Raw genomic sequence first — 72089 nt, 5'->3', positions numbered from 1 at the left:
ACATGACCTATGAAGGAAGGCTGAAATAATTGGGTTTGTTTAGTTTGGAAAAGAGAAGACTGAGCGGGGACATGATAGCAGTTTTCAGGTATCTAAAAGGGTGTCATAAGGAGGAGGGAGAAAACTCTTTTCGAAAAGTCTTTTCGGCATTTGTGTACCATTCAGCCTTTGTGTACATGTTTACAGTAGAAGATTTCAAGTATAGATAAGCTACTTATTTACAGCAGAATATTTCAAGTGTGGATAGGCTACATATTGACCAGATAGATCACTATGAAGAGGAGATTTGAAAGTGGTGCAAGCAAGAGATGGCGAAAACAACTGAGTGAAGCAGCAGCTAAGAGCTCAAAGCCAATAACTTCATTTCTCAAACCACAGGAAAACACACCTTACCCAACAAATAATGCTACAGATAATGAAAACTCCACAACTTCAACAGCTGATATTTCAATGCCAATACCTGAACATGAGGACAGTAGTCAAGAAGGAGATGTTCCAGCAGTAACAGGTGCAGCAGAAGATCCTGTGTATGATCAAGAAACTCAACAGCAACAGGAAGACGTCGATCTTACGCAACAAGAGCAATTCATGAGTACTACAGGTTTGACTGTGACTGACATTGGAATTATTGACAAGAGCAATGCTGCCCAAATTAAATCTTTTCTTTAAATTAGTTGTTTTGAAATTCCAAGTAACATTCCATGAGATGCTGATAATCATGCTTTCCCTACTCATCTGCTGACAAAAGCTCTTCCAAATGGTGAGACCTGCACAAGAGACTGGTTATGCTGGAGTTTGGAAAAACAATCTCTGTACTGTGCACCCTGCCTCATTTTGAACAAAAGTGCTACAAATGCATCATTTCTCTCTGATCAATCAGGATGGCGCATCAACAGAGGTTGGAGGAAGTTGAAAGACCGAATACTATCACATGAGAGTTCAACGTCACACAAAGAAAACAATGTTGCATGGAAATCAGCCAGTAGGGCAGCATCTGCTGAAAGTTCAGTTGAGAATTTACTCTTGTCTAAACTCTCTACAGAAACTAATAACTGGAAAAAACTTCTTGAGCACATCCTGAATGTCATCCTTTTTCTTTCTGAGCGGGGATTTGCTTTCTTTGGTTCCAGTCAACATAGTGGTGATCGTGTAAATGGAAACTTTCTAGGCATAGTTGAGCTCCTCAGCAAATATGACCCACTTTTATCAGAGCATGGTAAACATGTTCGAGAATCGCAAGAGAGTCAAAAGCGCATGCAAGTCCATTATCTCTCCACATGCATACAAAACGAGTTTATTGAGCTATGTGGGTCATTCGTACAAACAACAATTCTTGATGAGATTCAAAATGCAAAGGATTTTTCAATCATTGTTGATGCCACTCCAGATTGTTCTCACAAGGAACAAACTACTATGGTTATTTGATATGTTAAGATTGTAGACAGCTCAAAATTTTCAATTGAAGAAAGGTTTATTTTGTTTGATAATTTCACAAGAAAAACCGGAAAAGAAATTTCTGCTCGAGTACTAGCAATTCTAGAAGGTTTTAAGTTAGATTTTCAAGTCAGCATTGCTCAAGCCTATAACAATGGATCTAATATGGCTGTGAAGTACAAAGGTATATAAGCAGTTCTGCTGGAGCATAATTCAAACTGTATTTTCTCCTGCTATAGAAATCACACACTAAACCTTGTAGGTGTTGACTGTGCTGAATCATGTAAGGAGGCAATTACTTACTTTGGAACTGTTCAGCAAATGTACAATCTCTTCAGTAGCAGTCCACAAAGGTGGGAAATTCTGAAGCAATATCTTCCTGTTTTCACTGCATGGGATGTCCAAAACTAGACAGTCTGCATGGATTGATGGTGTTCAACCAGTTGTGCAGCATTTGAATTCAGTGAGAAAGGCTTTAAATGAGCTTGAATCTCTCAATCTCACTGCACAGGCTCAAACTGAACTTCAGTCTATTCAGAAGCACATGTCCACATTTGAATGCATTCTGATGTCATCTTTGTGGATGAAGCTACTTACAATGCGCCACCAAACTAATCTGGTAATTGAAGCACGCAATGCTACACTTGACGTTGAGAGGGATAACATTGAAAATTTTATCAATGACATTCAACAGATTCGTGAACAATGGGATGCAATCCTGACTGAGTCCAATTTAGTAGCACAGAATATTGGCATTCCATCTGAGTTCTCCACCAATCACAACTTACCTACTGAATCCGATGCCGAGCAGCATAATAGGGTCAATGTCTTCCTTGTCATCATTGACTCTATTCAATCGGGTCCTACACGTCGATTTGAGTCACTGTGACTAATTTGTACCCCTTGGGGGTTTCTTGGGCAGTTCAACACACTGAGTAATGAAGATCTACTTTCTGCAGCTGAACAATTTCAGCAACTGTACAACAAAGAAATCTCAAAAGATCTCAGTGACAAGGTCATCTTCCTCAAATGAATATATTCCACAAACTTTAAATTGGATTGTAAACCAAAGGAATTGCTTCAAGAAATACTCAAACTTGGACTCTCTGGGGTGTTTCCTAATATCACAATTGCATTGCGTATTTTTGTCAGTTTGCCTGCATCAGTGGCTTCAAGTGAACGCACCTTCAACGTGTTGAAGCAGGTAAAGAACTATCACCATTCAACTATGGGACAAGAGTATTTGAATGGGCTCATCATGCTTAATATCAACTGTGACATTGCACGAAAGCTAGATTTTTCCTCAATAATTAGTGCATTTTTACAGAAAAAGGCTAGAAAAGCATTTGTTAAATAAAAAAATATTCAAATTATGTCTCACTCTTTTTTTGGTGCCTTATTTTGTTTTCACGTGTCGTCATTTTTTATTTTTATTATGGCTAGGGGCCTCAAAAGCTGGACGTGGGACGGGCCCCTCTGGACTTCTGAGAGGGCCTGGCAGAGAATGTAAACCATATCTTGTAAATCAGTGAGGCAAGTACAGCCCAAGCACCAAATCGAGTCAGATGGGTCTTAAAACATGTCCGATGCCCACTCTAGCCTTGTACCCGGAGAGTGAGAAGAAAGCTAATCAACACCAGATTTTTATTGCTGATTATCTGAAGTTAAAAGACATTCCTACTCATCTATCCAGACAGATATAGTCCCTGACAAATATTATGGTTGTGTGTGAATTTATTTGTAATTTTAAATTTGTTGAATGTATATAGAAATTATACTAGGCATGACCATCAGTTCCTGGCAAGCAGCCACTGTGGCTCTCAGGATATTAAAGTGAAGGTAGCCCTGTTTAAACAGAGTCCCTGTTGCTGGAGTATCTTTTCTGCCACCAACAATGGCCCTACATGTCATAGAGTACATCTACACAGCACCAATCTCCAGGTTGGGTAGAGGTACATGCGCTAGCTTTGATCGAGGTAGCCCACTAGGACTAGCAGTGTAACCGCAGAGTGTGGGTGGCAATCCAGGCTAGCTGACTGAGTACAATCCTGTTCAGGACCTGAGGTGAATATTTGGGCAGCTAGGCCATGTGCCCATGGCTCTACTGCCATTTTTACTGCACTAGCTCAATCAAAGACGTCTGCAGGAAATTACAGCTCCAGCTGCAGTGTAGACATATCCATAGATCCTTCCTCACTGACTTTTATCCAAATGGCTATTCCAGGCATCCTCTCCATTAAAGTAGGCAGTTTTCTCATTCCTCACATAAAATAAGTTGACACCGTTCATCCTGGCTTGACATCGCACACCACGCTAAAGGCCATACAACTTATTTATCCTAAGGTAAGTCTTTAAATGAAGGATGCAAATAACAGCATTTACTTTGCTCTAAGCAGTCCAGGATTGGAGAATCTCCTCATGGATTTTAGTCTGTGTTCGGTAGCTCACTGACTGGTGTTTTAATGCAGAAACTTTTCCAAACCAGCTGCAATAATTACCCCCACTGAGCATGAGGAATCCCAGTTATAAATTCTCTGGCACTCTTGCAAGAATATGTCTCCTAGAGGACTTTAGAGCATTTCTTTCCGAAGTTAACCTTATTAAATCATTCTTAAGCTGCCCCCAAATAAAGAATGAACCTTTTAAAATAACCCTTGCTTTTAAATGCTCCACTTTCCTGTAAAAGTCAGCAGTTCTTTGGAGCCTGAAAGTCTCTCAAAGCTGTTTTGGTTAAACAATTGCTAATGTTCGCTTCTATAGAATTTGAAATGATGCAAGCATTTGACAGTAAAACTAGAACACAGGAGGAAAATGCTGAGCCATCTCAGGCCTGTAAGTGAATCAAAGATTCACATAGGTAGCTACAGTATTTTGTGACCTCGGGTGCTTGAACAATTTGTACGGTGGGGGTGCTGAGAGCCATTGAACCAAACTGTAAACCTGTATATGATGGAAACCACTTCAAGCCAGGAGCTGCGGCAGCACCGCTAATTCTAGCACCTATGGTTGTGACTCGATTTATGCAAAGAACTGCATGTACTGCAACAACAGATGCTACAGTGAAGACTTTGTCAGCATTGAAGCTGCTATTTTCAGCAGTTTAGAACTCAGCTGCAAACGTTCACTTTGGGCTAAAATTGGTTCACAGCAGCTCTAAGCAGTGCTTCAACTGGTCTGAAAAGGGCGAGGGGGGGGGTCTATCATCACCCCCACATCTGCCTGTTCCCCTCCTAACATTAATTCTGCCCCTGGCCCCCAAATCAATTTTGTCGCCCCAATTCCCATATTAATTCTGGCCTCATCTATTCTACCCTCTCTGCTCCTGGGCCCCACCTCTGATCCTCCTGCAGCTCCTGGGGTTCCTTACTCCCCTTTCCCAGGCCTGGAGGGGGGGCTGCAGCAGGGTCCTCTCTGCCCTTCCCCCAGACTGTGTATTGCAGCCCTGATTGTCTGCTCTTCCTCGGGAGGCAGGCAAGTACGGAAAGCAGCCAGTCAGAGGGTGTTTTCCTCCAGGCAGTACTAACAATGTGCACTTCTCAGTGACAAGGCTCATTTTTAAGAAATTTGGATTCCCAGGGTTGAGAGCTGGTGCACTGTAAGTGCTGGTTTTAAGTTTGGGGTACTGGTAATGATTCATGGAGCCTTGCTAGGTTACCAGATTAGATCCAGCCCAGCTCAGCAGTGACCAAAAACTATTGCCCATCTGATGACAGCAGTACAGTGGCCCCTGTGAAATGAGTTGGTCACCTCAGGGCAGTTCCCAGAGGACAGATATCCGTGTGACAAAAACCACCATCATAATTCCTATCCTTGTTGGCAATCTTGTCAAAAGGGGGTAAAAAAGCGGCCAAGAGAATGAGCTGCCCTCTCACTCCCAGAGACAAGTCGCTCCAGGTCAGCATTGAGACACGTTGGCAGGACAGAGGAGAAAAGCTTGTACTACTGAAGCCTTGTTGTTTCTGTTCTGTGGGTAATAAAGAGAGTTTCTGCTCCCCCCGCTCCCCCGCTAGCTACACTACTGCCCTGAGCGCAGCAAGTTTCAGTGCTGTAAAGCACCAGTGTAGACAGTGCCCCAGCGCTGGTAGCTACGCCCCTCGTGGAGGTGGATTTTTTAGAGCAGTGGGAGAGCTCTCTCCCAGCACTCTGCCGCGACTACACAAGCCACGTTAAAGCACTGCCGTGGCAGCGTTGCCAGTGTAGACTAGCCCTTAGCCTAGCCAAGAGCTAAAGATGTTACCCTGCATCAACATTGAGCACAAGGTTGACTGCAGCTAGCACATGTTAGCTGTGTCTAACTTTGCTAGGAAAAGTGGTTGAGTTTAAGACGAACCCTGTATTGGATTGATCCTGCAGTTCTTACTCAGGCTTAATGAGCAATGGGAATTTTGCTTGGGTAAAGATTGCAGGTGCTGTATGGAGGGGATCCACCCATGTAAGACAAACAAACCCTGTCACTCTTTAAATAACTGCCTGACTGTCAGATTCAGAACGCCAAGAGAAATGGCAGCTAAACATCAGTATCTGGAGTGATGCTGAGTTTTTCAGTCTAATCACCCAAATCCCAGTCCTGCTGAGCCTTGTTCAAATGAGAAAAATCTGCTATGGAAGTTCATTCACATAGTAGGAGTTCATAGGTCCTGATCCTGCTAATGACAGTGCACAGGCACAATGATGCATCCATGGGGAGCCCCACTACATCAACGGGATGCCGCAGCAGGTGCACAATAGTCCCCCAAGTGCTGTCAGTTGTGGGATCAGGGCCATAGTCTGCTAACCAATAACAGGGACATTTGAAAGGTTGGCTGGTTTGGTGACAACAAAGTGGGAATCGTGCTATTCCACTAGACAATGACATTTAATCCCGCCCCCGATTATAACAACATTGTGATACCTTTCATTGAAATAAATAAAAGATTAATAAATAAGTACATCACGGTTTGAGGAAGAAAGAGTATGAGTCCAATACTTAAAAATGTATTCCTGCTTTGTGTGAAATCGAAAAAACAATAGACAAATCAATCTAGCTAGTTATCTAGGACCTGTGATCTCTTCCATGATAGCTGGGAAGGGTTACTGCAACATGCCAAAAAGATCCCTTTGATGCCAAGGAGCCCAAAGGTCACCTAACCTGGACTGAAAAAAAAAAATTAAATTAAAAAACATACACAAAGCAAAACGCCTTCTGTGCGACTTGAGCAGTTTCTAAGATACATCTTAGGGTATGTCTTCACTACCCGCCGTATCGGCGGGTAGCAATCGATTTATCCAGGATTGATATATCACGTCTCATTAAGACGCGCTATATCGATCCCCGAACGCGTTCACCGTCGACTCCGGAACTCCACCAGAGCGAGCGGCTTTAGCGCAGTCGACGGGGGAGCCACGGCCATTGATCCCGCACCGTCTGGACCCCAGGTAATTCGATCCAAGATACTTCGACTTCAGCTACACTATTTGCGTAGCTGAAGTTGCGTATCTTGGATCGATCCCCCCCCCCCCAGTGTAGACCAGCCCTTAGATCCGTGAGGGAGCTGAGCAATCTTTAATAACTGGAATTCTTCACAGAGCTGCTCTTTGCTCTGGTTGCCTGCTGCCTCCTGGGGAGAGAAAATACTGAGGAAATGAAGACTGACCTTGCACTGTTACGGAGGAATCTGCAACAGCCCAATCCTGCCACCCAGACATATGTGAGTAACTCTTCCTCATACGAGTAGGCCTCTGGAGTTAAAGTTTACTCACACGAGGACTGGAGCCCAATGTTGCAATGAGTATGCAGTAGAGGAGTAATACCACAGGATGTACTTTATCACTTAAGATACACCGAGCTGGAAGATCTAACAAGGCAGAGTTTTCTTTCCTAAGGGTTAGAGATATAATTAATGTGCAGCATCTGTTTATTGCAGCAGGATTTCTTGAAAGCTTGCATCTCTATCCATTACATTTCATCTAGGCCTGACCTGGCTGTCCTCCGGGTTATTCTGATGCAGCAACTAACACTGCACCTTGACTAAGTTAAGTAGTGGAAGTTACTACGAAGAGCAAAGCTGGGAGAATAACAAAGGGTTTCACTGTGGCTGCTGTGAATAAAGGGGATGATTGTGCTGGAAGTTGTGAGGGATGCTTGGGGGTAGAGGGGGGCTGTGGCGTGCTCCTTTGAAGGGAAGGTCCTAGCTTGTGCCAATGAGACATTGCTATTTCTGGACTGTCTCCTCATAGACTGAGGTTGCCACATCAGTGACAGCTAAAGGAGATTTTCTAAAATATACTCCCACTTGTACTAAGAATGAGGCTGAAAGCATTAATTCAAAACACAGTCTCCACTCTTTCTACCCACCACTCCTTTCCTGTCAAGCCGGTGCCTGCAAAGAACAAACTTTTGTATTTGGAAAACTGTGTCACACAAAGCAGCCTGTGCCCACTTTACCTTGAAACCTCCACAGGGGCCCAGTCCTGCGAGGTGCTGAGCATCATCAGCTCTCATTGACATTAATGGGAGCTGAGGGCCCAGGGCATCTCAAACGTTCAGGCCCTTAAAAATCTGTCTAAATGACTCAGTATACAGAGAAGAGCCCACACCGACACAGCTCCCCCGTATTCTAAACGCAGCCATTTCCATTCATCTGGCTTTTTTTAAACTCATCTTGACTAAGATAATTAAAGGGGCAAAACCATTCTCAAAATGAAAATATCAACAATAAGTTGTGCCCTTAGTTCATTCCAGACCCTCTGGTTAACACTAAGCTGCTGGGTGATTTCATTAAATGACTGTCACTCTATGCATCCGAAGAAGTGAGGTTTTTACCCACGAAAGCTTATGCCCAAATAAATCTGTTAGTCTTTAAGGTGCCACCAGACTCCTTGTTGTTTTTATTAAATGACTAGTTGATTGCCCAGTAATTACAACCTTCCTTGGCCTGTTGGCTTTTTTTTTTTTAATATCAGTTTCCCAAATGCCACAGATGTTAGGAATTTTTTTCCCTCCCACTCAGCTGTGGTCTGTACATTTCTAATCAAAGAAGTTTACTGGGAAATAAAAAATAATGTTTTTGTGTAATTATATTCCTAATGACGTGTAATTTTGTTCAGAATTAGTAGATGTGCCTGTAATTTCTCCTTTATTCCAGTGTAGCTGGCTATAGCTGTCTGGATGACAGCAGCATGATGCCATTACCTGTATGGCTCCCAGAGGCACACGTGTTCAACTGGGAAACCTCTGATGATCACTGTTTATGTGAGAGGAGTTAATATCATAGTCTCATGATGCCAGCTGGTGGAACTGTAATTAGTCAGAGCTATTAATTCATTCCCAAGGCCTCAATAACACAGCCACTGGACACTTTCCAGACTGCTATGGGCTCAGGCTCAGTACTGCAGGCCTCACTCAGGTAAAACTCCATCAGTGCACGTTGGTGTGTGACTTCAGTGGAGGGCTGGCAGCGGACATTTTTCACTACGGTCGCCTGCCCAATCTGCTCCTGAGAGCAGCCAAGCTGGACCCATGCTCATGTCATGCATCATCTCCCAGCCCAGACGCTCATTGAGGAGGTGCCCTCAAAGGAGCAGAATCCCTGAAAGTTGTACTGGGGAAGGAGCGGCTGGGCCAGAGCCAAACTGGTGCAGCTGTTCCTGGCTTCAGCTCCTGGCCACTGCTGCTAGTGTGGTGGGCGTAGGGATGGAGCCTTCTGAAGGCTAGCGCTGCAGCTACATTGATGTGGCTCCCAGCTGGTGCATGGGGGATGGCAAGGCCAGAGTTCCCCCTACAGATTTAGTACTCTAGGGGCCCACCTGTGCAGCCACTGCTTAACGCTGGCCCTGTGCACATATGGTGCAAGTGGGAGGGGAATCAGGCCCTCTGCATGCTCAGCTGGTAGCGCGCCGTACAAGAGCAAAGAGATAGTCTCAAACAGGCTTACAAAGATTACAAAGTCTGGCAAACCATTCCAGAGCTTGTTCAAAAAGTGAACATAGAAGGGTTACTTTAAAAACTCCCCAGCACTCGTTATTAAGGTTTTAAAGGAGGGGGGAATCAAGCCAACAGCCCTAGTTAATAATGTATTCAAGGCTGCATTTTAATGCTAGCTGACACAGCTACCACCTCCAGCAAGGTTAGTTTTCATCTTCAAACGCACTGTGGAATTTAGAGCCAAAGCCCTGCAGTTTGGTTCCTGCTCAGTTTTTACTGAGGCAAAATTCCCATTGAGTCCAACTGAATACAACTGAGGACCAAGTGAAACAGAGAAAGGAACTCTGGATTTGGTCTCTTGGCTTCAGTGGGAGTTGTAGGAGCTCAGCAACCCTCAGGATTTGGCCCATTGCTGAGCTCAGTGGATGTTTTCTCTGAACCAGGATGGAAGCACCCAGCCCTGAAAGATGCTGACCCATCCTTCAAGGAGCTCCTCACTCCTATCTACTGCAGGTCTCCCAGGGAACTGTGAGGGCAGAGCTCCTTGCAGCGAGCGCTCAGCATCCCACGGGATCAGGGCCTGGGTAAGCTCTGAGAAAGGGCTTGCTGGTTTTATTTTAACCAACCAAGTAGATGGCACTTGGTTCCCAGCTCTGCCCCCACCACTTGTCTGAGGCAGAGGCTGGTAGAGTAATTATTTCAGTGCAGATCAGAGCAGCAGCCAAGGAGCCAGGAGTCAAAGTCACTCTTTCTCTACTGAGACCCTCCCTATGGGAACAGAAACATTCAAGACCTCTGCTTCTACTTCTAAGCATTGATTTAGGCATTTATTTCAGAAACATGCACTGGCCTTCTTCCCTGGCCTCCTCTCATGACATCTCTGTCAAACTGGGGCACCCTCCACCTCCTTGGAAGAGCTTGTCACCTCTCAGGATGTGACCCTCATAAAACCTAACAGAGCCTCCAGCTCGCTGACAAAACCCCCACTCCATGTTATTACTACAATAGACGCTGATTGAAAACTTGACAAACCAATGGGTCTTATGCTGAGTCCCAAAGCTCGCCAATATCTGCATGGGAAGGTTGTCCGTAGGGTTATACAGATGTTACAGTGATAAGCATGGTATAACAACCTAGATAGAATAGAATAGTTGCTGGTAGGAAGGGATTCCCAAAATCTGTGGGCAGTGGAGATCCTTGAACCACGAGGAGGAGGAGGAGTGGGGAGAGGAACCCACAGTCACGCCTCAAAGCCATCCAGAGAAGGAGCCTTTCACCCCTTTAGTAACATTGGCTCCCTCCCCATTCCTGCTCTCCACTGGGGGCAACAGTGTCTCCAACATACCCGGTTACATTGCCACTGGTCAGAGGCTGCTGTGGTCTCTCTCCCTCCACCACTCTTGCTAGGAACTTGTACTGGTGAGGGGGTGGTAGGAGCGATCAGCTGGAGGGGAAATGCGGATATGCACACCTGTCATGATGAATTGGAGATAAATTTTCATTTTGGGACAACATCTAAGGCACGTTAATTTTAAACTTCCCAGATCTGTCAGATTGTGTCTCTTTTAAGCTATTAAATCGTAATAGTAATTTATATTTCTCTGGCACTGGTGCAAAGAAGACAGCTCCTGTACACTCAGATAAAAACATAACAGTTTGAACAGTGACTGAAGGCACGTTCAGTGCAAGGCAGAACTTCAGTGATTTCTGCCTAAACTAACATTTCATTTAATTACTACAGTTCACTTCTATTGTCATCACTTTCATGCTCCTAATTAACTTTTATCTGTTTCATGTTTGAAGTTTACAACACTTGCCGACTTTGGCAGAAGTAGTTTACATCAAAATTATGTTGATGTTTACTCCATACTAGCTCTGAATTCTTTGACTTAACATTGTCTCATCTGATTATCCCACAAATGGAAAACTGCTGATACGGAGCTAAATCCTTTAATAACACTAGAAATCAAACTCAGTCGGATACTGATAAGTAGATGCCCATAGTAAGGGCTACCATGGCCTGATGTTCAGAGGTGCTGAGCACCTGCAGCTTCCACTGAGATCATTGGGTGCCACAGAGGCACAGCACCTCTGAAAAGCAAACCAGAAATGCTCCACCACGTGGATCTCAGATAAGTGACTTCAATCAAATCTCTGGGTATCCTCAAGATCTTATCATACTGCAAAGGGTGCTTTGCACTGGGGGCCCATTACCTCTGCACTGAGGCTAACAGAACTTCAAAGGGAGCATGAACTGGCACACAGGGAGTGTCTTCTCAATATAATATACCTTCACAGAACAATCTTCTGTTTTGGCATTGGCTTAAATGAAAGTCAGACGCTTCAATATTTACACTGGCGTAATCCATTGGCTTCAGTGGAGTGACTCCTGGTTTTTACCAATGTAAGTGAGAGGAGAATCACGCTACATGTCTAAGAAGTTATGTGGAATAACTATCACAGATTTACCTTCTCAAATCTGAAGTCTTTAGGGACAGGGCTGCCAACTTTCCCATTTTTCAAAACTGAACACTACAGACCTGTGACGGGTTCGGTCACAGAGACTCCCTTGGGACTGTCACCTGATGTGCTGAAATTACCTCTGAGCTTGTTTTCCCTGCCAGCTTGGGACTCCAGAACCCTGCCTTGTTGAGCCAGACACACTAATTTGCTGCAACACAAGATCCAGGTCTGAACCACACCCCCAAAGCTGCAGGCTTTAACTGAAAACCACTTAGCAGGTTACCTATCTCCAGCACCCAGACACCCAGCTCCCAATGGGATCCAAACCTCAAATAAATCCGTTTTACTCTGTATAAAGGTTATACAGGGTAAATTCATAAATTGTCCGCCCTCTATAACACCGATAGAGAGATATGCACAGATGTTTACTACCCCAGGTATTAATCACTTACTCTGGGTTAATTAATAAACAAAAATGATTGTATTAAGTATAAAAACTAGGATTTAAGTGGTTTCAAGTAATAACAGACAGAACAAAGTAAGTTACCAAGCAAAATAAAACAAAACACACAAGTCTAAGCCTAATACATTTAAGAAACTGAATACAGGTAAATCTGACCCTCAGAGATGTTCCAATAAGTTTCTTTCACAGACTAGACTCCTTCTTAGACTGGACCCAATCCTTTCCCCTGGTACAGTTCTTGTTAGTTCCAGCTCAGGTGGTAACTAGGGGATTTCTTGTGACTGGCAGCCCCCTTTGTTCTGTTCCACCCCCTTTTATAGCTTTAGCACAAGGCAGGAATTTTTTGTCTCTCTGGGTCCCCACCCCTCCTTCTAAATGGAAAAGCACCAGGTTTAAGATGGATTCCAGTACCAGGTGACATGATCAAATGTCACTGTAAGACCTCATTCTCCATTCTTTCAGGGTTGACCTGCACGTACCCAGGAAGATTTGTGAGTAAACAGAGCCATTCACAACCAATTGTCCTAGTTAATGGGAGCCATCAAGATCCCAAGCCACCATTAATGGCCGACATTTTGCATAATTACAATAGGACTTCAGAGTAATACTTCGTATTTCTAGCTTCGGATACAAGAATGATACATTCATACAAACAGGATGAACACACTCAGCAGATTATAAGCTTTGTAAGGATACCTTACAAGAGACCTTTTGCATAAAGCATATTCCAGTTACATTATATTTACACTCATTACCATATTTCCATAAAACATATGGAGTGCAACATCACAAGACCCTCCGCCCCCCGTTGCTCACTACCCCTCCCCCAGGACTCACCTGCAGAGCCGGGCGGGGAGGAGCTGATGCGGAGCCTGCCTGCCTGCCTGCCTGCCTGCCCAATCAGAGCATGGCGGAGCAGAGGTGGGGTCGTTCCCCAGAGCCAGGGGCCAGAGAGAGCCAGGGCCCCGGGAGGCTGAGAAGGCAGGCCAGGCCATCATGGACAGTGAGCCTGGCTGCCGGTCCTGCTCCTCAAACGCTGCATGCTGTCAGGATCCCTCCCCTGGGCTGTGCCAGTACATACCTCTCCACTGGAGCCAGGAGCCAGTTCCTCATATAAGCTTCTCTCCATCAGCTGAGCTGCTCCAGCAGCAGCTACTCCTCCCACCCTCCCAGCAGCTGAGGACCAATTGTAGTTACTGCGGTAACCAGACTTTTGGTCCGGCAATACTGACTGGGCACTGCACAGGTCCCCTTTCAACCAGCCTTACCGGTTGAAAACCAGACACCTGGCAACCCTATTTAGGGAGAGGTCTAGGTACACGTGTTTACTTTTCACTCAAATACTTGATGGGATGTTCCCTAAGTTTAATAAACATTTACTTTTTACTATGCCACTATTGTTCTGCTCACTGGGAGCTGTAATTAATATCAGTGGTAGTCTCTGTGGTTTGCTTTGTAATCTTTTGTGCTGCCGTATTGAAATTGCTGTAAAATTTGTGTTTGAACTCTGTCCTTGCACTGTGTGGACTGTTCTACCTTGTAGCAAAGGGTTAAGCTGTAGACTGTTACAGACCTTTTTAATATATAAATAGTGGATTGTACAGCATGGATTTACTAGAATTTATCTCTTATGTTACATATTACATATATTACATATTTTTCAGCCAAAGAAAACAAAACCCAACCTAAGATTCACCTTAGGTCTCTCCTGATGATCACCAAACACTTTAGTCAGAAGTTCTCATTGCTCCCAGGATTTTTCACTACATGACTGACATTATGTCTACACTACTGCAGCTACAGCAGCAGAGGTGTGCCGCTATAGCGCGATAGTGTAGATGCTTCCTACATTGATGGAAGGGGTTTTCCAGTCGAGGTAGTTAATCCCCTTCTCTGAGAAATGGTTGTGAGGTCAATGGAAGAATTCTTCCATCAACCTAGCTGCATCTACAGTGGGGTTAGGCCAACCTAACTGTGTCACACAAGGTACAAAATTTTTCACAGCCTTGAGTGATCTAGCTAGGTCAACCTAAGGTTTAGATGTCGACTCGGCCTGAGAGGCAAACCCTGAATTCCTTACTGAGGCAAACTCTCACTGCAAAACTGAGAGCCTGCTTTGAGGTACAAGGTAGGTGAGTGAAAGGAACTTCCCCTCTTTCTCCCTGCTACCTAGCAGCTGAGCTCAAGGGGTGTTTCTGCAAGTAGTATTTCTGTGTACAAAGAGTCTCCTGCCGCCAATTTAAAGACATCACAAGGATCAGTCTCCCCTTACTGTGTGTGGAGAACTCTGATTACTCATGTACAGTGAGGACTGAATAACCTCCAGAGTACAGAAACTAAGGAAACCACAATAACCTCAAACTCCCACATCCTTAGTGGTCTAAATGAATGTCACCCTATTGAGGCCAATGGAGTGATGTCAGTTTACACCAACTGAGGATCTGGCCCATCTTCTCTAGGGGGGTTGCATATCTACAAGGCAAAATCTCCTCCCTAACCTCTTCTAGAGAAACTACCATTTTACGTGCATCCTGTTCATCTATTCTTTCTGACAGCAAGAGCTACTCAAAATCATCTCTAGTCTGTGGCACAGACTGCCCCAGCCAAGTAGACTACTAAGTGCAATTATTTTTATACAAATCCACAGGCATCGCTATAGTCCACAACTGTAAAGAGGCTTTAGCTCTGTCTTACAGTTAGCCTTTAAAAGGTCAAATACATCCCCAGTATAAATGCATTGATGCCAGTGTCCTTACAGCAGGGATGAAGCTCGCCCAGAGTGACTGCGCTTTGGTAATGCACTGCTTATATTCTACATGTGGCTTGTGTTTGGCCTGTCTTTCAATGAAAAGAACATTGGAAAAAATCCACCGAGGCTTTTGCTGATCTCACCTGGATTAGTGTTTATCCTGTTGGTTTGTGTAGCCTACTCACCCTTCTGCTTGAGGTTTTCTTCAGCTGGCAAGCCAGGGGAGAGAATCATAGAAATGTAGGGCTGGAAGGGACCTCAAGAGGTCATCTGGTCCATCCCCCACACTGAAGCAGGATTACGTATACCTAGAACACCCTGACAGGTGATTGTCTAACCTGCTCTTAAAAGCTTCTGATGAGGAGGATTCCACAGCCTCCCTTGGTATTTAGTTCCAATGCTTAACTATCTGTATAGTTGGGGAAAATTTCCTAATATCTATCCTAAATCTCCCCTGCTGCAAACTAAACCAATTACTTCTTGTCCAACCCTTGATGGACATAAAGGATAATTGATCACTGTTCTCTTTGTAACACCCCTTTACATAGTTGAAGACTGTTGTTATGTTTCCAGTCAGCCTTCTCTTCACTACTGTAAACATGCCCAGTTCTTTCAACCTTCCCTGATAGGTCAGGTTTTCTAAATCTCTTAGCATTTTTGTTGCCTCCTCTGGATTCTCTCCAATTTGTCCACATCTTTCTTAAAGTATGGTGCCCAAAACTGGCCTCACCGTGCTGAGGAGAGTGGAACAATTACCTCCTGTGTTTTACAAATGGCATTCATGTTAACAAACACCCCAGAATGACATTTCCATTTTTTGCCACAACATCACACTGCTGACTTATATTCAATTTGTGATCCACTAGAACCTCCAGGTCCTCATCTGCCTAGCCAGTTCCCCATTTTATGTGTAGAACTTTGATGATTGGACTCGTCACCAGTTTGGTATTTCAATTCGATCTGGTACTTTTCAGAAGGGAAGAATTCACTAAGGTCAACTCTATTCGCTTTTGGCCGAGTGAATAATCAGCATATGCAGCACAGAGAGAATTTTGTATTATTTTCCCATTATCCAATTCTCCTTTTCTGGTATTCTCAATTTTCCTAGTCTCCCTTCTTTACAGCTTGTCTACATGGGGAACTTGACTGGAATAGCTATTCTACCTGTCTATTTTAGGGACTTATTTGGCCCCCATTACCACAGCATCTGACCACCTCACAAACCCCTTGGCTATAGGGAAGTGCTACAATCCTCATTTTACAGATGGAGAATTGAGGCACAGAAAGACTAAGGCCAGACCCTCAAAGGTATTTAGGTGTCTAACTCTCCTTGACATCAGTGGAAGTTAATACCTTTGAGGATCTGGGCCTAAATGACTTGCCCGGGGTCACACAGGAAGCCTGGGGCAGAGCAGGGATAGGAATCCAGGTCTCGCAAGTCCTAGGCTAGCACCCAGGGTTGACAAGAGGCAGAGGAAGGGAGGGCAATTGTACTGGGCCTGAGCTCAGGGGAGGGCCCCAAAACCTCTGTAAAATCTGTATAAATAAAGTGAAATGGGAGGGGAGTGGAACCCCAGCAAACGTGATGTTCTGGGGCCCAACATTTCTCTCAACAGGCCTGTTAGCACCCTATTCCCTGGATCGTCCTGCCTCTCCTATTGTGGTATAGCTCCCCATGTGGACACTCTATCATAGAATAAATCCCATCATTCCAGAATAATTTTTGTGCACTTCCAAAGCAGAGCAATTATTCTGAAATAAAATCACCTTCATTCTGAAATAGAGTGTCTGGAACTGAACTATCACAGAGCAGCCATCACAGAACAGCTTATTCCACAATAGCTATTCCGGTCAATTTCTCCATATAGACAAGCCCTTACTTCCCCTGTGTACAGGCCCATAACAATTATCTAGAAGTTAAGGAAAGAGCATTAGGCTTTAAGATTTCAGGTTCCATTTCGACAAAAGCTTTGCTATCCAGAGACAGTTAGGGGACAGGATTAAACTTCCATCTGTTTGCCTTGGGGGGACAGAGCAGGGAAATCCGAGAGAGGTTTCAAGAGATACTCACATGATAATATTGCACATTCATTAGGCAGTAAAGTCTCAGATAAGACAGTATCTACTTGGGAGTCATTCCAGTCACCAACTTAAATAGCTTTTAAAAGAGCATTTTATACACAACAGACTGGAAAGACTCCTTCAAAGCCATTCCACTAGATTGCACGATTACTAATTATGTCTTTAGGGCATATGCCATCTATAGCTAAAAAATCCTTATAAAAACTGGTGGGAAAATGCCCTGCTCTTTCATTGCAAATGAAACGCAAACCACAATATCAGGGTTTCATAAAATGCCAAGAGCAGTTAAATTATATTAAGGAATAATGGCTTTATTTCCTGTGGGCCCCAGGGTTCCTTCTGCTTCTGTGAGCTGTGTGGAGCAAAAAGCAGCTGATCCAGAGAGGAATGCTGAAGAGGGAGTGCTGCCTCCTTCTTCCTGCCCCATGGAAGCCTCTGCACACATGTGCCATAGCAATGAGGCTCTCCGGCGAGAGGGAACCAGCCACTCTTCATGGTATCATCCCCCTGTGATCCTATGAGGAATATCCCTATAAGCTAACACTGAACCTATCGGCATTCACTTACTCAGGTTCCCCCAGTATGATGGGAACTCATTCTCTACAAGGGGGATTTGAGGACTGGCAGCTGGTGTGAATGCCATGCAATCACAGCCCTTCCAGGCTGGGAGAGATGGGCTGTCTGGTATGGAAGCATAAGTCTCAACAAGGATGTCTCAATATCCATTCAAATTAGAGGCCAAACAAAGGGGGCAGTTTGGCCCTATTGTTTTATTCTTTGTTATTATTTTTGGTTGTACAATCACATCCATCAATACCACCAGATGATTTGTTTGTGATGTGCTTGTGCTCCAGGTAACAGTCCAATGGATTCAGTTTTCAAATTATGTGTCATTCTAAGCCCATTCAAAGACATTATCTTGAAGACAAGTCAAACACCCAGCCTATGGGCCAGATCCAGCCTTATTTATACAACCAATGTGGCAAGTTCAAATTCTACTAGGAACTACTTTTCATTGTGAAAAGATACATTGCTCAAGGCCCCAGAAACCAATTTGAAATTTAAAACAAATGAGCTACACTAACAACAATAGGCAACAGCAATGTGTGCAATTAATAGGCTGGAAGTGTGCTGTCTTGCAGATGAGATGTAGCGTCCTGACCATGTGTGGCCATTGAAATATCCTATAGAACTTTTCACCCAAAATGAGACATTAACTTTAGAATCTTAGCCACCCTCCATCCCCAGTATTACATCCCACCTACCTACACTCTCCCTGCAATTTCAGATGGAGAAGTTATTCTGAACTCTCTCTCTTAAAAATGGTCATGTAGTGTTAGAGGAGCAGAACAGCTGCCACATTTCTCTGGTGGGTGACTTGATACTTTCAGAGTCACTGGGAAGCAGTAGGAATAGAAAGGTTATATTACCTCTGTATTTGGCACTGGTGCAACTGTTGCTGTAATACTGTGTCCACTTCTGGTGACCACAATTGAAGAAGGATGTTAAAATATTGGAGAGGTTTCAGCGAAGTGTCACGAGGACAATTAGAGGATTGGAAAACATATCTTACAGTGAAAGACTTAAGGAGATCAGTCTATTTAGCTTATCAAGAGAAGATTAAGGTGTGATTTATCACAGTGTATAAGTACCTACATAAGGAACAGAAATTTGATAACAGAGGACTCGTCAATCTAGCAAACAAAGGTTTAACAAAGATCCAATGACTGAAAGTTGAAGCCAGACAAATTCAGACAAGAAATAAAGTGCAAATTATTAACAATGAGCGTAATTAACCATTGGAATAACTTACCAAGAACTGTGGTGGGGTCTTCCTCACTGGAAATTTTAAAATCAAGATTCGATTTTTTAAAAAATATATGCTCTTGCTCAAACACAGCTATTGGACTTGAAGCAAGAATTAATTCAGGGAAGTCCTATGGCCTGTGTTATACAGGAGGTCAAACTCGATGATCACAGTGGTCCCTTACAATCAATGAATCTATACAAAGTCGGTCTAGTGCTTTTGGATTAAAGGTGCTCTAAAAATGCAACTTATCATTAATACACTCTCTAGTGGGAACAATCAATACTAATGGTGTCCCCTTCAGTTTTCTGTTGCATCCAATCTCCATTTTTATTCAAGGTGTCAGGAGTATGAGGGGAAACATTTTGCTTTTAGTACTGAGAAGCAAATCCTGCCCCTTCCTCCTTGGTCACTGCGGGTTCATCTACAGAGCCGCTGGCAGCAAGCTTCCCAGCCAGGGCTGACAGACTTGGCCATGCAGGGCTCATGCTAGCACTCTAAAAATAGCTGGGTGGACAGTGCTTTGAAGCTGGGCGTTGGGCATCAGAGCCCAAGCCGCAACTTCAGAGCACTGTCTACGCAGCTATTTTTAGAGCACTAGTGCAAGCCCAAGTCTATGGTGCTGGGCTGGGAGGCTCGTTGTCACCGGCTATGTAGACACCCAGGGTAGGGAGACCCAGGTGCACCAGAATCAGAGGGGACAGGATTTGGAGAGCCCACTTAGGAAGTCTGGAGGGTCCATAGTTACCCTATATACTATGAAGCCTCACTCAGTACGTACTTCCATCACTTTGGTTTGGAATGAAGTGGGGTGGCCTGGTGTAGGAAGTAGTGTGGGACCAGTGGATCCATGAACATACAAAGCCAACAACCACTGCACCCCGTGTAGTGGGGATGCAGTTACTGCAGGGGGCTAACTGCAGTCTCTGGCCTTCTCTCATGGCCACAGAGTGGGGGAGAACATGCTGAACTCCTCTCCACAAAGCCCAGCCACTTGACTGGTTCAGGGATGAAGTTGTGCATGGCCCTGAGTCATTTGGTTCCATTTCCGGCCACTAGCAGCTGACGACTCATTGTATTTATTCCCAGGGTTTTTTTTAAGTCTTTGCGTTTGGGGGAGAATGGGCATAGACACACTCAGCAATAGTTATTGCTAGGTCTCTCCTTTTGCCAATTACTTACTTTTCCCACATTGCTGCAGGACAGCATTTTCATTTTCATAATTGTGCCTTTGCATTTTTTTCTCTTATTTTCCCTTCCAAAATAGCCATTACCTTTTCTTTGCTTTAGCTAAAAAGAAACGAAAGCAGGACTGAGGGGCCCTTGCTGCTGTAGCGGGGCCTCTGGGAAATGTTTATTCAACTTCTCTCAAGAGATGGACTAGTCTGATTTGGGAAACGTTGGCTGCTTCCAAACATGGACGTGCCCATCCCCCATGACAAGCACAGTATCGCCCTGACTCAGCCTGCTCCCCTCAAAGAGAAGAAACATCTCCTCTGGCCTCAGTCATGGCAAGAACAGTATTGGGGTGGTGCTTCTGAGAATGAGGTTTGGGAAATTGACACGCTCAGAATCTGACCTACGTGCAAATACATGAAACATTCTGAAGGCTACTATACATCTGGCTCCTCTCATCCTTCTTCCTATGGAAAATACACTCGCAGCGGTGTTTCTTTTTATACACTCGCAGCCGTGCATGAATCTATTGCTCATGATTAGAGCTGGCCTCAGAGTCCTAGAGATAGGAAGTCCTCTCGTTAACTAAAGAGCAGGTTCAGCCTCAGCAGAAGCCGTGCAAACGTCCCCACATTACTCCACCACTGTGCCTTCACTAGAAATGAGGTTGCAGTTCAGCCTAAATCCTCATTTGATACTTTGACCTGTCTGCTAAGACTGACAGCTAGGATGTCATTTGCGGTGGTGGTAATTTTTGTGATCAGAACACTTGCCTACTGGAAACTGATCCAAGATACACACCAGATACACACATACATAACCTACTCTACAAGCTAAGAGTAGCTTTGGACCTAGATGTGAAAGGTTCTCTCTTCAATTATCAAATCCACTGAGACTTGCAGTCCCCTGGTGTTTTTTTAAATATATTTTTGGAAAAACGCCATGGTGACATGTACCTTAGGTATGCAATATAGACATGAGTCGCATGGAAACACACCATTCACTGAAAGGACATTATACGTGCAGCATGTAAACCAAACTCAGCAGAGTCTTCCTACCGAATTCTAGTCTATCCCTGGGTCTGACGAGTAACGATCTATCTTAGGCATTTATATGGCACCCAGTACTGTAATATCTAAGTGCCTCAGTCTTTCCTGTGTTTAACCTCAGAACACTCCGGTGAGAGAGGGAAGTGCTTTTATCCTCCTTTTACAAACAGGGAACTGAGGTACAGAGAGGCCCAAGATCACACAGGAAGTCTCCGTGTGTAACCTTGTTATCTGAATGGCAATGGAATGTATGTGGTTCCTATAGATAAGATAAACATTTCTGTACAGCCCTGGCTTGGTCTCAGGCAGTCAGAGCACAGGAATTCTCTACAACACCTGTCCCAGATGCAAAGTGTTTTTTTAGGGAAGGCACAGTAAGCAAATCCCTACATTGTACGTGAGTGCTGGCATTAGTAAATGTTCAATATGGAGATCCTTGTACTTTAACTTGCTATTCAAACCTCACCAATCATATGTTCACAACAAACATGGCTGGGTTACATAAGAACATAAGAACAGCCATACTGGGTCAAACCAAAGGTCCATCTAGCCCAGTATCCTGTCTTCTGACAGGGGCCAATGCCAGATGCTTCACAGGGAACGAACAGAACAGGCAATCATCAGCTGATCCATCTCATTGCCCATTCCCAGCTTCTGGCAAACAGAGGCTAGGGACACCATCCCTGCCCATCCTGGTTAATAGCCATTGATGGACCTATCCTCCATGAATTTAGCTAGTTCTTTTTTGAACCCTGTTATAGTCTTGGACTTCACAACATTCTCTAGCAAAGAGTTCCACAGGTTGACTGTGAGTTGTCTAGTTTGGTTACGGGTGATTGGCCTATGATCAGCTGTCACTTCACCTCTCTGTGGCTCTATTTCCCCTCCCACCCTTTCCCTGCATTGTCCATTTAGACTGTAAGCTCTTTGAAGTGGAGACTGTCTCTTCAAATGCATACATACAGCTCCTAGCAAAATAGGGCCCAAATCTGAGTTGGGGTCTGTAGACACTATTGTAATGAAAGTAATAATAAATTAATAATAATAGAAGAGATATCAATTGGGTTGTGTTTTTGAACCAAATGCTGTACTTTGCTTAACGTTCTCACAGTAATCATCCTCTAACCTAACTCTTTCCCATCACACCCATCTAGTCTGACATCAAAACAATGTCTTGATCCATTGTGCGGCTACCGTACATTTAGATGTGGAAGGCGAGTCATTTGAGAATTATTTCACTTGTGATGTTGTGTGTTTGCTATACTTTATTTTATACAGCACCCCGACACTTGGGATACTACTATGATCATTTTTATGCATAACCACTTTATAATCACATGTAGATCAATCAATTATTTAGTTAGTACTACTACTATTTCAGTTGTTTTCTTTAAAAAATAAGATTTAATGGACACTGAGCTCATTTTGGGGTCTGATCCTGCCATCTCTACTAAGGCAAAACTCCCATTGACTTCCTGTGGCAGAACAGCACTAGCATGTCCTGATGAATAATGCTCCAATTTATTGTCCCATTGCTGCTATTCAGTTGTGTCAGCTTTGAGGAAGTTAATGAAAAAGAACGAACTTCATTCGGTTATTGTTGAAAATTCTATGCTTTGTCCAGGTCCCACCCTGCAACCCTTACTCCTGGGAGCACATCCATTAAAATCGATGATTCCATCAGAAGGGAAATCAATGGGATAATATGTGTAAAGACTGGGACCTCTGGCTGGACCCATTTACTTTTCCTGCCCAAATGGACTCATGCATCTTTGCTTCTGCTCACTGTGTTCCATTTCTCTATTTTGGGCGGAGGGGTTCTGTTAAATGAAACTGGGATAAAGTTTGCTGCAAATCCCAGGGTATAATTATGAAGGTCTCAAGTTCAGGTATTTGAAGCTTAGATCCACACTTGCCCAAATATCAGGTGGCTCAGCTATCCCATTTGCTGATGAATAGTTCGCTAGGTATTTCATTACCCAGCCAATTCTATTTAAAATTCTCATATTAGTCATGCAGATCAAATATTAATTAGTAGATGAGGAGTCTTCTGTATCTGAACTGATCCATTATCTTGAAAACATATTACAATTGTTCAGTGAACATGGGCTAATTTCAGTTATGTCATGTTCACTGAGTGTCATTTAAAAATAGAAAATGCTGTTGAATATTTAAAACATGCATTGAAAAATCACTAGGTCATTAGAGTCTGCCTGTGAAGACACTATTGGAGGACTCACTGATTTCTAATGCAGACCATGTGTGAGGAGGAGATTTTCTAGGGATGCACTAGTTCCTAAGAATTTTAGGTCTATACAGGGATTCAGACTGAAGGCTGAGCTGAATTTTTTTCTGATAACTGTTTACATAACACTCCACCTAAACCTCCTTATGTAAATAGAAAATAGACACCTACATTATACCAGCAAAGACTGGATTACATTGGTTGCTGGAAGTGCATCTCTATGTTCCAGTTATAAACTACTTTATGGTGCCTGCTACAAAATGCCTCCCAAGGATGAGAGTCCCTGGAAGCTACCAAATATCACTAGAAGCATTTGTGTTTCACTCTTCATAGACAGGTGCAGTGAGGAAGAGTTCTCCTCCCAGCAACTGAGCCTTCACCTGGAGCAGCTAAGAAGACCGGGACTTCATTGCTCCAGCAGGAGGAAAGGCGCATCGCTTGGTGTAAGATGTAGTGTGGTTTGAATAGAGGAATAGATTATAAACTTAAATTCAGCTTAATGGCAGCAGGCTTTCCTCAAAGTAAGCTGGTGCCCTGGCAATGTTTCAAGAATGTAACCATTAATAAAACATAAGCATTAGTATGGAGTTGATAAAGTAATGGAGATAACAATTCCTAAAACCCTGCAATTCATACATCCTCCAACCAAAAGTTATTACCACACCACCCTTAACTCTGCCTCCCCCAAGACATAGCTGCCTAGAAACATGGTACGTCAATTACAAGAAGAAAGTTTTTTTTAAACTTAAAACACCCTTTCCTCCTATTGCAATAAATGCTAATTTAACAAAATTAACATTGAAAAAAGTGAGAACCTAAGGCTATGTCTACACTACAGCTTATGTCGGCATAATTTATGTCGCTCAGGAGGGTGAATAAATCACCACCCTGAGCAACATAGCTTACGTAGATACAAGCACCGACACAAGAGTTTTTCCCACCACCATAGCTTCTGCCACTGGCGGGGGCTGGAGTAGTTAAGCCGACGGGAGAGCTCTCTCCCATTGGCTTAGGGCAGCTACTTTAGAGAGCTTACAGCGATGCAGCTGCATCAGTGCTGTAACTCTCTAGTATAGGCGTGCCCTAAATCGCCGAAAAGAAAAAGATGGATGAAGAGAACCAAGCCACAGAAAAAAGAATCACAAAATTGAAATCAATCTTCGCACGGGTAACCTTAATTCTGCCATTTCCTAACTTTTGAGCACTTAACTGTGCAATTTTACTAATTGTTAGCAGTTTTTTGTAAATGATATAATAAAAGGCTGCAGGTAATTGAAGTTTTCTTCAATGGGGAGCAGTGCAGAGGAATCCTGCTCAGCCAAGAGATTGCTATAATATTTTCTTCCCTTCAATCATTTCCACTTTATCCTATTCACACTCACTCCTTCAGCACCCTCCTTCTGCAGAAAGCATGCTCATTTTGTCTGGGGGAAAGGCAAGTGGTAATGCACTATACCAGGACTGTGAATCAGTCACTTTTAAAGCCATAGCCTTGGATTTGGGCTCAGTGACAGAGGAGGCTATAGCGAGAGGTCTAGGTGTTGTTTTCCTGGACACGTTCTTTTAATTTTTGGATGTTAAATAGATTTGACCAGGGAAAATCCTAAAACTGGTCCTATAGTCAACCTGCCTTTTACCAGTGGAAGTTTTCACTCCTAGCTAACATCAGTGGCTGTTGGTTTCACAGAATTAACACACAAACATTGTCTAATGCCCTTGCCCCGATATTGCAAACACTCTAGTATGTTTTTAACTTGACTCACACACAAATAGTCCCTCAGGCCCTAATCCAGTAAAGCCAATAAGCTGGTGCTTAATATTAAGTGCAAGAATAGTTCCATTGACTTCAATTACAAAACTTTACTCTTGGGACCATGTGTGAGAGTAAAGTTACGCACATGCTTAAACATCTGTGGGGTCAGGGTCAGGGTGGATTAAGCCACAGAAACAGCATATAACACCCTGCTTGTGACATCGACTTCAGTTAATAAAAATCCTAGGGACCCTGCTGAAACTAATTCATTGTTGATAGCCATGAAAAATGAGTTAATAAATCTTCTGCCACTGATGAAAGAGGAGGACTTCACAGCCAGCACTAAACAAATTGAGCATTTCAAAGCAACCTTTTCAATACAAGCCCCTATTTGCATACAAACCACCCCACCACCCATTGTTAAACAAGATGGCTGAGCCTACTTAGCTTTATTGTTTATCCCTTGCTGCTGTCACAACCAGGTTCCATGAAGAGATTTACTGCACAAATATTTTCCTTCCAAGTGACAGGAAGGGAATTTACTTCTGCAATCTGCAGGCTGTTAAGGTGAAACAATCCCCAAAACTAACACATAAGAGACTAACAAACACTATGACCACATTAGTTATCCAAACTGTGATTACACCGCTAATGGTGCCTGGGGGAATCCCTACTCTTCCTCAATGATATAAGCTGGATGTGCCTTAATGAAGCAGCTTTTAAATGCTTTGATTGCTTTAGTTTTAAAAATGGAAGAGTAGTTTTGAAAAAGACAGGCATCCATTCCCCGTCCTGTTTATTTGAAAACCATCACAGAAAACTGCTTAATCTAATATGTGTGATTCAGGCTATTACTAAAGACCATATTCATTTAAAATACTGTTTAGAGTCAGTATTTTTGAAATGTAATTGACGGACAAGTGGAAAGAATGATTCAATCTTACTATCTTATATCAGATTGCATGGAGTCCTGTTGTCTTTACAGCAGAAAATAGTAGCCCAATGAGAGACAAAATTATTTTAACTTTGCTGGGTTTTGAGGTTTTATAAATCCCAACCTTAAATTCATACCTGATCTTATTCAAATAAAAGGCACTATCAAGATTGTTTACTTCTTTCTTACCTGTAGGCAGGAAAGAGTAAGCTATAAGCTATTAATTGTTTCTCTTTCCCTTTGAACTTAGTGGAGAGGGCTGCCTAAAAATTGATGGCATGATATGACCCAGTGTAATCTGAGTTGGACATTGTAAACTGTGGTGTAAGAATCATACAGAAAAAAGAAAAAGGGGTGGTGGTGGGGGGGGTTGTTTTGTTTTTTAGATGGCAATTTGGAACCAGTGTTGATGAGGGCCTAAATTTACAAAAGCAACTAGTGATTTTGAATGGTAGCCGTGTTAATCTGTATCAGCAAAAAGAACAAGGAGTACTTGTGGCACCTTAGAGACTAAGGTGCCACAAGTACTCCTCATTCTTTTTAGTGATTTTGAGTGCCCAATCTGGAACGCCCTTAAGGAGCGTAGATTTCTGATGGGTGTTCAGCATTTTCTGAAAATCATGCCCCTGTAAGAGCTCTCAAATTGGGCACAGAAAATAATAGCTTTTGAAAATTCAGCCAAAGTGTAGTTGAAGAATGAAACATCTTCTCAAGGTTGGCTGGACAATGCAACCATTGCAATGCTTCATTAATTTGTAGGCAGTGTGGCTCCCACTCTTGCTTCCTTTACTTGAGGTTTGCTTTACTTTAGGATTCACGCACTGGGATTATAAAGGCTGCAGACAAAGGTCAGAGGTGAAACAAAAAAAAAGGACATTGTTTATTTTGAGAGAGCCTGAATTCATATTACTGGAGACATCAGACTGCCCAGTAAGATAAAAGGTGGGACCAGAGTAAGGTTGTCAACTTTGTTATTTTATGGAAAACTAATAAAGCGATTGATCCAAAATACCAGTTCACTGGCTAAATCCTAAACCCAAGGTGCGAATAGCATCACTTCTACACTGGGAGCAGACACGAACAAAAACCACATACATCCAGGGGAATTGGGAAATCATCTTTAAAAATGTAATAATGATAGATCTGCTTACTTAGACACATTTATGTGCTTTTCTTTCCCTGTCTTTTATTACTAAGGTTTTGTTGTTGGGTTTTTGTTGTTTTTTGTTTTTGTTCTTTAACAACAGATCTTTGTTACTCAGGAGATTATCTTTTTTTCCTCCCTTAGGCCAGAGGGTCAAATTTTGCCTTTATTTAAACGTTGTGGAACATTCTGGGCAGAATTGGACTTTGATCTTCCTAGCTTACACCTATAACTTGGCATTACATTTTACTTACATGTTCCCTGTTATCTTAACAGCTACAGCAACTGCAAAGGAAGATGGAGATGCATCTGTTACCAAGTAATCAAAGTACTGCACGCACCTTCCCCTTGCCTGTGTTCGTGCACATGGAGTCTGGGACACCATCTATTTCTATAGAGTTTCTCTGGATTTGTCAAAAACTCGATTCCCAAAGACCTGGGTCATGACAAAGAAAGAGAGGCCCTCCTGGAACGGCAGTGGGACCCAGAGTCTGACCTCAGTTACACTAGTATTAATCTGGGGTAAATCTATTGACTTTACTCCAACTGTACACTGGAGAAAGTAGGAGCAGAGTTAGACCCCAGAGACACACCCAGAGCTGGCTGCCCAGCCTCAGCACTTTGCTACTAGACATGGCTGGTTCCTTTCAAGCTCTCTGCTCAGCCTGTAATCACCCAATATTGAAACCAGATTTACAGGCTCTTTAGAAGAGAGGTCTGTGATTTCCAAACCAGACACATTTGGTATTTCTGAAAAAGGTCAAACCCCCTCTGGAGTGAAGGGTTTTTAATAGAATCAGTTCAGCAGGAGCTAAGAAGAGACATACAAACCTGACTGCTCAGGAGGCTGAGACTGGCTGTGAAAAGCTACAACCATTATTCTTTTGAGGAAGAAATCAGGGAGAGAGGGAAGTACAGGGGAAGCTCATTTACATCTCAGACATTTGATTTCATTTATTCCACTTTGAGGGACTTTGCAGTTAGAATAAAGGGGGGTGCAGTTAATGCACTCCAGAGCTTAAAGTGATCTCAGAGAAAAAGCAACGGAGGGTCCTGTGGCACTTTTAAGACTAACAGAAGTATTGTGAGCATAAGCTTTCGTGGGTAAGAACCTCACTTCTTCAGATGCAAGTCATCTGAAGAAGTGAGGTTCTTACCCACGAAAGCTTATGCTCCCAATACTTCTGTTAGTCTTAAAAGTGCCACAGGACCCTCCGTTGCTTTTTACAGATTCAGACTAACCCTCTGATACTTCAGAGAAAAAGGTGGTTTATCACTGCCCTGCAATGAAAATTTAACCTTCGTAGCAAAACGTTAAAGCCCAGGCGGCTTAAAAATATCTCCTTACCAGCAACCATCCTAACTCAGAGGGCTCCCTTTTTTGGCCCTGATACATTTCCCTACCTGATTAGATTAGAAGCTCTTTGGGGCAGGGTGGTCTCTTGTTCTGTGTTCGTACAGGACCTAGCATGACTGAACGCCTAAGCATTTTGGTAATACAAATAAGGCTGTTGGAAAACATTTCATTCATATTTTGGAGGTGTGCAGGTACAATAAGAAGCACAGCAGAAATGCCTATTCGCTATAAATAACACGTGCCTCAGTTAGCAAACACTGAATACAGGCCCATCGTGTTGTCAGGTTATGATGGAAGGCTCAATTCTCTTCACCCAATTTTAAGACTCAGACTCTCTCTGCAGAGGCAGTTTTTGTAAATTCATCACCACCAACACAGCTCCAACAGGGTAGCAAAGGTGGGAGCACTAGTATGGACCAGCCCAGTGGCTCTCAACCTTTCCAGACTACTGTACCCCTTTCAAAAGTCTGATTTGTCTTGTGTACCCCTAAGTTCCCCCTCACTTAAAACCTTACAAAATCAGACAAAAATCCAAGTGTCACAGTACACTGTTACTGAACAATTGCTGACTCTCTCATTTTTACCATATCATTATAAAGCAACAGGAATATATTTACATTTCAGTGTATACTAGATAGAGCAGTATAAACAAGTCATTGTCTGTATGAAATTTTAGTTTGTACTGACTTTGCAAGTGCTTTTTATGTAGCCTATTGTAAAACTAAGCAAATATCTAGAGGAGTTGATGTACCCCCTGGAAGACCTCTGAGTACCCCCAGGGGTACATACACCCCTGGTTGAGAACCACTGGACTAGCCAGACGGGATTGGAAGCATGATGTGGGCACAACTCTGGCAGCCACCTGCGTTGTCCATCTGTCCTAGGAGGCCTAGCATTGTTATCCCTGGTGCAGCTTCTCCAACAGGAGAGAGAAGACTTTAGGATTTTGCTGTGCCTTTCACTTGTGACATTTAGAGTCTCACTCAAGGTTCCGAAATCTGTTATTCCAGATCTCACAGGGGGGCAGTCTTGCGCCTGTTTAGCCCAGGTAGTTTACACACCGAGTACAGGAGAAAGAATATATAGGACTTGATTCCTCATTTTGTCAGCTAACACTGCTTGTTCCTGGTTTCTTCAGATTTTTGATTCCCTTAAGTTTTCAGTGAAAACACCTTGTGGAAATATTGGACCAGGTCAATCACTAGTGTAGCACTGCTAATTAGACTTCACAGTATGGGTTTACCTAACCAGAGCTAATGTATGTGGCAAAAAAGACACTTGTGTTTCACTATGAATAGATTGAATAGGGAAGGCAGGGGGTATGTTGTAGCCTTGACACTTGTGAACTGTGCCAGTGACCAAACCCAAGTTAAATTACATGAACAGGACTGAGTCTTAGAACAGCTTGGGAATACAGGAGCACGGCCCTATCAGCGGCTAACCAGAGAACTGAAACACAGAGCTGCTTGTGCATTGTAGGAGACATATCTGCAATGCAGCTGGGAGCATGCTTCCCAGCTGGTCTAGATAGGCAAGCAGGAGCTCAAATAGCAGCATAGCTGGGGGCAGCTCAGGCAGCTGTACGCAGGTGTGAAGCCCAAGCTAACTACATACTCAGACCTCTAGTCTAAGCTCCCACACGTGCTACCCCCTCCTGCACTGCTATTTTCAGTGCAAGCAGAGCTAGCCTGTCCTTCTGCCTGAGCCAGGAAGCATTCTCCTAGCTTGTAGATCTACCCACAGTGAGCCTGGGGCTGCAAACTGCTCAAAGTGACTGCAGGGCAAGGTAAGCACTCCTCTTCCCCTCACAGCTGTGAAGGCAGCATCTCCGTTGCAAGGGGGAAATAGTAGAGCATCCCAGCCTCATTTGCCTACAAATGGCAGGTATAAGTAGGTCCTTGGGTATTCAAAGCAGCAGCAACAAATGATTCAGATCACAAGATGCTTGAAATGACTATGCAAGGTGCTGAGAAAGAAAGTGAACCCAGGCAAGGTTTAAATACCAGTCCCTGAATCTGATTTAATTCCACATCTGTCAGTCACTTGGACTAGATTTATGCTGACTCTGAATTAGGTACCACTTCTATGCCTCATTTCAGTTCAATAGTGGTTCCCCTATACATAAAAATACACCAGTCATCCCCAGCTATAGAATACATTTGCTTGAACAGTGACCAACCCTAGACAAGCATTTAATACAACTTTAATTAAAGCAATAGAAGACCCAAGAATATTTTTGAAGATTAGGTGGAAGGGAAGACGTAGCCAGATCCTTACCTCAGCTATACCTACAGTCATATGGACTCCAGTGACCCAAAAAAAAAAAAAAAGTGTAACTAAGGGCAAAACATGGACTGGGTATGACTACACTGCAATTAAAAACCCATGGCTGGCCCCTACCAGCTGACTTGGGCTCAGGCTGGAGGAAGGGTTCTAGGACTGTACCAGGTGGGAGGGTCCCACAACATCTATACTACCATTAAACAGCCCCTTAAACATATCTCCTAAGGATTCTACTGAGTCCATTGTAAAGTTAGCATGGGCTGGAGGACTATACACACAGTAAAGAACTCTACGCATTCTGATGCTACATTCAGCTACGCCACTGACTCACTGTTTTGACCTTGGGCAAGTCATTTCATGTGTCATCTTCTTCTTCAGTTTCCCAGTCTGTACAAAGGGGATAATACTTACCTACTTCAAAAGGGTTATGAGGTTTAGTCAATCTAATAGTGATTTGATCATCTAAAGTGCTAGGTAAGCACTATACTTTAGCCAGCTTTTTCCAGGTAGTTCAGTTCATATTGGTCATTACTTACAGAGATCCCATTTATTAGAGCACTATTCTGGGTTTTGTTTTGCCCAAGATCACAGACCTGCTTTTCCAGAAAATCCACTATAATTACAGCAAACAGTAGACCAAAAATATTCTAGGGCCTCTCAATTGCTCCAGGGTCTTTAACAACTAACCCCTGAATCTATTAAGTGATATTAAATAAGGCCAACTAATGTTTTTGAAGGAGGAACAATAACCAAATGCACAAATATAGAATGGGAAGAAAGCTGTCTAGGCAGAAATACCAGCGAAGGAGCTGGGGCTTATCATGAATACATTTTTGATTCTCCAGTTTAACACACAAAAGATGAGGCAGATGTTATGTTTGGATGTTTTAATAGGAGCATCACATTTAGAAAGATCAATGTGGCTTTTCTACTCCACTCTGCTTGTCGATGAACTGAAGTCACGTAGGACATATAGGGTAACACTAAATTAAATGGAGCTGGTTCTGAGGAGAAATTTAAGTGATTTTATGGAAGTTAAGAACTGTAAGGAAAGGTTGAGAGGACTGGCCATACTGAGCCAAGACACAAGATTTACTTGCCACCTGTGTAGGTAGATGAATACAAAATATATTTATGTAAATTAAATACAATAAATAAAGAGAAAAAGGGACAGTTAGTCAAGAACAGAACAAAGTAATCAGCCTTAGCTGCAACAGGGAAAACTAAGGCAATAGAATAAACTGACAAGGGAAAATATGGACTCACCACTATTTGAGATATTCAGAGATAGAGTGGACATCCTCTTTCAGGAATAACAAAAAGTCACTTCTGCCACTCTGCAGGAAGATGGACTTTACAGGAGAACACATTTCAAGATTTAGTGCAATTCTATTCTGAATGCTAATGTCACCTCACAATAGCTTTCTAAAAAAAGAAAACAATGGTCTTCTACAAAAAAAAAAAATCACAAGGAAGTTTCAGACAAAATAAATTATATATATATATATATATATATATATATATATATATATATATATATATATATATATATATATAAAGATCCTTTACAATAAGTCAGGAAACACAGGAGCTTTCATACAGTTTATTATTTAGCTCAAGTCTCAGCTCCCTACAGCTCAGATAACCCTGGTGACAGTGTGTACAACTTCTAATTTTTGCTTTCATAACTTTAAAGCAAACAATACATTGAGTGTATTTTACTCTGTGCAAATAAGACAACTTTTGGAATCCTTCAGAGGAAATATCCAAGATTCTGTTTGCAGAGGTCCTTTGTTTCTCAAAAGATGATTAATGAAAGTTTGCTTAAGATAAAGTGCTCCTGTCCAGCAGAACCCAAAGGCCTTTGAGAGTTTTCCTAGTAAGTTTAGCTCAGATTTTAAAAAGGTTGGTCATACAAATTCCAGCTTTCCATGCCCACTGTACATTCCCCAGTGGACTAATGAAAGAATTTTATCATTGCTGAGGTCTGTCTGTCTCATTTTATCACAGCTCATGCAGCAGTTCTCATGACCAGTTACTGGCACCATGCATTCCAAGTCTAACTTTGCCACCTGTCCTTTCTTCGAATTATGTCCATGAAAACTGTAGTGCAAACGGGAGAGCATTTGCTGTCGTTGATCTTGCAGTCTTTTGTTTTCACTCCTGAGCATCCGCAAAGCTAGCATGATAAGAAGCACTAAGATCAGCCCACCAGCTATGGGAACAGCAATTACAGCTGCTCTGAACCACAGTTCTTTTGAAGAGGTCAACTCCTGAACCTTAGTGATGAGATTTCTGCTGTTGTCATGCTGGTATCTGCTCCCCTGTCCTGCAAAAAGTTAAAGATGCCAAGTTTATTTCAGTCTCAGCTAAACAATTGTTTCAAATTTAACAATTCCTTAAACCACACATTAAAAGCTGCTGCTGCTAATAATTTAACTTCACACTGGAAAGTATCTACAAATAGTATTTCTACAGATTGATCTGAACCATTTCTAAAACAAGTTAAGATAATATATTTTTATTACATTGGCAGTTGATCTAATGTGAATGAGTACCACTGTATAATTGCCTCTTAGAAATGTTGAGAAGCAGGCAGGACAGGCAGACATCTAATGCTAATGCAGACATAAAAGCTACTCCGCTTTTAGAGATACATCTCTGCATCCCGCCACATGCTTCTCCCTCTGGTATCTCTAATTACATTAACAACAAAATCAATAGCAGACATACAAGGTCTTGGCTGTCACAAGCCTATAGATCAGAGAAGACATTTAGTTGAAACTGCTTTCTCTACCTGAGGTCTCACCCTTGGGAGGAGAGAGAACATCATGCAGTCCTCTATAATTGCACATATCTTCATGACAGCATTCCAATGTGGGCATGATGGTGCTGGAGTGGTTTTGTGCCTGTTTAGCTTGGCAGATGTCAGCTGTGTTTGCAATAGAGTCCAAGCAGCCATGAGTAAGTGGGGAATTCGTGTTCTGAGGGTCAAGCAGTCTGGAGAAGCAGGCATTAAGCTCAGATTTGCACATATAGCCAGTTGCAACACAGTGTGCAGCATCACAGTAGCATCTAATTTCACCTAAAAAAAAAAAGTCAAGTATTTTATTCCTAGTTAGTACAGAAACTCACTTGCTATCTCACAAACTAACAAACTCAACAGTACAAACTTTTGGTCACTGTAGATTGTAAACCCTGCAGAGCAGGTCTTGTCTGTTTTCAGTCTTTGTATAGTGCCTACCACCCTGGGACCCTAATTCCAATGGGGGCCTTTGGGAACTGGCATAATACCAATATTTACTACTACTATGATATACTTGATTAAAGCAAGACTAACTGAAATGTCACACTTCAAACTTCTCATTAAGACTAGGGTTTTTTGGATCATACTGCTAGATAAGACATACATAACCACATCTGCATACCAGCTAGGTATTTTTACTACTTACTAAAAATCAGCATTCTACATGTGATCAAACCCATCCTTATTTAAGAGGCAGAATCTCCCCCCCCCCCCCAAAAAAGCTACAGTTTGAAACCGCGTTACTGCAGTGTTTTAGAATTTAAATCATTATTGTTGATGGTTGATCATTCTAAGATTTTTTTATTCTGTTACATATTTAAATTTAATTGGAATGGCAGAACTGTTTGCCATCTCTCAGGGCTATGCCAAGGTTTAAGAGCTTTTTAAAGCTATCAGCTAGAACCATTAGAATCTAGAAATTCCAAGTCAGGAAGATTTTTACTATGTGAAATTGGGCAGCTATTTGTGATCTCTTCAGAAAAGGAACTTTTTCTATGAAGAGCTTTCCATGCAACAGGGCTTTTTAAAGTCAGTTTTATAAAACAGGAACTGTGCAGTTTACAATTAGTGGTTTGTTTGCCAAAGTCAATTTATTTCAACCCAAATGGAAAGTCATAAGAAGGGGTGCATTACTGCAAAGCTGAAACCTCCTCCCCCATAACCCCTAGTTTTTGCAGGCAATCCAACATGTGGTCAAAAAAGGGGAAACGTTTAGACTGAAAATCTTCTACCAGTTGTATAAAAACAATCTCAGGAAACCTCAAAAATTTCTGAAGGGAAGCGATAAAAGTTCTTAATAAAACACTTCATTTTGTGCTCTCCAAACCACCATTATGATTATACACATCTTGTACTGTAGGGAAAATGTATTCTTTCTAGGCAAGTCATAACTCAAACCTATTTCAATATATCATCAGTTCAGAGAATTAGAGGAAGGCAGATTCTGGAGCAGTCATTACAAGTGGGGATTTACTTAAACAGACTTCCAATTCAGTTAGTTGGTATACTTCCTACCACAGAGGCAGTAAGTGAGCCTTTAAAAGTGAGCTGAATTATCAGACTTCTTGCATTAGAAACATATACCCTGAAAACAAACCGGTGCATAACTGCCTTTTAACTATCCCCTCCCCACTTCTTACACTTAAAAAATATGGCTTAAAAAATATGACCGGGAAAGGACTCAGTCAAATTAACTTCCAGGCTTCAGCCCATCTAGGCTCAGCTCTCCTGGTAATGCTGCTGCAGAGGCTCTGGGCCCTGAAGTCCCTGCTGCTCTTTAATAACTCTGCTTAATAGAAGCCAAATGACAGAGCGTCTCTCTCCCCAGTCTGCATTAGCTCCCTTGGGCCTTTAGGCCAAGGAGCCCAACTTTCCTTGGTTTCATAAAAGTCACCCTTCCAATAAACTGGTGAACAGCTTTTCTCTGCTTTCTTATGTACAATCACTAAGCTTGCTACTTTTTTCCCTGCAAAAAGTGTCTATGACCGCTACTATTCAGTCAGAGCAAGTTAATAATAAAAAAAAAAAAATACACAAAACCAAACAAAGTTGACTGTCCTTTCATTACTCTAAGCTCAGCATGGGGAGGAAAATGAAACAATCAGCATACTTCTATTTTAACTGTTTATATGACCCTGTTTAAAATTCTACATTTTACTGACCTAAGACCGTCTTATAAACAAAATCTGACAGGCTAGTCATCAGGTTATTACAACTCCATTTTAATTAAAGCCACATTTTTGGTAGAACAGAATGGACTTTGTATTACTGTATTAAAACTGTATTTCTGTCAATTCACAAAGTTTCTTCCTGTGCTATGCAAAAGGCCAGAAAGGGTATTTGGTATTTTGAAACTGAACAATGCCCTTCTGTTCCCTCCTCTTTCTTGTTACTGTATATAGCTATTAAAGAAAAATGTCTGCTTTTAGTCAAGATGGCTACAGGAGAGACTGCAGGCTTCTCTTAAAGCTTTTGAAGTCAGCAGCAGCCAGAAGTCTATGATCCCCTAATTATATCATTATCAGGCACATAGTTTCAGTATCTGTGACTTCACATCACTCAGTCACTCCCTGTTCTGCCTGCCTTTGATGGGGCCAGAAGGCTTCTCTCTGCATGCTGCAAGGGCTGTTATTTAGGGTTAATTACACCCTTACTTCCAAAATAAATAAATATGGTAGCACATCATCACTGTGGTAGTTTATCCTTTAACCTCCTCTGTGAATCTTGGCAATTATAGGGAGCCAAAAAGGTGACCTTTCCCCCTTAAAAAGAGACCAACTAAGCAGTCACTGAACTGTATGGAGACAGTGTTAATTTACTCCAAGTGTGTTTAAACTCCATACCTATTTACAGGAATGTAGCATTTGCAACAGGAAGTTAAACACATCTCTAATCCACTACTAGTTTTAAAAGGATTAGAGAAGAGGGTGTGGGGTCGGAATTAGTTCCCTCTGATGTACTTTCCTTGGGTTTTTTATTATTATTTATTATTATAAACACTTGAGGGAGGCGAGACTATCCGCCCTACAGTAAAACCACGCCAGGGCTCCAAAAGGGGCAGTGTGTCTCTAAGATGGCCCGGCTCCATGGCTGGAAGCGTTCAGAAGTTCATTAAAGGCAGACTAACAAAAACATTTTGACAACCGCTTGCCCTTAAGGTCTGACTTACATCAATGAACCGGGGCAAGGCTCTAGCAGCGAGGTGGGGGGAGACCGGGAGAGGGGAAGAAGAAAAAAAAAAAAAAAAAAAAAAAACAAGCACTGCTACTTTCAAGAAGAGGCGAGCTTGTCCTAGCCTGCGAGGCTCAGCAGAGGAGGAAAGATTACACGCTAACAAAGGCTTGGCAATGGGCTTCAAAGTCAGCTCGGAGCCCTCTGCATGGAGCTCCCAGCGCAGCCTGGCAGAGGAAGCCTCCAAGGAGGGAGTGCGGGGCTCGGGGAGGAGAGCTGCCATGGGGGAGGCTGCGCCGTCTGGCACTGGGGGTTCAGAGCTACCCACGCAGCACCACACTCTGGGGCCCCCTAGCCCATGGCACTCCCGCACTTGCCAGCCACCGCAACTCAACCACCCCCACGAGCCCCTGCTATTTTCACTCCACCCTGCACCCCGGGCTATTGCCACCCCAATAGCCTCCCCTCACCCCAGTGACGCCGCGCACAGCTCTAACCACTCCCCGCACCCCGTTGTCCTCCACTCGCCCGGTGCCCTCACCTCTGGTCAGCAGGATGGCCATGGCGCACAGCTCCAGTTGCAGCCAGATGAAGCTGTAGCTGGAATGGCGATCCATTTAACCGCCCCGCCTGGACCCTCCCCGGCCGGCCGCTCGACCTTCCCTCCAGGGCTCGCTTAAGCTCGCGGCGAGTGCCCGGAGCGGGCAGCGTACAGACTCCAGCTCCCCGCGGCTGTCTGCGCCCCGCACCCGCCAGCCTCGGGAGGCGGCGCCGCACAGCTCCCCCAGCGGAGCAGCCCAGCTGATCACACGCTGCGGGGGCCGCTCTCCAGCCACAGCTGCCGCCACATGTGGGAGCAGGGAGAGCCCGCAACTCTGCCCGGCCAGGGCGTCCCCGCCTCCTGCAAGCGAGACACGCAGAGGGCCGAGCTCGACGCTCCAGCAGCCACCGACTCCGGCTCTGACACAGGCAAGCACCAAGCGAGCCCAACGCTGTAAATAGCGCGGCGCCGACCTAGCCTGCCCCGACGCCCGCCCCTCGCTCCTCCCACCATGCCCCCAGCGCCGCTCTCATAGGTTCCGCTCCTCTGCCACTCACAGCAGCCGGGAGCCTGCGGTCGCCCCGCCCCCCCTCCCGCTTGCAAATGGACCCGGGGGGATCCGCAATTCATGCCCAGGGCAGCGAGGGGCGGGGCGGAGGCAGAGCGCCCGGGTGTCCCGGCAGGACAGACGCGTCTCCGCGGAACACTGCGCTCCCCCATCCCCGCATTCACACCGGCCTTGCAGCGAGGCTTGGGGCGCCCCCCGCGCAGTGTTTCCAATCCAACACTTCAAAGTCACGCCCGCCCCACCTTGGTGCTCAGGGCCCCGATCAGCCAACTCGTAAGAACCAAACTGCCTGGGGACACTTGCCCAAACCAAGCCCTGCCTCGCCCGAGGAGGAATGTGCCGTGAGTACAGAGCCGTTCACGGGGGGAAGATCATTACAGGAAACGCCAAGACGGGATGGCTGCGGAGAGCCAGAAGCGATCGGCAGCGCCAGGGCTGCGCATAACAGATCCAGCAAACCAGCCCTCCGGGGTTGGACAGGAGCGTATCGTTTTCATCTGTTATGTATTTATTTTTTCTTGATCAATACAGCTCCGGCAGACAGACGGTTGGCTACAAGGAGCCGGGCTGCTTGTTGGGCTAGATGTAGTGGGAGTAGTCGGCAAAAGACACTTAGCGAAAATTAGCAAATCCAAAAGCACCAGGCGCCAGTGAGACGACACAGACAGAGACTGACACTCAATTATCCTCCAAACAATCCCAGGCAAACACACAGGCTCGGCCTGATCAATATCAGCCCCGAAGTGATCTCCTTAGTGAGATGCTAATTCATTTATTAGTACATTGGTGGGTGCGGCTTTGCTGAGTTCAGACAAAGCAGCTTTGCTATTCGGGATTCCCACACACCCCAGGAAAAGTTTGAAATGTTATAGAATCAAACTCTATACAGTAGATAGATCGACTGGGAGACTTTAACTGTATGTATTGATTTACACATTTAATACTGTAAATATTTTATGCACTTATAATACTTCCGTCACAGTGATATAGGCGCCATATTTAATGTTTAGGTGCCATATGCCAACGTGGTACTATGGATCTTTTGAACAGAACACAGTAAACTCGGGAGAAATCACCCAGCTCATTTGCATGCGTGATTAAGGGGTGTGCAGGAGCTAAGACAGAGGGGGATTGTTCAGGAGCACAGAAAAGAGAACCTTGAACAGAAAAATTGTGAAAATTGAAAAAGTTAATTAAATAGACATTGCCTTACATTTCATCCACTAGTTCCAAAAAGAGGGACCTCCCAGAACTGTACCGTAGGTAATTCAGATGATTACAAGTATTACAGTATATTTATGATCCACTAGCATTAGTTGCATCTCTCTAGGATGTTCGTTTTAGAACTCAAACATTGTTCGTTTTAAATTCCAGTGTTTCCAACAAGATGGTCTAAAGATGAAGGAGGGGAGTTTTCAGGCAAAATCAAGGACAGATAAGGAGAGGGATGCATAGCACATTTAATGTAAAGAGGATAAGGGTAGTCAGGGCTGGCAGGGTGGTATAGTGGAGCAGGTACAGAGCTGGGACTCAAGAAACCTTTCCATTGCTGGCTTTGCCACTGACCTGCTGCTTTAGTTGGGCAGGTCACTTCACCTCCCTATGCCTCTGAAGGCATTGGGGCTCCTCTACAGTGGCAGAAGTAGAAGGAAAAGTCCAGTTTCAAACCAAAACCACCAAGTCTGGCCAGCAGTGTTTGTAAAAGGTTGTGCCAGTCACACTTGCTATCCAGACACTACCATGGACTACCCTCTTTGCTTTATAAACAGAAAGCCATATTAAATGAATAATTAACAAATCTGTTTGCTTAATGGCAAAATGCAAAATTAAAACCAAATGGTTTAAACTCCAGTTTCTGTGTTGAATGCCCATGCTAACCAGGCTGCAGAGGAGAATTCAGCACTGAAATAATTTTAACTCACCTTTTAACAAATTCCTTTCCTCCTCTGGCACTTCCTCTAGAATGCATAAATTTGGTGACAATGTGGATACCAGAAATGTCATTGCTTCAAGCTTTTTAAAAGGTTAGTGAGAAATCTATGTTTGTGCTTCATGTCCCTCACAGCTAAGAAACAAATCTTATTTCCATTTAAGTCAGAATTGTGCTACTGACAGGTATTAGGAAGAAACTTTCCCCGAAGACCTGTTATTTCATAATTGTCCACTGAGATTTCTTGCACCTTTCTCTGAAGTGTCTAATGCTGGCCACTGTCCGATAGGATGCTGGTCTAGGTGGACTACTATTCTGATCTGATATGCAGTGTTGCTGTAGACATGTTGGTCTCAGGATAGTAGAGAGACGAGGTGAAGTAGGGTGACCAGACAGCAAATGTAAAAAATCGGGACGGAAGTGGGGGGAAATAGGAGCCTATATAAGAAAAGGACCCAAAAATCGGGCCTGTCCCTATAAAATCGGGACATCTGATCACCCTAAGGTGAAGTAACACCTTTTCTTGGACCAGCTTCTGTTGGTGGGAGAGACAAGCTTCTGAGCTTACAGAGAGCTCAGGTCCTGAAGAAGAGCTCTTTGAAAGCTCAAAAGCTTGTCTCTCTCACCAACAAAAGTTGGTCCAATAAAATATTACCTCATCCACCTTGTCTCTCTGATCTGGTATGACAGTTGCCATGTTTCATGTGATTTCAATAAGAGCAGCAGCAGGCCCTGGCTAGTGCAGTCAGCAAATATAGCTGCAATTAACTCGGTTTTCCTTTTAATTTTGCCAGCTACATTTTTACACAGATGCTGGAAAAGGAAGCTATAATAAGAAATTATCTTCAACCATGAGGTCACAGCTTTTCTGTAAAGAAATACTATAGCATACATTGAGTTTGGATAGTTTTCCTTCACATATTGTTCTGAAGGCTGCCTCGCTGTTGAAATATCTTTACTAACTTTATTTTCTATTGTCATTAAATTTTATAACCCCTGATTTCTACAGTATTTGCACACTGGCTGTTTTGTTCCCCATTTATTGGCAAACTGCTCATGCAAATATGCTGGATGATACATGAATAATAAGCTAATGGCAAAAATTACTTCTGACCTCTAAATTTGAAATGATCTGTAAGTCCTTAAATATGTTTTAAATTCAGGATATAATACCATGTGCAATAGAGTCAGTCTTCCCCTGAAAGAGAAAGGAGGAAATATGAAATAGACTGAGCTCACTCAAATTTACTTTAGCAGGAGGGGACAAACTGAATCTAGAACTAATTAGTGTTGATGCTATCAAGCATTATAATGGTTTTATTGAAACTCTCTTGTGATTTACATATGTGTAATGTGTTATACCACAACCTTTACAGTTTTGCAGCACATATTTGAGATGTACCACAAAGTAATTTTCTAATGTTTGTTTCTGTTTAGAAATTACAACACACCAAGGTTCACGATGCCACATCACCCACTAATGGAATTACAACTGAAGCAATGTGCTACTGGTGCCTTTTATTTGCACACATAGGAAAATCTCAATTTGCCAAAGTAATTTATAATCTTCTAGCTCAGCATTTCCTCTATGGTCTCAGAGCTGATGACAAGTGTATTTAGCAGGCTTCGCTGTCGTGTGTGGCACGTATGCTCTGGAGTTGGTTTGTGTTCATTAAGTTGCATTGTTGCGTTAAAGTAATATGAGAGACTATTTCTGAATATTACAAATGTTCTGTCAAACTGAACATGTATAGACTCTAATATCTTGTCTAGAGGGCAATGTGTTTGAAATCAATTTTAAGAGGCAAAATTTCCTCAACAGCTGTCATGTTTGAGTTGTGATCTAACATTTACTATAAAACATGTCAACTTCTGTTTTCAAGCTATACAGATGTTTGAAGTGCCACAGCTGGGAGGGACTTGCAGGGTGCAAGTACTACTCACCAATCTTTGCTCCCTGGAAACCTGTGGAGTTCATTCTCCAGGGGATCCACTCTGGTTTGAGCCATGGAGGGATGTGTCAGGAGGCACGGCGTTTGATTTACTCATGACTACCACGTTTCCTCCTCTTCTCTGATTACTAGCACAAGCATTCTGCATAGGAAACTGTGCAGGGTTTGTGTGGGGTCCCATGCCGGACCATACACAAACAAAATAATTCAGCCTTTGCAATACTAGTTTGCTTCTCTTTTAGAGGCAAAAGCAAACAGGGACAGACTTGGCCCATAAAAGGGACAGGAGACAGGCCCAGCGCAAAGCAAAATAATGATATGTTCTGCAACAAGAAGGAATGTGGGATAATAACTACAAGGAACCAGCAAGCAAAGCACCCGAGGCCTGAGGCAGCATGAGGAGGTGTCTGTAACAATCATGAGAGAGCAGCCTGGAGCCTTAACTTGTAATGACTATGTAGCCCACATATCAAAAGGCTCTCCCACCAACACACACAGCTACAAATACAATGAAGCCCTTTGAAATGAATACTGAATAAAGGAATAACATGGTTTCAAAATAAACCTCCAGTGCACCTCAAGGTAAAATATAATAAAAATCTGACCTGATAAGCGTCTCTGCCTGTCAAAGGAATACATTCCATCTGGACCAACTCAAGACGATAGGCAGAGACATTCACACAGCAATTGTAAATACAGGGATACCAATCAAAGGAACAGGCCTGTTCAGAAAAGTGTCACAAATCATATGAACCGTGTTTGGGTTTTTTATATTGTTTTGTAGGCTGATAACTTCAGCTCCAAGTTTCAGTCAGGGGTATTTTAAAACAGCCATCATATAAAGCAATGATCAGTTCAAAATAAGCCCCTAGAACGTTTGAATAACTTACAATTTTGAAGCCCCTTGTCAGACCCAAAGATCCTCCTCGTACACATGGTAGCTCAGCTCAGGCCCTGCTTTCCCTTACCTTTGTCCTCAGATTCAGAAGAAGGCCCAGTATCTTCCATCAGGGGCATCTGGACAACTCAGTCTAAGGTGGGATCTCACTTTCATCTTGGGGGGGGCTCCCAAGTGACCATATCCCATACTCTTGTGTTGTACAAACAGCCCGCCATTGGCCTTTTAATTTTAACAATCTCATTGCTTTCAAATCTAGTGCCATCTGGTGTTTACATCCCAGAGAGCACTGCCCTCTTATGAAATTCCATCCCACAATTTGTACATGTATTATTCCAATCCTTTTTGGTAGACCTGCTTCCTGTGAGACCTGATAGGCATTGGAAGGTGATGGAGGTGATAAGGAAAGCTGGAACCACCTGACCAAAGAGAAAAACAAAGCAAATGAATAAAGACAAAGGACAGGCATTGTATTTTTTTTTTTACTTGACACTGTTTCCAGATTACATCTCTTATTCCAGGAGAAACTGCCCTTCCTTCCTTTTCTACATTTGGAACTGAAAGACCTCAAGAAAGTTCAGCTTCTTTAATATCCTCCCTTCTGCCTTTCATTATAAAACAGTTGCAGTGCTACTACCTATCTCTGCCGCTCCCTAGCAAGTATTAGGTTCTGCCACCAGAACCTATAAGCAGCCTTGAAACCTGACTAAATAAAGCTACAATGACATTTCAGTCTGCATGTGCCCCTTGTTTATTTTGGGTTTAAACTAGCATCTCCTGAAAAGTGCTTCCCAGTTGGAAATTACTCCCTCATCCAGCAGCTTTTGACATTACAATACCCTCCTGGTCATTTTTTAAACTTACTGAGTATTGGCAATTTTCCACTGTTAGCCCAAATAATTGGACTTAACCTTTCAGTCTAACTTTATGAAATAGCGATTGTGTCTACACAGTATTGTGTATTTGTTTGGGATGAAAAATAAAGCATATTCAAAGTGACAAAATAAATTGATAGTTGCAGTTTACTGTAAACCTGCTAACATTCATCATCTGTCTTTTCATTATTATTGTGGCACTGCCTCAGAGTAAGTTGCATTCCTACTTATGCAAATACAATATTTCCTTATTTATCTGCCTGTACCACAGCTGCATTTGCCTGTATTGCAACATAAGACATTCATTTCATCAACAGAGAATGATTACTATTGTATTTGGCTGATTAAAATTAGCATAAGAAAGCAAACAGTAAACAAACTGTACCCTTTCCTTTCTCTGCCCTGAAATGATTTCTTGGGCTGGAAATCTCATCTGTGCTGGATGCTGAAAGTAAAGAAAAACATTTGAGAAATGCTTAAAGAATCACCGGTGCAGCATTTATTGGATTACTACCTCTGATAACTGCTTTGGGCAATTTTTCGCTTTTGTAACATATTACACAGAACCAGGAGGCCACTACCTGCAACTTCTGTCACAACAGGAAAAGACAGCCTGGCCCAGCTGCCAAAGCAGAGATGATCACATCACTTATTCTCCAAAGTTCTCCCTTCCCATTAAAGAAACTCTAGTCCATGCCCTTATCATGTCTCACCTTAACTATTGCAACTTTCTACTTTCTGCTACCTCCAGTCAGTCCATACAACACTGCAACCAAAGTCACTTCCCATGTTTGCTGTTCTGATCCTGCTACCACCACCCTTTCCATCCCTGCTAACTCCTTTCAGTCAAGGCTCTGCACAAAGTTGCCCACTCCTATATCTCAGCCCTTGTTTCCTAGCACACCTCCCTCCCAAAAATGCCATCTGCTCTTAACTTCTCCCACCTCACCAAATCCTTTGTCTCCCCCTAATGGTAATTCTATGCCATCACAATGCTTGGAACACTTCTGTGCACAAAGTTATATCACTCTACACCAGGCCTAGGCTAAAAATCTCCCTTTCGTCCACTTATAAATAAAATGACCATAAACGATTATAACAATACACTAAAATTATAGTTAAATAAAAGAATCAAAACACCTTCAAACCCTGGAACCAATGAGAAGGCTGCACAAAATAAACAATCCAAATCACACAACTTGATGTCATGTCTTCCCTTTCTTTTCTCCTGCATATGGTCTAAGGCCTGACCCTGCAAAGCCCTATTCATATGATGTCAGTGGGGCTAATCACATGAGCAAGGATATGGTCCTTACGTTGTAAGCTCTTCAGATCAGTGTCTGTCAATCCTTATGAATTACCCTCATCAGAGACTCTTATTGCTGTTATAGGCAGAATAGTCAGGGCCCCCTTCTCAATCCGGCCTACCTATGCTCAGGAGCTGGCAATAGGTGACTCTCCACCACCTTTGTGGTTTCCCACTTCTGGGTCTCACCAAGGGTTAGTTAAGCCAAGTAGCCATTCCAGCCACATCTCTTTTCTCCCAGCCTCATCTCTTATGCCAGGGGTCAGCCATCTCTGGCACGCGGCTCGCCAGGGTCAGCACCCTGGCGGGCTGGGCCAGTTTGTTTACCTGCCGCATCCGCAGGTTCGGCCAATCGCGGCTCCCACTGCCCGTGGTTCGCCGCTCCAGGCCAATGGGGGCGGTGGGAAGGGCGGCCAGCACATCCCTCGGCCCACGCCGCTTCCCGCAGCCCCCATTGGCCTGGAGCAATCGGCCGAACCTGCAGACACAGCAGGTAAACAAACCGGCCCGACCTGCATGGGGCTTTCCCTGGCAAGCCACGTGCCAGAGGTTGCCAACCCCTGTCTTATGCCAACGAGCTGCGAGGAGTGGCAGTGTAGGGCTGCAGTTCTGGCTCCAGGCCAACCCTACGACTCAAGCAGTGCCAAGGGGCCAATGATAATTGTGCCCTAGCTCATTTTTTAAGGGTGACTGAGTTTCATGTGGTGCACACTAGAGAATGTGTGTCTGATCCTGCAAGGTGCTGAGGACCCACTTTCCAGAGCACCACCTGTCCTGCTCCGTACCTCACAGGATCAGGCCCTTCATGGCCTCTATATTTGCCATCTAGATGGCATCAATCACCTCTCCTCATTTCCATTCCACTTAAACTGAAGTCATGAATTATCCCAATAGGGGGTTGCGGAGACTCTTTAAAGATTCCAGAAAATGAATAATTTGCCTGACGTGCTCATCAATGTACGTTTTCCATTTCAAACTAAAAACCCAACTAGCACCACGTGTGCCTCCTTCCTATCAACAGCTTTGCTTATGTCGTCCTGGAGGAATCACTGCTGGGAGCTGGGCCAGGGAGATGGATAGAGGGAAGCCTGACTGAGGCTGGAAAAAGAGGCAGCCTGAGAGATTCCCTGAGGGGGAAATGTAAAACACTGGAGAGAGGCAACAATTATTGTAATTGGAGGTAATGAGGCTGAGGCGCCAGCTCCTGGTCTTCTTAGCATCACTCAATACAGAGCAAGAGAGACACACACAGGAGACTCCTAGCCCAGCCCCAATTCTCCCTACTGCAACCCAGCCCTACTCACTGTGTTCCCTGCCTGCAACCTACATCCAACTCTTCCCTTTACAGTGCCTGCAGCTGAGCCCCAGATCCTGATTACAGGCTTCCTGGCTGCAGCTCCCCAACCAGCTGCAGCACGGTCACGCGCAGGGCAGGTTTCCCTGCCCTGTGTTAATTCATTGGCATTGATTTTGCTGTGGGTTGTGGTCACCAAAGAATCCAAAGTGAAAGGGGATGGGGATCCAATTTAGACCCAGTTCTTTATAGGGCTGCAGAATTCTTTCTAGTGCTAGGTCTACACTGGGGGGGGGGGGGGGGATCGATTTAAGATACACAAATTCAGCTACGCGAATAGCGTAGCTGAATTCGACGTATCCGAGCCGACTTACCCCACTGTGAGGACGGCGGCAAATCAACCGCCGCGGCTCCCCCGTCGACGGCGCTTACTCCTACCTGCGCTGGTGGAGTACGCGCGTCGATTCGGGGATCGATTGTCGCGTCCCGATGAGACGCGATAATTCGATCCCCAAGAGATCGATTTCTACCCGCCGATCCAGGCGGGTAGTGAAGACAAGCCCTGAATCTCTTTAGGTAGTTGTATGTCTCCCATCACCATAGTATGGGAGCACCTCCCAATTTATACTGTATCTATCCTCCCAGCCCCCCCATGAGGTAGATATTATGATCAGCCCCATTTTACAGATGGAGAACTGAGGCACAGAGTGTCTTGCCCAAGGTCACACAGCAACCCTGTGGCAGTGCAGAGAATGGAACCCCAGTCTCCAAAGGCCCAGGCTAATCCCCTGACCAGTGCACCATGCTTCCTCTCTGCACCTTTGGGGTCACAGAACGTACCCCTTCTGCCTGCCTCCCCCAACCTTGTTCCCCCACTATTTATTTGGGTCTTGGGGGAGGCTGTCAATTGATATATGGCAGGAGCAGAGGCCTAGGAAAATGGATTTCACTGACCTGGGAATTTATTTTGTGACATCAAATGCATCAGTATCTGCATCATTAGCTTATCAATGAAATTGCAGTTCAGGTAATAGTGCTGAGATCACAGCGAACTGGGTCTAAATTGGATCCCCATCCCCTTTCACTTTGGATTCTTTGGTGACCAGTCTCAAGAGAAGAAGTATTTGTATTTCCATTCTCAATGATTCTTTATGATGCACAGAGAAGCCCTCAAAGTTTTTTTTTAACAGAGGAATTTTTCTACTTGTTTTTTTTACATTAAATCTCGGAGGGGGCTTGTTTCTGCCCTCCCACCAATTTTATGCCGACACACCTTCTTTGATATCAGTGCAGTTACTCCTCATTGATTCCAACAAGGAGAAGTTTCTAGGTCTCAACTTTCCTTTTGTACAGGACTCTTAGTAGGAGTGTAGAACTAGGGGGAAATGGAATCACAGTAGCCTGAAACCTGAAAGGCTGCTGTCATTTAATTCTCACTTGAGAGAAGGGTAATTAATCAGACTATAACTTTGTTTTGTTAAATCACACTTAACTCAAACTCCCGACAAACAGCCGGGAGAACAGCTGTCTATGAAAGTTTATCAATGGCCTGGTCTACACCTGAAAATTCACACCCCTGAGAGACATAGGGCGTGGCTACACTTGCAAGTTAGAGCGCATTAAAGGTGTCCACACTGGCAAGGCACTTAGAGCGCCTGGACTCTGCAGCTGGAGCGCTCCTGGTAATCTACCTCCACGAGAAGCATAAAGCTTGCTGCGCCTCGGCTGAAATGCCCGGGCATCAGTGTGGACGACGTTGCATTACTGTGCTGTGACTGTCCTCCGGAAACATCCCATAATCCCCTGAAGTCAAGTGGGCACTCTTGTCATTGTTTTGAACTCGACTGCAGGCATGCGGATATCCCCTTTCAAAGCTCCATTCCTGACGGCCCTCATGCCTATCTGCTCCAGGACAAAGCAAACCATTACTGTGGAATGCTGCTGTTGTGAGTGTGTGTGTGTGAGAGAGAGAGGCGGGGGGTGGGGGGGTCTGCTGCTGTCTGAACTTACAAGACAGCATGCTGACATACTCTCTGCTCCCCAAAACACACTGTCTCTCCCCCCACATACACACAACACACTCCCTGTCACACTCCACCCCCCCATTTGAAAAGCACGTTGCCGCCACTTGCACACTGGGATAGCTCCCACAATGCACTGCTCTTTGTGGCATTGCAAGAGCTGCTAAGGTGGCCACTCCAGTGCACTTGCAGCTGACAGTGTAAACACTCGGCAGCGTTTTCCCTGCTGCGGTCTCCGAAGGCTGGTTTAACTCCCAGCACTCTACATCTGCAAGTGTAGCCAAGCCCATAGTTAAGCCAATCTAAGCCTGAGTGTAGGCACCACTAGACTGATAGAAGAATTCTAGCTACCGCCTTTTGAGGGGGTAGATTTACTATAGCGACAGAAAAACCCTTACGTCACTGGAGCAAGTGTCTACACTACAGCACTATGGTGGCATAGCTGCAGCCCCATAGTAATACTTGTATTGTAGCCATAGGGCTGGTCTACACTGAAAACTCATATTGGCATAGCTATGTCTCTCAGGGGGTGAAAAATCTACACCCCAAGAGATGTAGTTATGCTGACATAGGCCCCTACATAGACAGCACTAGATCAACAGAAGAATTCTTCCGTCAACCTAGCTACTGCTTCTTGGGGTGGTGGATTAAATATAGCAATGGGAGAACTCCTCCTGTCGCTGTAATGTCTATGCTGAAGTGCTACAGTGGTGCATCTGCAGTTTTAAGTGTGGACATAGCTTTAGCCTTAATCTCTACTTCAACAGAAAAAGCTACAGCTCAGATATCAGCCTGTAGTGGTGACACATTCCTCTTCTAGCTCTCCAAAGATTCCTCCAGCAAGTACAGGGAACTTAAGACTTGACATTACTGATATATCTAATGTAAAGAATAAGCAGATTTTTTAACATTATGAGGTTCTCTTGTCAAAGGATCAATAAAAGTCACAAAGAAAAACTCCTTCATAGTTGACCTTTAAGAATCTGTTAGTGTTTCCATTAGAAGTTCCTAATTTATGACCATAACAACTAATAAACTTTGCCATATAAGATCTTGTGTATTGAAAACTGTATTAAAATTACAAGCTATCATTTTAAATTCTCTGGCGTTTCATGGGCCTGCTTGCAGGCTGAGGGACTCTGTAGGGAAGTATGCAAGCTGGGTCTTCAGCCCTCAGTATGCAAAAAGCAAGCCTAGCACAAAGTGACTTGAGTTGAATCTCTCTGCCCTAAGTAGCAGCCTGCGCTGTCTCCCTCTTTTTTGTTGTTGTTGTTGTTGTTATTGTTTGTTGTATATTTAGGTTCTGGACTCAAAGAAATAAAGTAGTGTTACATTGCAAACTTTCAGAAAGAATATTTTATGTTTTTACCTGACTTCTCTGTTTGTAGTCCATGAGCATAACAGGTTTCAGTTCAGAAGGTTTTAGTTTATTGTTGTTACACTAAATCTGATTTAAATACTGTAGCTATGGCTGGGAGATCAAATTTAAATCCCTAAATTTCCAATGCACCAAAAGTTTTGGCATGGTGGGATCCAGGGTTTTGTCTGAGACAATATATAATTATTTTTTAAGTTATAAAAATGCAAAACATATTAGCTATTCTGGGGTCTCATGCGGTTTTGTGCTCCTTTCATTGAGAACTAGTTTTGATTAAAAATATGATTTTTTTTGCCACTTTATTGTAGTCTAAGTGTATTGTGTTAGACAGTGTTAGGCACTGAAAAGCAACTTAACAAAAGAAGTGTTCATATTGAATTTCCTGGCTTTTTGTGAGTTTAAGTCAAATCTTTAATAATACCTGACTGTATTTGTAAGGGAGACAGATAATGATCCTAAATGTATTAGCAGCTTATTATTAATCTTACAGTAGCACTTTGAGGCCCCAACCAGTCTCATTGTGCCAGGTGCTGTGCCAACTTAGAGGTTCACGGCCCCAAAGCACTTACAATCAAGACAGACAAAGGGTCGGGGGAGGAAGGCAGAGATTACAGTGACCCCGTGACCAGATGTGGAATTTAGAAAGCTCAGGCAAAGTGACTGAACTTCAGCGAAGATGCAGGGGTCAAAATTAACATTTTAATAAAAAAAAACTAGCCACAGCCTGGTTAGACAATACATGGACTGCATGGTCTGATTATAGATGAGGATTATGCATTGCGGGGAACTCACTGACACTTCCTATACAGAGACAAAGCAAGGTAGCCGTCTGTTAGACAGATCTGTTAAGTCTCTCATTTTGTCTGTGACATTTTGGTTTGGGGCTTCTTTTTGTGTTGGTCCTTCCTGGGATCATCAGTCTCCTGCTCTAGACAGCTGCAGCCTATTGGCAGAGATACTGCCAGGGCACAGCTCAAGGGGGTCTCTATGGTTAGAGTCCTCTTGGCTGGGAAGAACGTCTAGTACCACCTTTACCAGGCAGGAAAGGCTACTCTCTTGAATCAGCCAGAGGGGGTCACAGCCCAAGGAGGAGCTTCCCAACTCCCCCCACTCCCAGTGTTGAGAATGTGCTCTCATTAGGACAGAGAAACAAGGACCTTGAATCAAACCTAGGTCTCCTCATGTGTCTGAGGTACCCTGAGCTGCTCTCGGTGTTTCATCGCATCATCTAGCAACGCAGCCAATTCTTTCCCCCTCACAATGCCAGCTTTTACATAAAGGCATTTCAGTTGCTGCAGTTGCCTTTGTGAGGTGTTTGACAAAACTATGTCTCTGATAAAAGTCTGGTTCAGACAGTGGAGCCTGTTTTATAAAACCAGCAAAAATCAGTTTGCCTATCAGCAGTGCAACCTTCTAGCTAAAGATTGAACAAACAGTCCAGGAAGCCTGGGGGATAAGTGGACACTTAAGACAGGCTGTAGGTTGGCGGTGGCATTAGTGCAGGTTGCACTGTAACCAATTCTTGAACTGTGGGGGAAAACTTTAGGGCATTTATTCTCTGTGCAAGCTGCGGAGCCATTCTCATTTGGTTTCCTTGGGAGTGGGGAGAGTGCTCCTAAAGAATAAAGCACAGAAACATTTCAAAGTAGCTATGTTTATTATCTGTGCAGTTTCATGGACAGCTAGATCTGCCTGTGTCATGCCATGTTTGCAGTTATTGTAGCCCTGCTGGTCCCAGGATATTAGAGAGACAAGTTGGGTGAGGTAATATCTTTTCTTGGACCAACTTCTGTTGGTGAGAGACAAGCTTTCACACTCACACAGAGCTATTCCTCAGGTGTCACACCATGTGTGTTTCTTGCCCTCTTGTGGTGAGATGAGTGCTCTCACTCAGGCATGATTCCAACAGAGGGTTGGAAGCTGCTGGTTGTAGCAGGAACAATGCCATGTTAGAGCAGGCTTAGGTATCCAGGAACCTTGTGGATGATATCAAAGCTATCCTTAGTGCCTATCTACAAGTAAAAGTAGTACCACTGGCATGCTGGTATAAAGTGGTACAACCTCCCTGGTGTGGATGCAATTATACCACTATAAAGGTGCTTTATACTGCTGCAGCTATTCCTGTATGGAAGGAAGAATAAATTGTTCTGGTATACCAGTATGACTGCATCCAGACTAGGGGTTGTACCTGTACAACTATTTTGGTAAAAATCACACCCCTAACCAAAATAGTTTAGTGGTACAAATACTATGTGTAGCCAGATTATCTTTTCCCCTGCAGAGAAATTACAAGAAATACTTCAGTTCCCATGTGCGGTCAGAAATTAGCTTTGAAGAATCAGACATCAGCTCATGAGATATCCAAATAAGGTGTTATGTGTCAGAGTTCATAAAGTGCATATACAAAGTTATGCACCACATATCAGTGGTAAGACAAGTTATCAGGTGTTAAGAGACAGGCAATAACAGATATTAGGAGATTCACATCAGATAGCGTGTTGCATGACCCAAGCATTAAACTTTAGCTGTGAGAAATCATAAGCCATACTTCGGGCATGTGTCTAGTTGAGTATGGTGTAAAATGTCGAGTAATGACAGTGTTAAATCTGTGGAAATTGTATGAATAAGAACTACGCACTTTGGCCATCATTAAAAACAGGGTATAACTCTTGGAGTTCAAGTACCATTTTACTCAAGCAAACTTTTGGTTTTAAAACAGGGAATCGCTAGTGAAAATCAGTCATGCAGCAAGATGAAACAGATTACATTTGTATATGAAGACATTTCTCATAACCCTTATGCTCACGTTTTTCACCCTCAAATATCCACATGATAGGGTGTCAACATTCTCATCAGACAGTACTGATCTCAAAAGAAAATTCCCTCCAAGGAATTGCACGTTAGTCCAAACCTGGGACTTGCTCTTGGGCAATCAGATGGGGAAAATATGGGCGAATGAAGGGCTAAGTATTGGCAAAAGTGATGTAAAATGAAATGGAAAAACTCAGCAAATTCCTCACAATTGGAGTTTGAGAAGGAGATAGGTGGAAGCAAGCTCAAGGTATTACAGGAGGGGAAAGGTTTGCATACCAGTGAAATTACGCAATACGCTGAAACATAGGGCTGAATTCAGCTTGGGGTAAGTGGGTGCAGCTCCTTTACTCGGTTAGCAAAAAGGAAAAGATTACAGTGAGACAAAGGCCATTAGACTAACAGATCAAGCTGAGAAAAGATAGTAATGATTATTCTCAGTGCATTTTTTACTATCTTATTAAAATCACATATTTTACAGCATTTGCATAACAGTCAGTGTAACAGCTGAATTGGTCTAATGCAGGGGTCGGCAACATTTGGCACGCGGCTCGCCAGGGTAAGCACCCTGGCAGGCCGGGCCAGTTTATTTACCTGCTGACACGGCAGGTTCGGCCGATCGCGGCCCCCACTGGCCGCGGTTCGCTGTCCTGGGCCAATGGGGGTGGCGGGAAGCCGCAGCCAGCACATCCCTGCGTAGCTGCATGCTGCTCCAGACCCTGCTCCACCCCTTCCCCACTCCAGCCCTGCCTCTTCCTGCCCCTGCCCCAGCCCCGCCCCCACGACCCCTGAGGACTCCAGAAGGGGTCGGGCCTACACTCACCAGTAAGTAGAGCGACCCGGCCCCAGCCTGCTCCGCTTCACTCCCCTGGCTCCCAGCCACGCCGCCGGTGAGTGCTGGGGGGCGGTTCCCCTCTTCCCCCCAAACCTGGGAGCCAAGGAGCAGAGCAGGCTGGGGCCGGGTCACTCCACTTACCGCAGGAAGTGGCCAGCCCCCCCACCCCTCCCCGGAGGCCTGGGGCCAGCCACCCCCCACTCCCCCTCATGGAGGCCTGGGGCCCCACACAGCCCCCCGCGAGGGGGGGGTGCGTAGGGCACCAAAATAGCTTGGGACGGCCCTGCCTGGGGGTGGCAGTTTCCCCATCCAAGGCTGAGATGCCTGTGCTGGTCTGCCATCCCCCAGAGATAGGACAGCAGACTGTCAGCTGTCCTGCCAGAGAATTGGTCTCCCTAGACTGATGATTGTTCTGCCTGGAGCACAGGCCAGGGCACCCACTGTGACGGGCTGGATCACAGAAACCCCCTTGGGAACTGCCACCCAATGTACCAAGACTACCTCTGTTCCTGTTTTCCCTGCCAGCTCAGGACTCCAGCACCCTGTCTTGCTGAGCCAGACACTCCTGTCTGCTCCAACACAGACCCAGGGTCTGAATCACTTGTCCCAGAGCTGCAAGTTTACCTGAAAACAGCTCACAGAAGTGTGCTTGTCTTTAGCACTCAGATGCCCAACTCCCAATGGGGTCTAAACCCAGATAAATCCGTTTTACCCTGCATAAAGCTTATGCAGGGCAAACTCATAAATTGTTCGCCCTCTGATAGAGAAATATGCATAGTTGTTTGCTCCCCCTGGTATTAATACATACTCTGAGTAAATTACTAAATAAAAAGTGATTTTATTAAATACAGACAATAGGATTTAAGTGGTTCCAAGTAGTAACAGACAGAACAAAGTAAGTCACCAAGCAAAATAAAATAAAATGCGCAACTCTATGTCTAATCAAACTAAATACAGATAATCTCACCCTCAGAGATGCTTCAGTAAGTTTTTCTCAGACTGGACACCTTCCAGGCCTGGGCACAATTCTTTCCCCTGGTACAGCTCTTGTTGCAGCTCAGGTGATAGCTAGGGGATTCTTCATGATGGCTCCTCTTCCCCTTTGTTCTGTTCCACCCCTTTATATATCTTTTGCATAAGGCGGGAACCCTTTGTCCCTCTGGGTTTCCACCCCCCCTCACTGGAAAAGCACCAGGTTAAAGATGGATTCCAGTTCAGGTGACATGATCACATGTCACTGCAAGACTTCATTGCCCACTTGCCAGCACACATATACAGGAAGACTCACAGGTAAACACAGCCATCTGCGGATAATGGTCCTTGTTAATGGGAGTCATCAAGATTCCAAACCATCATTAATGGCCCACACTTTACATAATTACAATAGGCCCTCAGAGTTATACTTTATATTTCTAGTTTTAGATACAAGAGTGGTACATTTATACAAATCAGATGATCATACTCAGTAGATTATAAGCTTTGTAATGATACCTTACAAGAGACCTTTTGCATGAAGCATATCCCAGTTACGTTATATTCACTTATTACCATATTTTTCGAAAATTATCCCAGTTACATTATATTCACTTATTATCATGTTTTTATAAAACCATATAGACTGCACAACGTCACACCCACCAAAGCCCTATTGACTCCGGGCACTAGACCACGCAGTCCAGAGGCTAAAGGTAGCCCTAGTGATGCAATCACAGGGCCTGAACACCCTTCCCACTACTCCAAAAGGATGACAGTGTATACAGGCCCTGCAACAGAGTGCCAATTATGTGGCACCTCTACTCTTTTGTACAGCTGCTTTTCTTACAACAAACCCCCTTCTGCCCACTCAGCATGTAAGTTACTCATTTTTCAAACCAACAAGTTACCACTTGCACTTCAATTTACCTCTGGATTTACACTACCATTAACCCAAGATGAGTTAACTTTGCTGTTGACCTATTTAACTCTTACCTTGCCTTACTTTCTGTAATAGACTGTGCACCCTTAGCATGTTACTTTTCCATTTATTGTATTATAGGAATATCATGCATTCATTTAGGTTTTCCTTGCTGCTGCTTTTGGGGGAAGGGGTAGGGGGCTGTTCATCAAAAATGTGTGCGTTGAGACAGTGTCCCCTCCACATCTTGTTTTTTCCTTCAGTTCATTCCTACGTGAAATCATAATGCTAAATTTGTGACATCTCAATCACTGGGATGTTTCAAACACAGAATTGGTCGCAGGCTCAAGATGAAAAATTAGCTGGGTTGTAAGAAAGCTTTCATCCAGATATAACAATCTTAAAATGCAGAAATCAAGACAAGCAAGAAAAGGAGGGCAATTTAGCAGCTCTAACAGACGTGGCTGTCTTTGGCACAAATTTCTCACACAACTTTGGCCAAATAACTTCTGTGCTTCATTTTCCTGAATCTGGGGAGTAGCACCTAACTGACAAATGTATTGCCAGGCTACATTCATCAGTGTTTGTTTAAAGCCTTTTGGGACCTTTGGATGGAAGGCGGCGGCGCTATAAAAGTACAAAAAGAAAAGTTACTGGGAAAATTAAAATGTGCTCAAATGCATTTTTTCACATTTACCCTAAATCCATCTTTAAATTAGTTGTGATAAATAGCAGCAAAACACTGTACTTGGATCTTGTATTCAAGTGCCTCACTGAAATGTACTCTATTATATAGGCCTTGGTTCAGAAAAGTGTTCCTACTCAGGAGCAGCACATGAACATGCTTAACTTTATGCAGCAGAAACATGCTTAATTTCAAGCATGTGTTTAAGTCCCATTGAAGTGAATTGCCCTTTTATTGAATCGGGGTCATCGTATATTCTGTTTCTGTCTCTGTTGCCTTCACCACGGGAAGGCAATTCAAAGGTAGTTCAAACTACATGGTTGAAACTCTTACTAGCAACATTCAACTTCATCTGTGTTTGAAAACTGATCTGTACCTCTTTGGTTGTGCTTTGAGGAGTTTGACAGCAAGTCTCAAAATATAATAGAATGTCATTCTCTTAAATACAGATCTTTATACTCATTTTGTTCTGACAATGGAAAGTAACATAAGAGTTGATTTCAGAAGTAAGACTGAGAAAAGCACTCTGCGCTTAGTGGAGACAGAGTAATGTGACAAATCCCAGCAAAACAACTGGCATTAATTAGCACCCTTGTCAGTCACCTTAGAGACTCACATTGGTTTTTTTAAAAAGTGTTTTTTATCTTGAACACATTCCTTTAAATTATACTCTTATGAGCTGAGTTAAACCTTGCTATGAGTTGAGTTAAAACCCCATTGAAAATGATGTGTGAACCCACCCTTCATGTAAGATAGTTTTAAGAGCCAGTTATGGGGCCACAGCTAAAACAAAGTATAATGGCTTCGATGTGGACGCAGCAGCAAAATGCGGATAGACACATGCATGGAATTAAGTGGCAGGCCACAACTTTTATTAAACGTCAACACAGGGGAGGGGCACCAACTTGCCCATCACCCATAATCTCCTATACTAGGCATTTCATTAGTTCCAGTGCAGGGGTTACAGGGCTCCTTACCATATAACCCGTAATGTGAGGTAGGCTCGCCTCAGCCTAATCACGAGGACTCAGCTCTCTCTGAGTCCTAGCAGCCTCCCATCCTCCCCCCCCCCCCCCCCCCCCCCGGCTGCCCTCTTGTGGGCCCGATGCACTATAGAGTGCCCACACATCCAAACGTTGCTACGCTCTGGGTAGCTTCTGAAACAAACAAGCACATTGGGTTAGGTACGTTTTGCCATTCCCTGCCATCTTTTCCTTGATGCAGACATAAGTCCTGTAACACCTTGATTTCGAGTGCCCTATTGCCTGCACCGGCCGCAGGGCAGAACACTCTGCAGCCACTAACACGGCTGTCCCAATCCTGAAAGGATGAGTACCAAATTAACCCTGGTCAAGACCACAGTAGCACAAGGTTTTTCTTGGTACCATACTGAATGGGTATCTTGTCAGGAAGCTGCCATCACCGTGTGTGAACAGCAGGCCCAGCTGCAGGCCCCAGATTTTTAGTGAGGCTCTTATGTGTTGCCAAATCCACATATCAGGAAGACGCCAAAGAAACCCTGAAAAGTCACTAGATGTAGCTATTTAAGCATTAAAAAGAAATCAAAAATGTCACTAAACAAAATTTCCCCAGAATTCAACAGCGAATGCCATATATACATATGCCTGGGCGAGAGGACACTCCCAGCTGCTGAACAAGAAATCAGCAGCAATGCTGGGTGCTCCCTCTCTGACTGGACAGTCTTGCAGCCGAGTTTATTCTGGCTGTCCTGGCTACATGGGGCAGGGCTGTTGTTGGCATAGTCTAGAAATGAGCCAATCCCACCTGGTTCATACCCTGCCCCCAACCAACTAAACCCCAGGCAGACAAATGCCGACAGAGAGAATCGACGTGAAGTTCAGAGAATTCAGAGCCAGTGATTGCCGCAAAGCCCCTAGCGATCCCAAGTCTGGATTGGGGGCGGGTTTGCTGGCTGGGAGCTGAGCTCTAAGATTTAGGGGAGGGGAGACCTTCTGGTGGGATTTGATCAGCACAAAAAATAACCCATTCTATTGCTGGAGAGACCAAACTGCTCCTCTTGGGCAGTGCAGAACAAGTTCCACAGGAGCCTTTTCTCAAGGCAATGTTTGCTCTGGGGGAGGCAAGTTCGCTCTGCCAGGGACAACTCATCCCCGCAAGGGCTAAGGGAATCTGGGCTGGACCCCCAGGGAGCAGAGCCCCGAATGACAGGTTAAGAAGTAGGAGGGACCCCAGCCGTACACCATGTAACCAGGACAGCCAGAAACCCTTTGCCAGCCCCCTACCAGCTGAGAGACACCAATACAGCCAGTCAATGATAACAAAATACTCAGCTGCCAAGACTGTCCAGTCGGAGAGGGAGTGCCCAGCATAGCCGCTGCTTTCTGTTCAGCAGCTGGGAGTGTCCTCTTGCCCAGGCAGGGGGGAGCGCAGAAGCTAGTCATGGGGGCAGGTTCAGCAGAGTCCCAAGGAATCACCCAGCTAGACAAGCCAGCTTCCCACTCCTTGGAGGGGGATTTTGATCAGTTAACATGTCAGTGGCCAAAGGCTCAAAGATCTGTTGACAAATGGTTTTTCCTGCATCACCCTCGGCCAGGAGTGGTGCCTGCCCTGGTCATGAATGGTTTTTACTGACCAGAAGATTATAACTATTCCCTCCAGGGGTAGTCGTATCCTCCTCTCTCCTTAACCTCTCCCTCCCCATTAGATCTGGCTTTTCACCTCCTCCCCGCCACCAAGGAATCGAAGCTGAGCCCCTTACGTGCTAAGCATTTACTCTGCCAACAGGAGCTCTAGTCAAACCCAGTCTCTCAGCCCAAGAAGCCCTAGAATGTGCGTCCTTCGGCGGACATGCCCAAGTGAGACGTAATGACGTTGACTTAGTGTGCAACAGAATGTACAGATTGAACCTCACTAGTCCGGCACCCTCAGGACTTGACTAGTGCCGAACCAGAGAATTTGCCGAACCACGAGAGATCAATGCAGAGTGCCAGCGGGTCTCCATAGGCGCAGGAAGTAGGGGTGCAGGGGGTTCTGCAGCGCCCCCAGGCTTTGCACCCAGCATGGCACCCCGCCTGGGGGCCCACTGCCACTTGGGGTCCTGGTTGACGGCCCCCCCGCCTGGGGGCTCCGATGCCGGCCCCAGGTCCCAGCCTGTGGCCTCTCGCCAGGGGTCCCAGCCGCCGGCCCCAGGAGCTTGAACGGCACAAATCAGCTGTTTGCAGCCCTCCAGAAGCGCTGTGAGGGAGGAGGAGGAGAAGTTGGTAAGTGCAGGGCCGCCAGCGTGCAAGAGGCGTGGGGGGAGGGAGGCAAAGCGGAGGGAGCTTGGCGCCAGTGGATGCTCTGCACCCACTAATTTTTCCTTGTGGGTGCTCCCAGCCCCGGAGCACCCACGGAGTCGGCGCCTCTGCGGGACCACAGATGTTGCCGGACCAGGGAGTGCCAGATTACAGAGGTTCAACCTGTAGTAAGAAGAGCGTGGTATGGATTTTATTAACAGTATTGAGCTGCTTGTGAATGATTTTGGGACTATACAAATTGGCGCCTTCTTTCGCTGAATATCGTTGTAATTGGCAGTGAAAGTCGCTAGATTTGTCATTGGTCGCTTTGACAAGCCTTTCTCCTACCCACACCAGAGGCCAGAGTTGGGGGCGGGGGCGGTGCGCTCCTGCAGCAACTGCAATACACACAGTGCAGGGGTGAGCGCCAAGGCAACAGACCTGGCTCCAACAGGAACCCCCCCCAGCCACTGTAATGACACCGCATGACCCCCGCTCCCTTCCATGGTGAGTAGTGGGAGGGGTGGGACCCAATGCAAAAGACCCAGCCCTGGCAGGGCCACCCAGGGACATGGTCCTTCCCAGCCACCGTAGAGGCACAATGGGACTCCCGGCATCTCCACCCCACCTCCATGAGTGGGGAAAAGGGGAAAGCAGTTTCCCTAGAGCTGGCTCCGGCAGCACAGCCCAGGCACACAGACCCAGGGCCTTTCCCAGCCACCCTAGCAGTGCCTTCGAATAGGAGTAGTGGGGGGGGATGTCCATGGCAACAAACCCAGCTTCAGCAAGGTCACTCCCTGTCACTGCAGGGGCTACACTGCTTGCGGCCCCCTTGTGGCTCCTGGCCTCCCCCTTTGAGCGAGGGTGTGTGTTTCTCCTTGATGCAAAACCGCCCCCTTTGTTGATTTTAATTCCCTGTAAGCCAACCACCCTCCCCCTTTCGATCACAGCTGGCAAAGGAAATAAAGTCACTAATGTTTTGATACCATGCATTCTTTCTTTATTAATTTTTTTAAAAGGGAGATAACTGATAAGGTAGCCTGGGTGGGGTAGGGTAGGGTGGGCGAGGAGGGAAGGGCAAGGCCACATTGCTTATTGTAGCCACACTACAAATCAAAACTGTTTGAATGACAGCCTTCTGTTGCTTGGGCCATCCTCTGGAGTGGAGTGGCTGGGTGCCCGGAGCCTCCTGCCCCGCGTTCTTGGGCGTCTGAGTGAGGAGGATATGGAACTTGGGGAGGAGGGCAGGCAGTTGTACACTGGATGCAGCAGCGGTCTGTGCTCTTGTTGGCTTTCCTGCAGCTCCACCAGATGCCTGAGCATGTCCATTTGCTCCCCCATTAGCCTCAGCATTGCATCCTGCCTCTTCTCATCGCGCTCACTTAATGCTTTCCTGGACTCTGCCACTGAAGCCTCCATGCATTCAGCTGTGCCCTATCAGTGCAGGAGGACTGCATGAGCTTGGAAAACATGTCATCGCGAGTGCGTTTTTTTCGCCTTCTAATCTGCGATAACCTCAGGGACGGAGATGATGGGGGAGCATAGAAACATTTGCACCTGCAGGGGGGATAAAAAGGGAGAGTAAAATTTAAGAAGATTCATTTCTGAGAACAAAAGGGAGACACTTTCACAGTGAATCAAGCAATTCACAGCAGACAGCACATGTGCTTTAGATACAAGGTTGCATTTTGCCTTTTATATTGAGCGCCTGCCGGAATGGTGACACATCACACACGGCTGGGCAACAGAATTCGGTTTCCAGGCAGCCATGGTAAGCCAAAGGGTACACGGGTTTGGCTTCTAACACCTTCATAACACGTGGGAATATTTTCAAACTGCAGCGCCCTCCTTTCCCATAGAAAGCAATGCCGGTTGGGTTTGCCATTTAAAAGGAGGGGCTGTGGTTTTGAGTGGATGTGCAGCACACACCTCCCCCAACCCCTCCACATGGCTATTTGGGATGATCCCTTCACCCCTCCCCCCACTGCGTGGCTATTCTCAGGGATGATCCCTTTTAGCCAAGCGCAAACAGCCCAGCATGAACGGGGTCCTTTTACTGTTCCCTTACAAAAATTCCCCTATTTCAACCAGGTGACCATGAATGATATCACTCTCCTGAGGCTAACACAGAAAGATATAGATTGAATGTTGCTTGAATGCGACCAAAACCCAGGACCATTCGCTGCCGTGCTTTGTGCTGCAATGATTCCAGACTACTTGCTACTGGCTTGGCGTGGTAAAGTGTCCTACCGGGGAGGACGAAATAAGGCAGCCCTCCCCAGAAACCTTCTGCAAAGGCTTTCAGAGTACCTCCAGGAGAGCTTCATGGAGATGTCCCTGGAGGATTTCCACTCCATCCCCAGACACATTAACAGACTTTTCCAGTAGCTGTACTGGCCGCGAATGCATCCCAATTCTTCAGGGCAAATCAAACATTAAACACTATTGCTTTTAAACCCTGTACTGTAGTTACCAGAGGTGCCTTCTCCGCCTTCAGAGTCAGCGATCCCGCCTTGGGAGGGTATTGGCTCCAGGGTGATGAAAAGGTCCTGGCTGCCGGGGAGAATGGATTCACTGCTTGCCTGCTGTGCATTCTCCTCCTCCTCCTCTTCCTCACCCACAAAATCCTCCTCAGTGTTGCATGAGACTCCCCCCTTGCAGCTGTCCACGGACAGTGGTGGGGTAGTGGTCGGGTCCCCCCCTAGAATGCCATGCAGCTGATCATAGAAGCGGCATGTATGGCAACCGTTTGCTTCCTTTGTCTTTTGGTAGGCTTGCCTGAACTCCTTGACTTTCACGCAGCACTGCTGTGTGTCCCTGTTGTAGCCTCTGTCCATCATGCCCTGTGCGATTTTGGCATATATATTAGCATTTCTTCTTTTTGATCAGAGTTTTGCCTGCACAGATTCTTCTCCCCATACAGCAATCAGATCCAGTGTCTCCCGTTCACTCCATGCTGGAGCTCATTTGTGATTCTGGGGGGACTGCATGGTCACCTGTGCTGCTGAGCTCGCCACGCTGACCAAACAGGAAATGAAATTCAAAAGTTCCCGGGTCTTTTCCTGTGTACCTGGCTAGTGCATCAGAGTTCAAAGTGCTGTCCAGAGCACTTTGGGATAGCTCCCGGAGGCCAATAACGTGGATTTGCATCCGCACTACCCCAAATTCGACCCAGCAAGGTCGATTTTAGCGCTACTCCCCTCGCCGGGGAGGAGTACAGAAGTCGATTTTAAGAGCCCTTTAGGTCGACAGAACGGGGTTGTTTGTGTAGACGCATTCATTATAAAATCGACCTAACGTGGCTAAATTCAACCTAACCCTGTAGTGTAGACCAGGGCTTAGTCAGCCTGGATGGTGTGCAGTTTTGCCTGTATCCCTGGTCTCTCTGTATGATACTATAAACAGACTGATGGAATTGGCCCTGTTTTAATTAGGTTCATTTCCTACAGGAGATGCAGTCAAGTAAAAGGAAAACTTGTGTACCGAGGAGAGAATCTGGGGATAGAACAGGAGAGGGAGAAAAGATGGGTCAGAATGTTTATACCTCTGTGTATAGTAGGAGTCTGATGGATGATGATGCATGTTTGCTGCGGTTGTTACTTGTCAGGTGTCTAGTTAAAGTTCCCCTGCAGTGAAGGAATTGTTCATTGTCTCCCCTCCAGTCCTGCTAGGCCATAGCAGAGGCTCACTATTCTTAGATTTTAATTCCTTACATTTTTATACAACATATTGTGCCACCAAACACTTCACTGTCAACCTTTATCCCACTGGCACAGTAAGTATTTTGGAAATACACACTATTACCACTTCTTTTTTCTTGGAGCGCTCACGGAGTTGGCACCTATGAATAGTAATAGCAAGGTCCCTAGCAGACCTCATGGATTCTCTAGCATTTCTCTCTTTTCAATGTCAAAATTCTGCTTGGGTTTTGGGGGTTTTTTAACTTTTTTTTTTTATGGCAAGTTGCAAGGGGTTTGTAAATAGAAGGGGATGTTCATATTGCAAGCATCTGTTATGGTGGAAAGACTTTCCCAAAGAGGAAGATTTTGCAACATTTCCTAAAAACAGTTAGACTCTAGCTCTACCTGAAGTCCTCTGGAAGACTCTCATAGCCCCTCAACAGAGAATGCTTTGTCCCCAGATCTCATACGCTTCATGCTGGGCTTTGCAATTGCATTATCCCAGAGGTGCACCAGCTGTCGCAGTGGCTCAAAGATCAAAATATTGTCTTTGATGTAACTGGGACTCCTTCCCCCTTACCAAGTTTAAAGAAGAGCTGTTTGGGAATTTTCCAGTTAAACAGATTTTGTTGGCAAATATCAATTAGTCAATAGCAAAACTTTTTGCAGAAGTGTATCAGTTTTCATTAAACTTTCTGGGGGAAGGTTTCTCAGATCCAGGATGGAATTTCTGGGTAGCAAGAAAGGCTGACCCCTTAGCCAGGTGCTTAGGGTATTCCCAGGTGAGATCCTAGTTCAAGTCTCTGCTTCCAGGAATCAGGCAGAGTTGAAACTTGAACCTACATCGCCCACAGCCTAGATGAGGTCTCAAACCACTAATAAGTTATACGCTATTCTGGGATAGGAGTATGTCTCACTTTTCACAACAGAACTGTCTTGTTCTACACCAGCATGCAAACAAATTTCAAAACCTCAAAATTTTTTGCAAAATTGAATTAGTTTTTTGTCCAGCCCCAGTTTAAAGCCCACACAGCAAGCCTTGCCAGTTCTGAACACAAGATGCTGAAATCCAAGCTCCTATCTGTGTCACTGGAGATGCTCTAATCCAAATAGTTTGCTTTCACAGAAGGCATTCCAGTGATGTGCCAATCCAAACCCCTCCTGTGTACATCAATGGTGTTTCCACTGGTTGGTCCCCATGTAAAGCATTCATGCTCAGCACTGGAACGATCACAGAGAGGAATCATTTCTATGGTAAGATTGTGACGTTGATGGACCAGGTGCCAACTCATACCAAGGTCCCCATGTCTCACCTGAACACTGACAAATACATGGCTAGAATCAATCTGGTTTACCTGTGTATTAGTATTGTTAAAATAGGTATTAGAATTATAAGAATGTGTTAGGACTTTAGTGAATGCTTGCGAGTTGCTGCAAGCATACCTTAATCTCACTTATAACATCTGTATCCCATATTGTAAAGTAATATTTGAGCAGTTGTATTGTGAGCCTCTGTGATTGTGTAAATCGCCAGACAGGAGAGAGATATTAATTAGGATGAAGGGCTGATTTTCAACAAAAGGTGTTACATCCTTCCCAAAAGAAAAGGTCCAGAGATACCAGACGGACTATTGTGGGATCTTGCAACTGGAATTTTCCTATCTGCTGTCAAAAATAGGACAAAAGACTTTTGTTGTTCTGCTCTCCTCCCTGTGAAGATGTCATGCAAGTGGACTCATACAATAAAGAGATTAGAGAGAGACTACAAAAACATAAAACCCAATAATAAAAAACCCAATAATAGTTCAACTATCCCCATATTGACTGGGAACAGGTCGCCGCAGGATGGGACGCAGAGATAAAATTTTTAGACACTATTAATGATTATTTCTTAGATCAGCTAGTCCTAAAACCTACAAGTGGAGAGGCAATTCTTGATTTGGTCCTAAGTGGTGCACAGGATCTGGTCCATAAGGTGAATATAGCTCAATCTCTCAGTAATAACAACCCTAATGTAATTACATTTAACATCATTGTAGGGGGAGAATACCAAAGAAACCTACCACACTAGCATTTATCTTCCAAAATGGGAACTGCACAAAAATGAGGAGAAACAGAAATTAAAAGGAACAGTCACAAAAGTGAAATCTGAAAGCTGCACTTAAACTTTTAAAATACACCATAATAGAGGCTCACACTATATGTATTACCGAAATTTAAAAAAACAGTAACCGGGCCAAAAAATAGCACCAAGGCTAAACAAAGTAAAAAGAGGCAATTAGAGACAAAAAGAAAATCTTTTGAAAATTGGAAGTAAAATCCTATGGAGGAAAATAGAAAGGAACATAAACTCTGGCAAGTCAAGTGTAAAAATATAATGAGGCAGGCAAAAAAAGAATTTGAAGAGCAGCTAGCAAAAGACAAAAACTAAAAGCAAAAAAATTTTTTTTAAATACATCAGAAGGCAGAAGCCTGCCAACCCGGCAATGAGGGTCACTGAACAACTGAAGTGCTAGACCATTGCAGAGAAGTTAAATGAAATATTTGGATCAATCTTCATTGCAGAGGATGCGAGGGAGAGTTCCACACCTGAGCCATTCCTTTTAGGTGACAAATCTGAGGAACGTCCCAGATTGAGGTGTCATTAGAGGTGGTTTTGGAACAAATTGATAAATTAAACAGTAATAAGTCACTGCAGGACCTGATGGTATTCACCCAAGAGTTTTGAAGGAACTCAGATATGAAATTGTACAACTACTAACTGTGGTATATAACCTATCGCTTAAATCAGCCTCTGTACCAAATGACTGGGAGATAGCTAATGTAACGCAATTTTTTTTAAAAAGACTCCAGAAGCAATTCTGGCAATTACAGGCTACTAAGCCTAACTTCAGTACAAGGCAAATTGTTTGAAACTATATTAAAGAGCAGACCTATCAGACACATAGATGAACACGATATTATGGGGAACATCAACATTGCTTTTGTAAAGGGAAATCATGCCTCACCAATCTATTAGAATTCTTTGAGTGGGTCAACAAACATGTGGACAAGGGTGACCCAGTGAATATAGTGTACTTGGACTTTCAGAAAGCCTTGACAAGGTCCCATACCAAAGGCTCTTAAGCAAAGTAGGCAGTCATGGGATAAGAGGAAAGGGTCCTCTCATGGATCAGTAACTATTTAAAAGATAGGGATAAATTATCATTTTTCACGGTGGAGAGAGGTAAATGGCAGGGTCCCCCATGGATCTGTACTGGAACCAGTGCTGTATCTGGAAAAAAAGGTAAAACAGTGAGGTGGCAAAGAGTTACAAAAGGATCTCACAAAACTGGGTGACTCGGCAACAAAATGCAGATGAAATTCAATGTTGATAAGTACAAAGTAATGCACATTGGGAAACAGAATCCCAACTATACATACAAAATGATAGGTTCTAATTTAGCTGTTACCACTCAAGAAAGAGATCTTGGAGTCACTGTGGATAGTTCTCTGAAAACATCCGCTCTGTGTGCAGCAGCAGTCAAAAAAACTAAACTTAGGAACCATTAGGAAAGGAAAAGATAATAAGACAAAAAAAATTATATAAATGTATAAATCCAGGCTATGCCCACACCTTGAATAGTGCATGCAGTTCTGGTTGCCCCATCACCAAAAAAAAAAAAAAAAAAAAAAAAGAGAGAGAGAGAGAGATACAGAGAAGGGCAACAAAAATAATTAGGGGTTTGGAACAGCTTCCATATGGGGAGATATTAAAATGACTGGGACTGTTCAGCTTACAAAACTGACAAGTAAAGGTCTATTAAATCATGACTGGTGTGGAGAAAGTAAATAAGGAAGTGTTATTTACTCCTTCTCATAACACAAGAATTAGGGGTCACCAAACAACATTAATAGACAGCATGTTTAAAACAAACAAAAGGAAGTACTTTTTCACACAATGCACAGTCAACCTGTGGAACTCATTGCCAGGGGACATTGTGAAGGCCAAAAGTATAACTGGGTTCAAAATGGACCCATCCTCCATGAACTTATCTAATTCTATCAATGGCTATTAACCAAGATGGTCAGGTATGCAACTACATGCTCTGGCTGTCCTATAACATTTGACTGCCAGAAGCTGGGACTGAATGACAAGGGATGGATCACTTCAATAATGGCACTGTTCTGTTCATTCCCTCTGAATTATCTGGCACTGGACACTGTCAGAAGACAGAATATTGGGCTAGTTGGACCATTGGTCTGACCCAGTATGGCAGTTCTTATGGATGGAAGAATATGTTCAACTAGGAAGAAGGAGAAGGAAAATGTGTACCAAGCTAATCAAGGCTTGACAAGGAGGAGGAAGAGCTGTGAGAACAGCCCCAGATAGATAGTAGCCTGACCAAGGAGAGAGTATTAAAAAGGAGCCATCAGAAGTAAAACCAGCAAGTGAACCTGAATGGTGACTCCATAGTGAGGAAGCTGGTCCAAGAATCTAGTTAAAGAGAACATGATGCTACGTGCCAGGAAAAAGGATGCAATAATAAAGGCAAAGGATATCCTGAAAGACATTGGCATATCCAAATACCGTGGAAAAATCCTTTCCTAGCTATCCTGGCCACAGTCTCAACTTGTGTTGCTTGGAAGGAAATGATGGGGTCAGCAGGAGGATATGGGTTGTGTTGGGAGGAAGGTGGGACAAAATTTAGATTCAGAAAAAGGTTGAGAGAGGGAAGGAGAAGACCTCAAAGAATTCAAATAAGCATCCAAATGTATAAGGGTTCATCCATTCCTCTGAACCTTCTGAGTCTCACTATGCTTGACCTTCCTTTCGTCTCAAAAAAACCAGGATAAAATGTAGAACCTAAGTGGAAACCAGATGTTTCTGTTGACTTCTGCTGGGTAATATTTAAACAAGAAAGTGAATGAAAGATAAAGAGTGTATGGGCTTAGAGGAGCCTCTCCTCCCAACACAATCATATGTCACTACAAGCTCCATATCCCATTTCCTCCCTCGGTGAGTATGTCTTCATTTGTGAGTGAACAAGTCTACACACTAAACTCTAAAAGCCATTGACAGAGAGGGAAAATAAGAAGCCAAAAGGAGCCACATTAGAGATGTTGTTACAAGTGGTGCTGAGCGAGGGGAATCATTTATGTAAATGCGGCATTAATTTACCTACCTTGCATGGGACTTACAGTGGTCTAGAAATTGTAGATGAAGTGCCCTACTTAGGCAAAACTAATGACTTCTGCTTTAGTACCTTCTCGTCACACATTTACTTGGGACACCGTAACTTACAGAACCCTAACATGCAGACTTAAGACCGTAGACTAAGTCCTTAGCGGGTGTAAATGGGCATAGCTCCAGTGAAGGCAATGCAGCTATGCCAATTTACACCAGTTGAGGCTCAGGCCTTAAATGAATAACCCAGTAGGCAACTCATGTTTATTTGTTAGCTTATGTTTATTGTCAAATGATGCTACTTTCATTTATCTATGCACTGGCCTACCTGGTGATTTAGCGCACACCAGAAGGGTGTAAATTTTAGTCTGCATTTGTGTGATGAGCACTAATTGGCCCCTGGTGGACCCTGCTACATGCACTAAAATATCACTAGTGTGCATTAAAGTAGTAGTGTTTGAAATGGAACTACATTAATACATACTAGGGAACTTTTAGTACACACCGTGATGGGTGTGCACCCCACACAGGCCCTGAAGAGGTTAATGTGGGCCTGAGAGGCCATTATGGTATCTGGCGGGACTTGAAGGGAGAGCCAGGCTTAACTGAACATGAAGCCCAGCTGGGCAGGAGTAGGCTGGTTAGTATAAAGCCCAGAAGTTGAGAGCAGAGGGGGTTGTGGGGAGAAATTCTGCAGTCACTCTCTGGGGCCAGAGAAGTGGGGAGGAGAAAACCCAAGGGGGAGAATAAGCCTTGGGATCCTAGCCCTGGAAGAAGGGTCAAGCCCAGAAGAATTGTGGGGAAAGAGAGCCTGAGAGGTCTGGGTAGAAAGAAGCCCAGGGAAACAGCAGCAAGGAGTAGGACTGAGCAGACCTTGGCTGCTTGTTATAGGGTCCCTGTGCTGGAACCCAGTGTAGCTGATGGGGCTGGGTTCCCCTAGCAGCCACTGAGAAGTGGCGCAGGACTGTTGGAGATGCCATCTGGACAGGAGGGACTTTGTACCCTGGAAAGGGAGGACTATATAGTGATCTGGCTGGCCAGAGGGCTGAGCTACAAAGAAGGAGCACCCCAAGTCCTGGAGAAAAAGAGGAGGGGTCACAGCATGAGTAACCAACAGAAGAGGGTGCTAGACTGGGCGAGAGCTGATCCCCAGATATAGCCACAAGAAGGCGTCACTTGGGACAGAGGTGTGGGGTAATAGGCATCTATTAAGAAAAAGCCCCAAATATCAGGACTGTCCCTATAAAATCAGGACATCTGGTCACCAAAGCACCATTGAAGCAATAGTGGCTCTTAAAGCTAGATGCACATAAAGAATAATGAACAGAGTTTTGTCTGAACGAATAAATAGCATGTGTAGCCATTGATCCTGCAATGAGGTATGTGTATGCAGAGGCCCTGTGCCTTACAGCACATTATTACAGTCAGGGGCTACCTACAAACCCCCTTGCAGGTCTGGGGCCTTCATCCTCCCCCAATCTATATTCCCATGTTAATATAAACATAGTTTAGTGTTAATCATTTAATTTCTATTTTTATAAAACTGACCCCTCATAACTATTGTATGACGATCTGTGCATTTTTAAAACCCCATTTTTCTGCTGCAGAAATGGGTCTTTTCTCCCATTATCCCAACTTTGGGATTTTTCACTGTGTACAGGAAACAAGTCTCATTCATGGCTTCCTGCGTTGCAGGAACATGTGGATGGAGAAAATTTTACCATTGCTTATTGAAACTGACTTGTTTTCTTTTCCAATTAAAATGACATAATTTAAAAAAATACACACATGAACGATTTGGCTTTTTCAAAAAGCATGTTCCTTTTCCTCCTGCTGACCCAGCCAGCTGGGAATGGCCCTAAACCTTGGGCCTGTGTCAGAGATTGATTTCATTTGTGTTGAAAGAAAGGGGTTGTCAGGAACCTGGAAACATAAGCTTTGCCAGCGTCCCATCTTAATCCTTAAAGCTACACAGTTGCTTTATAGTCCCATAGTGCAGATCTCCTAAAAATGTCTTAGTATGTAAATGATTTCCTATTAACAACCAGTAGGGATTGGCAGATCATCTCTTAATAGATATTTTTTATTAATATAGCACATTTCTTCAAAAAGATCCCTTAAGCTCAGTACAAACATGAGCCAAAATGATCATTAATTCTTAACAAGTTACTTTACTAAGGGCTGGTCTACACTAGAAAAGACAGTTACCTTTTCCATAACTGGTGTTCTTCGAGATGTGTTGCTCATGTCTATTCCATGATAGGTGTGTGTGCTCGCCACGTGCACCAGTGCCAGAAGTTTTTTCCCTAGCAGTACCCGTAGGGGAGCGCCCCTAGCAACCCCTGGAGTGGCGCCTCCATGGCTTAGTATAAGGGGCGCTGTGCGCTCCCCCCCACCCTCAGTTCCTTCTTGCCAGACAACTCCGACAGAGGGGAAGGAGGGTGGGATGTGGAAGAGACATGAGCAACACATCTCGAAGAACACCAATTATGGGAAAGGTAACTCTCTTTTCTTCTTCGAATGTTTGCTTATGTATCTTCCACGATAGGTGATTCCAAGCTATATCTGTTAGAGGTGGGTAGGAGTTCACAAATTCTCGGGGCGGAGCACAGCCCTTCCGATCCCAGCGTCTTCCCTGGTCTGGGAGACAATCGCATAATGCGAGGTGAACGTGTCCTAGATGAGGCTTGCGCCCTAGTTGAGTGTGCCCTCACAATCGACGGCAGAGGGATTCCCGCCAGGTCATAACAGGTACGGATGCCCAAGGTGATCCTGTTGGAGAGCCGCTGAGTGGAGATCGGCCGACCCCTCATGTGTTCGGCCAAGGCGATGAACAGCTACGAAGACTTCCTGAACGGCTTAATCCGTTCCAGGTAAAAGGCCAGAGCCCATCTCACATCCAGCATATGGAGGCGGCGTTCCTTGCTGGACAAATGGGGCTTGGGGCAGAGGACCAGCAGGAAAATGTCCTGACCCATGTGGTAGGCGGAGACCACCTTCGGGAGGAATGAAGAATGCGGTTGGAGCTGGACTTTGTCCTTATGGAACACCGTGTACAGGGGCTCGGAGGTCAGGGCCCTGAGTTCCAAGACCCGTCTTGCAGACGTGATCGCCACCAGGAAGGCTACCTTCCATGAGAGGTGCGACCAGAAGCATGTAGCTAACGGCTCAAAGGGGGGATCTGTCAGCCAGGCCAGCACTAAGTTCAGGTCCCACTGCAGGACTGGGGGCCTAATGTATGGAAAGAGACGATCCAATCCTTTAAGGAATCGGCCAGTCATAGCATGGGAGAATACCATGTGCCCATGCACCGGTGGAAGGCCGATATGGCCGCAAAGTGCACCTTGATGGACAAGGGCGCCAGGCCTTGGGATCTAAGGTGAAGGAGATAGTCTAAAATGAGCTGGATCGGGGCAGCCACGGGGGAAATGCCCTGCTCAGCTGCCCATCGGGAAAAAAATCTAGACCACTTCGCCAAGTAGGCTCAACACGTGGAGGGTCGCCTACTTTCCAAGAGGACGCACTAAACCCCTTCCGAGCACGGCCTTTCCTCCTGGCCTAACCATTGAGCAGCCACACCGTGAGGTGGAGTGCCGCCAGGTTGGGGTGGAGGAGGTGGAATCAGGAGAACCCGGGCCCTGTCCGTCTTTATCTTTTCCAGGACCTTGCCAATCAGCAGGATCGGGAGGAAGGCATAAAGAAACTGGCCAGACCAGGATAGGAGGAAGGCATTGGAGATAGCACCCAATCCCACTCCCCTGGAGCAGAACTGGGGACACTGGCAGTTCTGCCAAGTCGCGAACAGGTCCACCTGGGGAGTTTCCCACCCTTGGAAAAGTCTGTGAACCACCTCTGGGTGTAGAGACCACTCATGTTGAGAGGAGAAGTCTCGGTTTATGCGATCTGCCTGCAAGTTCTGGGCGCCCAGTAGGTGGTAGGCCTGTAGGCAAATGTCGTGGGCTATACAGAAATCCCACTGCCTGAGGGCTTCCTGGCAGAGGAGCGGGCCCCGCCTTGCCTGTTGACCATCGAGGCCGTGTTGTCCGTGAGAACCCTGAACACTCATAAGAACGGCCATACTGGGTCAGACCAAAGGTCCATCAAGCCCAGTATCCTGTCCTCTGACAGTGGCCAATGGCAGGTGTCCCAAAGGGAATGAACAGACAGGTTATCATCAA

At 44.5% G+C, this 72089-nt stretch overlaps 1 protein-coding gene across 1 annotated transcript; it reads right to left on the bottom strand.

The window, feature by feature from the left end:
* Positions 1 to 32432: 32432 nt before the first annotated feature.
* On the bottom strand, positions 32433 to 37451 carry BAMBI (BMP and activin membrane bound inhibitor). Its single transcript, XM_065399350.1, has 3 exons — positions 37361 to 37451; positions 33640 to 33927; positions 32433 to 33171 (listed from the first exon to the last, which is right to left on the bottom strand). The coding sequence occupies exons 1-3, from the start codon at positions 37434 to 37436 to the stop codon at positions 32753 to 32755; spliced, it is 783 nt and encodes a 260-aa protein (XP_065255422.1). The 5' UTR covers positions 37437 to 37451; the 3' UTR covers positions 32433 to 32752.
* Positions 37452 to 72089: the final 34638 nt, after the last annotated feature.

The sequence above is a fragment of the Emys orbicularis genome, chromosome 2 (genome assembly GCF_028017835.1).
Source record: "Emys orbicularis isolate rEmyOrb1 chromosome 2, rEmyOrb1.hap1, whole genome shotgun sequence".
In the NCBI taxonomy this organism is placed as follows: Eukaryota; Metazoa; Chordata; order Testudines; family Emydidae; genus Emys; species Emys orbicularis.
Note: the sequence above shows the minus strand (reverse complement) of the source record. Positions and strands in the feature narration are given on the sequence as shown.

Excerpts from the sequence above, each read along its gene's own strand:
- BAMBI (XM_065399350.1), bottom strand. The coding sequence starts at position 37,436 with ATGGATCGCCATTCCAGCTACAGCTTCATCTGGCTGCAACTGGAGCTG. Across the intron at positions 33,928-37,360 it reads GGCCATCCTGCTGACCAGAG|GTGAAATTAGATGCTACTGT; the intron begins GTGAGGGCACCG and ends TTTTTTTTTTAG. Across the intron at positions 33,172-33,639 it reads TCCCAAGGGTGAGACCTCAG|GACAGGGGAGCAGATACCAG; the intron begins GTAGAGAAAGCA and ends AACTTTTTGCAG.